The 72,089-nt window shown below is 41.1% G+C and overlaps 2 protein-coding genes and 1 non-coding gene across 3 annotated transcripts; all 3 read left to right on the top strand.

The window, feature by feature from the left end:
* The first annotated feature begins 34,182 nt into the window (after positions 1 to 34,182).
* LOC135554174 (fibroblast growth factor 3-like) lies at positions 34,183 to 37,061 on the top strand. The gene is made up of 3 exons (XM_064986293.1): positions 34,183 to 34,462; positions 35,871 to 35,974; positions 36,608 to 37,061. Exons 1-3 carry the CDS (start codon positions 34,186 to 34,188, stop codon positions 36,992 to 36,994), a joined length of 768 nt encoding a protein of 255 aa, XP_064842365.1. The 5' UTR covers positions 34,183 to 34,185; the 3' UTR covers positions 36,995 to 37,061.
* Positions 37,062 to 46,150: 9,089 nt separating this feature from the next.
* LOC135505096 (fibroblast growth factor 4B-like) lies at positions 46,151 to 54,064 on the top strand. Its single transcript, XM_064924185.1, has 3 exons — positions 46,151 to 46,988; positions 49,735 to 49,838; positions 50,523 to 54,064. The coding sequence occupies exons 1-3, from the start codon at positions 46,694 to 46,696 to the stop codon at positions 50,697 to 50,699; spliced, it is 576 nt and encodes a 191-aa protein (XP_064780257.1). The 5' UTR covers positions 46,151 to 46,693; the 3' UTR covers positions 50,700 to 54,064.
* Positions 54,065 to 71,633: 17,569 nt separating this feature from the next.
* On the top strand, positions 71,634 to 71,706 carry trnaf-gaa (transfer RNA phenylalanine (anticodon GAA)). The gene has a single exon. It is a non-coding gene; the product is annotated as a tRNA-Phe (tRNA).
* The last annotated feature ends 383 nt before the right edge of the window (positions 71,707 to 72,089 follow it).

The raw sequence follows: 72,089 nt of genomic DNA, 5'->3' as shown, positions 1-72,089 counted from the left end.
TGAAGCCCAGTATGTGTTTGTGTCACAGCACTTGGCCATTCATTTACCCGCTTTTTTGTGTTCAACATTTTTTTAAATTTATATTTCTCCAAACTTACACAAAGAGCAAAGTAAATTAGGTCCCACTTTAAACAAACAACAGCACCAGGCTTAATGAAGCGTTCATAAACTGTTTTTAAGGCCTATGCATCTTCTAATTTATACGCCTATGTCATACTATATAGAGGGTGAGACTATGAAGGGTGGCAAAGGGCTTATGTCACATTTGGAAAGCACCAAATGTAAGCACCTTTCATCCCCTATTATGCTCTATGACTTATACATTATTTGTGAGGCAAATATATATATATAGTGCTTATGAACACTTATGAATCTACTGTAATGGACATTAGAGTTCTTGGCAGTAGAAGGGCAATAGTTTGAGAATAAAATTAGTTGCCCTCTGATGTTTCTATGTAGTTAGATTCTATCCCACCAGATGTCAGTATTCTTTGTTTGTAGCTAACTGTTCAGTGTCTTCCTATTTTTCAGTAGAGACGATTAATGTACTGTGCAAGATAGCATTGTTGCAATTATAAACACTCTATTGTCACATTTAAGAATAAATATTTTTTCATCACTGGAGAACACAGCTTGGAAAGAATCTCAGCGCCAATACTTGGCAGTGTCTTAGTTCTCTTCTTGAGTTTGAAACTGCAATTTTTCAACACCCATCATTTTCATATTTTTTGATTACCACTGACATTGCATGTATACCTGATAAATATTTAATCAGTGACAGTATCATGGTAGATAGATATATTATATGAAATCTTATTGTGCACACCAGGAACATATTATTACATCATTGCAAGGAGAACATGCCCACCTGGTCAGAGAAAAAAGAGACAACGCCATTGTAACAAATTTCCATGTGCGGCTTTCTGAAACATTTAGAAACACAAAAATGGTGCGCTAGATATGACAATGTATAAATACCCCTCTTATCTTTATTAATCGGGAACCAGTGAATGGTTGTGCCACTGTTCCATGGTCACTTCAAATTCCATTCTGACAGCAAGGGCACTTAAAGCACTCTCAAGTGTTCATTCATGATCAACCTACAGCAATGCCAGGTTCAGCCAAAGCTTTTTTTTTGACGTTTTTTTTTTTTTGAAGTTGAGCGGTTCACGGCAGTTATTCTAGACAAATTATCAACACTGAGGGATCCTTCAACTCCGATGTCGTCTAAGGAGGAACCTTTAACCCATTGTGTGCCTCTAATCCTCAACTCCCACCCCCGTGACCCCCGTTCACATCTCTGCTGCAGGGGAGGCCAACGACAGCGCAGCCAGACTCTACACTCATTAGATAAATCCCCATCACTCATTGTGATTATGTTTTACGATGTAGACATGTGTACTGAGCAAGACAACACCAAGAAAAACATTGGCCAAACATCATGCCCTAAAGAAAGAAAGGCATCAGACCACTGCATGGCCCAGGCTGCTGTGCGGTGCTGTTCAGCATCACCTAGTGTTTCCGTGGCTGGTTGGGTTAAAGCTTAGAGGGAGTTAATGCTCCTCCTATGTGACCTATAATCCGCTGCTCCCTCTCTCTGGCTCTCCTGTTCAACTGAATGGAGAACTTGGGAGGTGGGTGAAAGGGAACAATTGTTATAGCTGGGGTGAACCTGCCTTTCAGACACTGTCTGTCTGCCCCTTGCCAGCTGTGCAGTTAGTGTTAGGGGATTTGTGATCATTTTCCCCACAGGGCCCTGTCCTCAACTCTGGTGAGGGAGTACTAACGGCTAGACTATGGGGAAAATGACCCCCTGCCTCTTGCAATAGGCCTCCGTGGGGCTTGATGGGAGGCAGCACTCTGCTCAGTGGTCTTACCCAACCCGAGGCCCTTCTTAAGGAATGGCTGAGAGAAGAGCCTTCATTGGTGATACAACTTACTTTTTAAATGAGTGTATTTACAATTTTATTTGACCTTTATTTAACTAGGCAAGTCAGTTAAGAGCAAATTCTTATTTACGATGAAGATTTTTTACCTTGTCAGCTCGGGGATTCAATCCAGCAACCTTTCAGTTACTGGCCCAACGTTCTAACCACTAGGTTACCTGCCGCCCCAAATACAAACCATAATTGAATGACCTTTTCCAAAATTGTAAAACTATTGACTGCTATATTAGAACCCATCTGTTAAATATTTTTTTTTTGTCTAAAATGAACTAACCTGGGAATGTAAAAGGGAAATCATTACATTATCCCAGTTTGAACATAAAAATAGATGTGATGTCAGATGTCTTGTCTAGGAAAGTTGACCAATCTACCCTCTGTGACAATATATAGTTTTGCTGTGATCCTCTGTTGCAGCCAGTTTGTCTGGGAAAGGTTGACTTGCATCAACCACCTCAAATAGGATAAATGTGGGTGTGGTAGGGTTCTTAACAGGTTGTTTCTAGTTCCCATCTATATGATTGTAGGCTCTACATCCACCTGTCTCACATCTGGTCAGTTTCATCTCCAGGGACTGACCAGGTCAAGGACTGACCTCTTGTCCCACACCGACATACTAAGATACCTTTGTTTTCCCTGGTGGTATAATTAGTATTTATAGAAATTCCAGCTTCACACGTTAAAACACTATAGGCCTTCTGACAGGACCGGACAGGGCCTGTAAAAAGCATCTGTCTGATTTATTTGAACACTGCTGGCCGGTCGTCCTGCATGCTGTCAGTCTGTTCTGCAGCAGGCAGAACACAGGACAGTTTTCAGGATTACAGAGGGAAATTAAGGTGTCCCACAGATATTTTCCCAGCTAAGGGGTCACTGGAGCTGGCGTTCGGACTGAGTGTAAGTATGTCACGACTGTGGTCAACATTCTAGGAGGCTCAATGAATGAGAGAGATTGATTATCGCCCCCGGGCTGTGGAGTGAGAATTCGGATTTCCATGAAGAGGTGCACTAATGTTTTATTCCTCCTTATTGAACTGTTGGTCATAAAAGCCGTCACATATTTCATCACGGGATATTCATTGCTGGGATATTTATGGTGTTTAAATTTAGAGAGGGCTGTGAAAAAAATGCCTCCCTCTGAGCACTGGCAGACAGTAAATCACTGAACCCCAGCGATGGTGGCCCTCAGATCTCTGTAACAAACTGACGCTGATCCTCCCATGAACATTTATAACATGTCAAGTCAGCAACCTAACATAAAACAACTAGAATGTCTTCAGAGAACAAGGCACAGACCGTGGTACAAGCATGGTAAGCGGAAGTTCTTGTGGGATCATTGGCAGCATCCCTCCTCCTCCCCTGAGCCACCATGACCAACCAACAACTTACTTACGTATCTGTGAGTGACAACGCTGAATGGTTCACTGATATAATAGTGTAAGCCGTGGTGATGGATTGGATTTTGTTCACCGGATATGTTTACCTTGTTGCTTTCAAAGCATCTGCCTGACCCGCTGACATGGATGAAGGTGGTACCGCGTGCACCGGCTACCACCAAATACTAGCAGGTCACGACCTTGACAAGATCCAACAAGAAACTGAGAGTTCAGATCCCAACCCTTACTCACCAAGGTACTAACCCCCCCGACAAAGACTCGCCTCTCAACAAAGACGACACAATTGGAAAACAGGAATGCAGAGGCTAAAAAGAGAGGGGGGGGTAAGAAACAAATCCCATTTGATGCAAAGTTGGTCAATGGCTATTTAACTCATAGCATGCTTTGAGGAGTATATGGACTGTGACTTGCAGGCCCTGTTTGCACAGAAGTGATGCACCTTTGAAAAGTCTCTGAATTGACAGCTTTGTCCTCGCTCTGTGTGGTTCAGGCCAGCCCTGAGACACTCATATCACTCGGGCGTGACGGCAGAGAGAGGAGTTACACTTTGAAAACACACATAGGGTCCTCGGCCCTGGCTTTTGTTCCCGGATGCGGTCCACTGTTCCTGCTCGTCGCAAAAAGACAATAAGGGGGCAGCCATTGGATTGGCTGCCTCCGAATCAAATAGCGAACAGCCGTCGATGCAGAACTAATCTGTGAAGAGGTCTTTCCTGTGTGATAACCACCCCCTACCCTTCAACCCTCCCTCCCTCCTCAAACCAGAAACCTAATCTTTGATGGGAAATGACAACAACAAAAAAGCAACCAGCTTTAAGCATAGCTAGATTTTTTTTCATTAGTGTCGAAGGCTCCCATTTGGGATGTTCCTACTTATTTGATGTGGCAGCAATTAGTGAGAGACTTTTGTGCTCCGTGAAGATGGAGCGGCCCACTTCAATGATCACATTTATGCTCTGAATAGAAAACAAAAAAACCCAAAGAGGACAGATAACATGTTCACATCAAACGGCAAACGGCTTACGCCGTTACTGTTCTGGCTCGCTTGTCCTTTATGATGACAAGAAGAAGTGTTCCTTTTCCCATGAGAAAGCTTTGTCGGTTAGCAGAGTGACATCATTGGGTCCCCATGGTCTGGGCCCACCTCCAGACAGTAGGGTGCTCCCATTTCTGTGTGCACCTACGTCCACCACTGCCTTGCTACTTTGATTTCTCCTCGCTTTAATGGACCCATTGAGCAATAACAGCCATTAGGAGCCCTGTCGGAGGCCATGCTTTCACTGGCTCAAACTGGGAGGTGATCTTTCATATAGCCAAAGGCACAAGGTTGCACCTCTGCCCTCAATCTACTGGACACAAACATAAAATAGGCCAACTAACTGTGATGCTTGTAGCCTACATGTGAAAATGTATCTCAAACTCCGCATTTATTGACTGATACTGGATGACCAGAAATGTAATATTTAAGTATCCATATTATGTCAAAGCTTTCTAACTCATATTTAGCTGGTCTAGGTTTCTAAAAATGTGACAGTAGTTGCTTTCCGTGAGTTATGTTAAAAACATCCCAGTTGTTCAATCACTCTGTATCCAATTAAAGCCACAGAGGCACAATGCTGAAAGATGATTTTGGCTCCTGAGAATTCAAAACACACAGAACATGTTCCCTTGTCTTTGTTTTAGCTGTCAGACGTGTGTATTCTCTTACCACTGGGTGTTCTGCTCAATGTATAACTGATTTGTTAATGGACACACAATGTAATAGCTGGTGATTATGAGAGTGAAAGACGTTGGTGTAATAAGAAAGTATTCACACCCCTTGACTTTTTTCACATTTTGTTGTGTTGCAGCCTGAATTTAAAATGTATTAAATAAAAAAAATTTGGGTCACTGGTCTACACAGAATACCCTATAATGTCAACACAGAATTGTTTTTCAAAATTGTTACAAATGAATTAACAATGAAGAGCTGAAAGTCATGGGTCAATAGGTATTCAACCCCTCTTTTATGGCAAGCCTAAATATGTTCAGGAGTAAAGATTTGCGGTACAAGTCCCATAATAAGTTTAACTTGACCTTGGAAGGACTACCTCATCTCTGTAGCCTATACATGCAATTATCTGTATGGTCCCTCAGTCGAGCAGTGAATTTCAAACACAGATTCAATCACAAAGACCAGGGAGGTTTTCCAATGCCTCGTAAAGGGCACCTATTGATAGACAGGGGGGAAAAGCAGAAATGGAATATCTCTTTGAGCATGGTGAAGTTTTTAATTACACTTTGGATGGTGTACGAATACACCCAGTCAATACAAAGATACATGCGTCCTTCCTAACTCAGTTTCCTGAGAGGAAGGAAACCGCTCAGGGATTTCACCATGATGCCAATGGTGACTTTAAAACAGTTAAAGAGTTTAATGGCTGTGAAAGGAGAGAACTGAGGATGGAGCTATTTCACAATACAAACCTAATTGACAGAGTGAAAGGAAGGAAGCCTGTACAGAATAAAAATATTCTTAAACGTGTAACCTGCTTGCAATAAGGCACTAATGTAATACTGCAAAAAATGTGGTAAAGCAATTCACTTTTTGTCCTGAATACAAAGTGTTATGTTTGGGGCAAATCCAATACAACACATTACTGAGTACCACTCTAGATATTTTCAAGCATGATGGCTGCATCATGTTAGGGGAATGCTTGCAATCGTTAAGGACTAGGGAGTTTTTCAGGATAAGAAATACATGGAATGGAGCTAAACACAAGCAAACTCTTAGAGGAAAACCTGGTTCTGTGTGCTTTCCACCAGACACTGGGAGACGAATTCACCTTTCAGCAAGACAATAACCTTAAACACAAGGCCAAATCTACACCGGAGTTGCTTACCAAGAAGACAGTGAATGTTCCTGAGTGCCCAAATTACAGTTTTGACATAAATCTACTTGAAAATTGATGGCAAGACTGGAAAATTGTTGTCGGTCAATGATCGACACCAAATTTGACAGCTAGAAGAATTTTCAAAAGAATAATGGGCAAATGTTGCACAATCCAGGTGTGGAAAGCTCTTAGAGACTTACCCAGAAAGACTGACACCTGTAATCGCTGCCAAAGGTGCTTCTACAAACTCAGGGGTGTGAATACTTATGAAAATTTGATATTTCTGTACTTAATTTTCAATACATTTGCAAAAATCTCTAAAAACATGTTTTCACTTTGTCATTATGGGGTATTGTGTGTAGATGGGTGAGAGAAAAAAATAGTTTCCATTTTGAATTCAGGCTGTAACACAAGTCAAGTGGTATGAATACTTTCTGGAGGCACTTGTAGCTCTAACAACACTATTTCTAATGTTCTTGTTGACAGAGAACATTATCACTGCTTCAGTACCAGTATAATTTACAATAAGTAGGCAATCCTTTATTTGGAATTCATTAGCATCTACTGTGCATAATACCTCGAAGTCTGATGAATGTCCTTGCATGGTTTTCATGAAACTGCCTGGTGATTTGTACAAACTAAGTGGATTTTTGACATGGAGGGAGAAGGATTAGTTTGAACCATTTCATATGGATGTTTAGAGTATAACAGCAAACACCTCAAAGGCCCATTGCAGACGGTTTTATATCAATATCAAATATTTTCTCGGTAAGAATTATTTACCTTACTGTTTTCCATTAAATGGAAAATTAAGTACCTTACTGTTTTCCATTTGTTTTCCATTAAAATTGACAAAAATATACAGTATCAGTCAAAAGTTTGGACACACCTGCTCATTCAAGTGGTTTTCTTTCTTTCTTTTTTCACTATTCTCTACGTAGAATAATAGTGAAGACATCAAAACTATGAATATGGAAACATGTAGCAACCAAAAAAGTGCTAAACAAATCAAAATATATTTTATATTTGAGATTCTTCAAAGTAGCCACTCTGCCTTGGTGACAGTTTTGCACACTTGGCATTCTCTCAGCCAGCTTAATGAGGTAGTCACCTGGAATGCATTTCAATTAACATGTGTGCCTTGTTAAAAGTTTATTTGTGGAATTTCTTTCCTTCTTAATGCGTTTGAGTCAATCAGTTGTGTTGTGACAAGGTGGGTGGTATACAGAAGATAGCCCTATTTGGTAAAATACCAAGTACATATTATGGCAAGAACAGCTCAAATATAATTTTAATAGGCAAGTTAGTTAAGAACAAATTCTTATTTACAATGACAGCCTACCGCGGCCAAACTCAGACAACACAATTGTGTGCCGCCATGGATAGATGTGATACGGCCTGGATTTGAACCAGGAACCTCTCGGCTCTGAGATGCAATACCTTAGACCACTGTGCCACTTGGGAGCCCATATAAGCAAAGAGAAACGACAGTCCATCATTACTTTCAGACATGAAGGTCAGTCAATCCAGAAAATTTGCAGTTGCAAAAAACGTCAAGCGCTACGATGAAACTGGCTCTCAAGAAGACTGCCACTGGAAAGGAAGACCCAGAGTTCAGCAGCGTTACCAGCCTCAGAAATTTCAGCCAAAATAGAGTTCAAATAACAGATACATCTCAACATCAACTGTTCAGAAGAGACTGCATGAATCAGGCATTCATGGTTGAATTGCTGCAAAGAAACCACCACTAAAGGACACCAATAATAAGAAGAGACTTGCTTGGGCCAAGATTTACGAGCAATCGAGTCCAAATTTGAGATATTTGGTTCCAACCGCCGTGTCTTTGTGAGACGCAGAGTAGGTGAACAGAGAATCCCCACGTGTGGTTTCCACAGTGAAGCATGGAGGAGGATGTGTGATGGTGTGGTGGTGCTTTTCTGGTGACACTATCTGTGTTTAATTTAGAATTTGAGGCGCACTTACCCAGCATGGCTACCACAGCATTCTGCAGTGATTATGCCATCTCATCTGGTTTGCACTTAGTGGGACTATTGTTTGTTTTCAACATGAAAATGACCCTCCAGGCTGTGTAAGGGGTATTTGACCAAGAAGGAGAGTGATGGAGTGCTGCATCAGATGACCTGGCGTCCACAATCACCCAACCTCAACCCAATCGAGATAGTTTGAACCGCAGATGTAGAAAATAGTACAAATAAAGAAAAACCCTAAGTTGTGACCGAACTATTTGACTGGTACTGTATTTTTAGCAGGCAAGCCGATACGCCCAGTACAAGGTACTGTGTAGATTGTACTTATCTATTTTCACATTTTTACAGCGTTAGTTTCATCGGCTATTGTACAATATGATACGAATCACAGGAAAACGTCATTTTTACGGCACTGGGCCTTTAAAGAACCTGTTGATAGATGCTTTCATTGAATCCACCTCCTTGCTATGGAGATGAATTCAGAAATGTTGACTGACTGTGAGGAAAACACAGACACGGTCAGTTATTAGCCCAATAAAGAGGAGAAACACAAGTCTTCAAAACGCTTCAAGGAAATGTCAAGTCAGTGAAAACTTGTCCTAGCTGATCAATGAAGTGGGCTGCAGCCTTGTTGTTTTACAGTTAGCAGGGGGTTAGGGAGGGGGGGCAGGGCCTTTAACACCTTCATTGACAAGGAGATATCTGCAGGGAGCCTCTCCAGCGTGATTTAGGACGGCAATTTGCCACCTCATTACCAGCTGGATTCACATAGACAGTGTGTGACTGACTCTATACTGCTCTATGTCTGTCAATTTGGTCCTGGCTGTCCAGCGTTCTTATCCCTCTCTCTGGCTCCCATGACGGATGACTGGAAAGGAGGGATAATACAATGCTTAACAATGGGCCCTGAGGCTTATCCTGCTGTTTCTCCTGAAAATAGATGGAAACATCTCACTTCTCAATGAGAAAGTTTAACGCGAACATATTTATGATAGCCTATAATTACAGGGTTGAATATCATAATGATGTAAGACATCACCTACAGTACTTTGTATTCATAACACAATACATACGTTGAACATTCAACACATAGCATACATTCAACTTTTTTTGCAGTAATAATGCTCACTAGGGTTTTGAGCCAAACAATTTGCATCTACAGTGTACATCGTTGATTCATTTTCCTTTTTGCTGTACAGGAAACTTACAAAAACACTTCTCAGCAGCCACCCCATTGCAAAATGCAAAAATACAATAGGAATTCTGTGCAAAATATGTACATTATAGTTCAGTGAATTCAATAGAATTTTGCAACAATGGCAGCCACGGAGCATGTGGAGGGTCTGGACACAAACAATAGAACTGCTAGCAGCGGCCATCACAAAGTGTTATTATTTTTTAACAAACTGTACTGTATTTTCCCACTCACTAATCAATCACTAAAGACTTTTGGGGTAAATAATGCCTTGATTTCAATGGTAGTGTTGCGGCTGTAATAATCCATGGTCCCAAGAATAGTGGACCACGTGCAGCCACAATACAGCGTCGTCTCGTCTCAATGCACTAGCAGTAGCCAGCAGACGCCAAATTCTGTCCGTCATCAGTACGAATTAAGCACGGCGGTCTCTACATTTTCAACATAGAGTCAGCACTCCACTTAAAGTGGCTGGCATTTTTCTATGGCAGGATACAAGAGCAAATGAAGGACTGGAAGAATAAGAACATGATTGAGCCTATCAGAGCATCTGTAATGAGGGCCATATGATCCCAAGTTTACCCCTAGGTGTTTTCTCAACAGCTACAACAGCAGATGCTCTAAGGGGATGGCAAATCACAAGTGCATCAGAAAATATGCACAGCACACTGGGAAATTACATGAAACAGATTTTGCAATGAGCTTTAACTTAAATCAAATCAGTAATGATTTGGCCTTTGGCTTGTTATGGATACAGTGTAAATATTAAACATGATAAGGTTAGACGATCGTTATAATTATATTATTGCTACTGAAATGTTGAAAAAAAAGGGATCCTCATTGGGAGTCACTGGGAGTTTCACATGAAATGACGCACACATAAATCAAGACCGAGCTCTCGTGGCTGCACTACGGATGTCCTTAGATGTAACAGGATATTGACATGCTGGGGTTGACAGGATAACATACTGAAGTCCCTAATTATAGTCCTCTATACCAACCAACGCACTGCCATCCGTATGACAGCTTCCTCAAATGATGAGATGGACGAGTACATAGACTGAGGGGGCCTGGTGGCTACTCACATCAAAAGAGTGCTGAGCACACACACACACACACACACTCATGAGATATCTGGATCTTGGCTGTTTTGTTTGGGCCCCTTGATGCATGTTTGGTTCTGAGGTTTAAGTTGCTTTACATCTGAGGTCAGTTAAGGACAGCTGGAAACGCGTTATAGAGGCATTGACTACATCAAGTTAGTCAGTCTTACTGCTCCTCCCCCTCTACTCAACAATAGAAGCTGCTGATTATAGGGCAGAGGGGAAACCGTGGGAGTATCTCCCATGTTTCTATATTTTCATTGTCTTCAGTTCATATTTTGCGATAGTCACTGAATTATTGGCTGTAGGATACTATCTGTGTGTTCATGCCATGTCAATCGCCAACATTTAACAGAGGCGCCACATGTCAAAAGAGGACTTTGCTGGGGTCATAGTCAAAGCAGACAAATGCATCTCCACGAGTCCTATCTGTGCTTCATTTCTGTACATTTCATTATTCCAAAAAATGTGGCCTCTGTCTCCAATAAAGAAGTGTGAGGTCATTCAGTTTGTTCTAGAACTGCTTTGAATAATCCCACCAGGTCTTTCTACAGCAGACAATGGAAGTTTTTTGGGGAAAAAATGGCATCGGGTTACAGGTGGTCGTATCTGAACTCCTTTGATGAACAGTAAGTATAGGGCTACCTTTGAACGCAGATAAAAAAAAGGAGAAGAGATATCTGGCTGGGTGCCAAAAAGGGACACACTCATTTCTCCATTGGCGGTAGTGCATGAAAAATGGGAAGCTATGTCAGGAATCTCCGACTTTGTTGTCCCCTCTTTCTTTCTTCCATTGATGTGGAGAGAGGACCCTTTCGTGGGCTGCAACGGTCACTCTCCCATGCTAGCTGGGTGTGAGGCATCTTGTAGGACAAGACTGATGACACGGCGAGGGGCGCCAGGGTGGGTGGGGGAGAGGATATGGGGTGCACCATGACCATTCCATTCAGCCCATTTCAATGCAATCTGCTGATCGATTAGTGAAACAAGAGGCACACCAACTCCACTGTCTATAGGACCCTTCGTCCCACCACACACACACACACACACACACACACAATCTCATCCTTCTCACACATACAAACCAATCCCACATGAAGTAAACGTCCTTAAATCATAAAAACCAGACGTAACTCTGCACTCAATGACCATTGCAGCTTAACATTTCTCTTCAAAGGACTACTATCAGTACTACTAAAGTAGTTTTGGGGGGTATCTGTACTTTACTATATATATTTTTGACTACTTTTACTTCACTACATTCTTTAAGAAATTATTGTACTTTTTACTCCATTTACCTTGACACCCAAAAGTACTGGTTACATTTTGAATGCTTAGCAGGACAGGAAAACGGTCCAATTTACGCTCTTATCAACAAAACATCCCTGGTCAGCCCTACTGCTTCTGATCTGGCGGTCTCACTAAACACACAGGCTTCGTTTGTAAATAATGTCAAATCAAATCAAATCACATGTGTTTAGCAGGTGTTATTGCGGGTGTAGCGAAATGCTTGTGTTTCTAGCTCCAACAGGGCAGTAAAATCTAACAAGTAATATCTAACAATTTCACAACAATACACACAATACACACAAATCTGAAGTAAAGGAATGGAATTAAGAATATATCATATTTGGATGAGCAATGTCAGAGCGGCATAGACTAAGATACAGTAGAATAGAATACAGAATATATGAGATGAGTAATGCAAAATATGTAAACATCATTAAAGTGACTAGTGTTCCATTATTAAAGTAGCCAGTGATTTCAAGTCTATGTACATAGGGCAGCAGCCTCTAAGGTGCTAGTGATGGCTATTTAACAGTCTGATGGCCTTGAGATAGAAGCTGTTTTGTCTGAATGTGGAGTGTGCCGCTGGCTATCCGTAATTGTTTTGTTTTTTAAACAAGAAAATGTTGCCATCTGGTTTGCTTAATGTAAAGGAATTTGAAATTATTTTTACTTTTACTTTTGATACAAAAGTATATTTTCGCAATTACACTTGAAGTATATTTTAAACCAAATACTTTTAGACTTACTCAATTTCACTGGGTAACTTTTTCTATTAAGGTACCTTTACTTTTACCCAAGTATGGAAATTGAATACTTTTCCCACCACGGATTACCATAATGAAAATGTGTGAGGGCTTTGTAATAAAATTATATGATGGGAAAAACAAAATAAAAGCTACTCCTCTATGGTATCAGCACTATACTCCACTCTAACAAATCATTATACTTAAACAGATACAATAGTCAATATCCAATGCTCATCATAATGATGAATTATTAAAAACAACTTTTTTTTCAAGTACTACTAATGTCCTTAAAATCAAATATTAGCTAGGCCTATGGATTAATAAGCATTGATTAGTCATTACTATGCAGTGCAGAGGAGCAAAGGTATGTTTGAAACTTTTTTCTAAGCTTGTGTACAGAATGCCACCCCTTTTAACCTTCCCTGAGGTGTTTTTTGCAGGCTGTGGTACTTGGGCTGCAAAGCAGATCAAGTTTGTGTTCCCAGGCTCGGCTGGTTAGCATTGCTTAGCGCTCGCTCATCGCTAAAACTGTAACACGGCGACATCAAACACATGCCGCAGAATTGCAACGCGATACCAAACTGCCTCCCTGCAAATGACCTCTCTCCACAGAAGTTAGGAGCACACAGCAGAATGTGCTCCTCTGTGCTCCACTGGGAGAGGGAGAGGGGAAAATAGAAAGAGTGGGACTGTTGGCTAGGGTACTGTGTGTGTGTGAACATGTTTTATAAATCTGTGGTGCTTACTTCCAGGCATTTGGTCTTGTCAACTGTTTTGACTGCATCCATGGCTTGGTTGCGTGCAGCATTTCCAACAACATTAGGGGTGATAACTGTGGGTACGATAATCATGGGTTAAAAGGAATATAACCAATTACCACTTATAGTGCATTGACATTTAGGCACACAAGCTGGGCATGGGATCTTCCTGCCAATCCCACCCCCTCTTCGTTGGCTTCCCTTGCTGACTGCGTTCAAGCAGAATACTGCATCGTTTTCATAGAGGCTGGATGTCACAAGGGAGGCCAACGCAGGTTAGCGTTTTTCGTCACGAATCTTGTTCTAGAGGCAGCTCTGCTGAGTGGTCACTAGCTGGCACAGCCACAAAGTCATAAAATTGGATTTTAAATCTAACCTTAACCCTAACCTTAACCGCACTGCTAACCCTAATGCCTAACTTTAACCTTAAATTAAGAACAACAAGCTAATTTTACAATATAGCCAATTTTGACTTTGCAGCTTGCCTGTTTAAGGGCAATCACACAATTCTGCCTACAGAACAAGACTCATGACAATAAACGTCAACCTGCAAGGCCAACAGGAGAGAAAAAAAGCCTTGTTCTCTGCCTTGGTCTTTAACTGTGTGCTTGTGAAGGAGGTCGGGTTATGTGGTCTATACATTTAAAAGCTAAACAGACGGATACCTCCCCATTGTTGCATGGTGAATTGTGGGGCGCTTACCGCCTGGCCACAGGCGTGGGACACATGGGCTCCCGAGTGGCGAAGCTGTCTAAGGCACTGCATCTCAGTGCAAGAGGTGTCACCACAGTCCCTGGTTTGAATCCAGGCTGTATCACATCCGGCCGTCATTGGGAGTCCCATAGGGCAGCGCATAATTGGCCCAGTGTCGTCCGATTTTGGCCGGGGTAGGCCGTCATTGTAAATAACAATTTGTTCTTAACTGACTTGCCTGGTTAAATAAAAAATAAATTACCTCAGTACGCTGTCAGGGAGAGGAAGAAACAAAACCCTGTTTGTTGGAGAAGCCTGTCTGTCACAGCGGGGAGATAATGATCCTCTTAAACGATGTGCTCTGATCACCAGATGATACAAAGATGTGCAGAGCAGACACCAATAGGGGACGGAAATGAATCTCCCTATAGCATCTCGCATCTTGTGACACTCGCAGAAATCAATCAGTGATCCACAACTTTGTCTTAACTATTCACGACCTTTGAAATTGATTTTTTTTAATTTTTATGTCAGAGTACACTTGAATGAAAAGCTAAATGATCTATAGCTGACTCAATCCATCAGTAAACTGACCCGATCAGTTGTCTTTCCATGAACAATTCTCTGTCCTTCCCTCACCTCGAAACAGAGCAAGAGCTGTGCGACAGAGCAGTTAAGGGCATGTCACTGAAGGGTGTCCCACACTGTGTCTTTCTCGTCTTTCTCTCCGTAAGATAACACAGTGTCCCAGTGATGGAGTACTCTCCACGTCGGCGGCCTTTGTTCCTTTGTGTATTTGTTCACTTCTCTGTAGATGTTTATACAAAGATCTCGGATCCCTCACTTTCAAAGAGCCGTGTCAGTTTTTTTTTTTTTGCCACGGTAAATAGGTAACCGAAACACAGGGAGGAAGAGGGATTTTCAGTCAAGCAACACGTTTGTGGACACATTACCCCAAAGTCTGAGTGGATGAATAAATTCCTGGATACATTCCTAGATGGCTTTCTGTTAGAGGTCAGGCTTTCTGGATGGATTTTCTGGGTGGTCATAGAAAAAAAAAATATGGAGATTTTTGGGGTCACGAAGGATATCAAGGATCTGGATTCTGTACGGAGGGAATGGTCTAATGGCCCAACTCATAAAGCATTTTAGAAAAAGGCTCAGTGATGGAATCCTCGCAAAGAGAGGTGTTGAAACGCATTGAAAACAGGGGTTTCTTTCTCTGAGCAATAATATAATTTCCAAACTATTTTATTGCATACAATATAGATCAGAATTTTAATTATTTATTTTATACAGTCGATTTTGCTTATCTTTATCAGGGTTGTCAATAATTTCGCACCCCACTGTATATTATGCAAAGCTTAGAATACTCAATGAAACTTCTATGAGCAAATTATAGAATTATGAAACTTATATGAGCAAATTATAGACTCAACTGACCGTGAACAACACATCCAAAGCAAACTGATATGGCAGAAGCAGCATACTATTTGTCAACAAGAAAGAGGCACCTTTCAATATGAATAATAATAAAACGAAGGAACACCATATACTCCCTGTTCCACCACCCACAGAGAGAAAGAGAGTGAGGGAGGAAGGGAGCAAGAGAGAGAGAGGGAGAGAGAGAGAGAGAGAGAGAGAGAGAGTAATGTTTACTGTTCATTTTGTATTGTTTATTTCACTTTCATTTATTATCTATTTCACTTGCTAAAAATCTATTTGTTCACTGTCTATGGTAGCCATCAAGGTCAGCAGTGCAGTAGTGATGTATGACACCTTGCCCCCCCCAATGTTTGGCAGTGGGAGGGAGGAGCAGGTAGGGAGGGTCCAACTCTGGATCAGGGCCTTGTGATTTAAGCGGCGGGCTGGCGGTCAGGCTGCCAGAGAGACTTCTGCCCTCAGTAGGTTGGCCAGCGTCCAGGGACGAGTCAGAAGTTGTTTTATATCACATTACACAGCGCATAAACACAGCAGGCAGGGCCCGCTGCTCATCCTGCCAGGGATGTTGCTTTGAGGAGTGCTGCCTAAGAGCCCCCCTCAATGTCTAACAGGATAACTTCTTTTGTCTGAGGATGTAGCAGGATTAGCATTATCAAACGTGTTGGGTATTAGAAGTAACGGAGACCAAAGAGGGATGTGTTAAGGGCAGATCAGAAAGATTGTGTGGTGATTAAAAAAAAGTTGTGTCACCCTGCTTCACTTGAAAAACCCACATGGTAGACTTCAACCATTCTGCATGTGGATGGCAAAATGATTTTAACAACAGCCCCTACCGCCACGTTTTTCTTCTAAGATTGCCTTCCTACGTGGGACTTCAAATGTCATGTACCGCTCTTCAGTGACGCGGGGATTTCCTGTGAGCTGATGACGACTGAGTGCATTTCTAACTCAGACCATAAAGAGCGCTCCCAAGCCAAAATGCCTTTTACAATCAGCCACAATCAGCCAAGTGTGGCCACTCTTTACAGTAAAGAGCATGTTGGAACATCTACAATGGCCAAATAAAACACATGAAGAAACAATAGGGATGAAAGGGGTTTTGGAGACGATTTCTATGAGTGTGTGTGTGTGTGTGTGTGTGTGTGTGTGTGTGTGTGTGTGTGTGTGTGTGTGTGTGTGTGTGTGTCAGATTGGCACCAGCCCAAGCAATTCCCAACATTCTTGTTGAGATTTTAAAAATACACCCTTATGCCTCCCGTGTGAGCCATTTGTGGAATCTATGGCACTGAGAAAGAAAACACTACACACTTGAACCACAGAGCCAGCGACCTAGACAAACTGTTGTGAAGAGTGGTGTCCCTTTCAAAAGCACACGTTTGGCATAAATAGAATCAGTAAATGTCCCGACGGAGAGTGGCCGAGTGAGGCGTTTTTTCTCCCAACTGTTTGAGCAAGGAAACGCAGGGGAGACTCGTTGATTGAGCGACTGAGCAATGTCTGGCTGCAAAAAAACAAGAACATGTAACTTCTCTGTAACTGTAGCCACCCTGTAGGTGGCATAGTGGGTTTACACTGAGGTTCCCCCTCTTAAACTAAAACTCTCCCATAAAGTCTCCACACAACCTACCAATATAGAATATATATATACTATATAAGAATACTGAAAAGTATTGTTATAACAGCAATGTGCCAACTCTTGCTGGCATACTATTAGGTGAATAATTTTATAATGTACAAGACGTTATAAAATACATTATAAAATACATTATAATGTGTATGGAATGTATATATATATATACATTATAATGTATTTTATTGCTGTTATAACAATACTTTTCAGATCATTCTATGTCCTGTTAAAGCAGAATCATAAACATCTCCCATCCTAAATATTTTCAATTTGTAGAATGAGGTGGAATTTTATTCAATTGAAGATAATGGGACCAGGTTGATCCACTAACAATATGCCAACTAACCGTCAATCAACAGCATCTGTCCTGGGAAATGTGAATGACTGGCATGGGAATGTTTATGTCTGGAAAAAAAGTTGATTACTTTGGAGAAGCATGACTCAGTACATACAGTAACAGTGACTGCTCTCCTGATTTAGGGAAACTCCATCCCCTGTGTCTTATTTACTGCAGTCTGGACCCAACCAGGTCTGATGATGTCTAGACCATGCAGTCTGTCACTGCTACTACTATGACTTGTAACAATAAGGATATAAACAGTGTTTGTGGTAAGAATAACTAAAGCTTAACCAGAGTCTAAGCCCACTCACAATGTGGACTAGATATTTATATCTAGTTGTTATAGCGCCACCATTTAGCTTAATGTAGCCTGCAGTGAACTACTGCCTAACCCCTGTGCATGCCTACCAAAGTTCACAAAGTTATAGTGCCACTATCAGGTCAAACTATTTCAAATTGAATTAGTTATTGCTATAACCCCTGGGAGAAGAATTGTGGAACCACAATTTGTGTTTCTGGGTCAAATAGGGTAGTTTGCTATTTCAGAAACTTGGTATAGAGCCACCATCAGGCCAAATTAATAAATATTTGCTGAGGAGGTGGTGTGGTCTCTGACCCTATACGTTCATGCAGCTTCAACCTCTTAAAGTAAAGATTCACCCATTTTTTATGTTTTATTGTTTTTGCATCTCTGAGCAATGTTATATTGATTCCCTGGGTCAATTCATGTTTTCATGTGTATCTGAGATATTGCCATCCAAGCAGGAATACATTTGGCCAGTAGCACGTAGCATTGTGATAAAGTCTCTCTCACTACACTGGAAGTTAATAGAAATGCGACTTTTAGATCGCGAAAACATCGATCACACATATCAGATTTCAATACTGACCGATGGCAACGTGGTAGGTTGTCTTCTCTCGAATGAGCCATTGATCTTATTTTTGCGATATTGCTACCCCATGAAATGTGTAATATAACATAGGGTTGAACACATTTCCCCTATTTGCCTGCCTCTTCAGTCCAAGATGCATTGCATGATGCCATTGCGAATGTCAGAATCCACTCTTTGAGGCACATCGATCTGCAGGTTGAACATGGTGAGACTGTAGACTCCTAAATTGACAGTGCAGTTTGTTCAGGCGATTTTACAACTAACTCGCTACTTCATATGCTGATCTTGACTTTGGTAATATTGTGTGTAGCCACGTTTGCTAACGAGCTAAAACACTACACACTTTTACAAAGCATAGATAGCCAGACAGCCCATAGAGAGAGCATTGCATTGTGGATTTTGTAGTCGACTTGAGTTACAACTGATTTCCACAACAATGTTCACGTTGCTACCAACCTTATTATAATGACGAAGTTAAACATTTGTTCTCAAAAAACATTGTTCTCACACATTAGTGTTATGAAACACTGTAAATTATATGAATTAGTGGTTTTGGGAGGATTTATTCCTTTGAGTGTGTAACCACAACCGCCACTGACGGAAATATCAAAAACAACAGATGCTGTTGTAGCTCTATAAGAACTGTTATAGCCCGACCATGAATACCCAAAAGTCATACCAGAGCATAAACTTCAGCCCACCTTTTAATCAAACTGTCTCATGCTCTGGTTTAAAAAAACCTGTGTGGTGTAGCAATATGGGATGACTGCTGGTGGCAGACCAAACTTAAAAACAGTAACACCTGCTATAAACCACAAAGCTCAGGCCCAAGGACAACACACAAACAAAAGGTAGAGAGAGAGAGGGAGAGGCTGTCTCCTGGAGATGAAAGACGCCACCGAGAAGGCTTTTCTTCTTTTGATGGAAACAAGAATCAGACGATTGAGAGCAAAGAGAACCTGCCTTATCGTGGCTACGTTCAAAAGCCACACCTGCTGTTTGCAGTGGTTGTCTCTTCACTCCTGGTGCACAGACGAAAAACAGCACACACAAAAAGTTCACTTCAAACAGTCCACTGTGTCCTGCACCCAGTGCCACACCCACAAGAAGAGAGACCATATCATTTTACAAAGCATAGAAATCAATAGTTTCCTATTTCCATGTCACGGATAGTAAGGGTTGAAACAAGTATTGAGCAAGTTCGATTTTTCATGGCATCTGTAGTGTCATAAACATTTGAACATCAACGACAACAATGGCAACCATGGGAGATCTATGAGTTGGAATAACTTTGAACCAACGGGACAGCACAAGGGTGATGACAGGGTGTAGACCATAGGTTATCTACAACCGGAGGGGCACTAAAAGTAGGGGTGAGGGGCCAAACACCTTGCTAAGTGAGGTTCATATGATTAGATTTAGCTGACCACGTCCTGTCCCCTTTGACGTATCACAGCACACAATCAGGCCAATTAGCATGCACACACCAACTCCACAGTGAGGCCACAAAGCCATGTACACCTGAAAAACCTACTTGACGCACTTATTATGTTTGTCTGCAATCTCTACTTGACAGCACTCACCTTGTAAGATTCACCCCATCAAGTCACTTTACACGAGAGAACAAATGAGACCGTATTCTTTGACTGGGGGGGAAAAAAACTCTCATTTCAACAGGAAGTCATTGGGGAGGAAAACACAAACAGACACCACACGTACACACCCAAACACACATAAAAGAGTAAGGTCACGTTGCAGACATCAGAACACACATTCTTACAGCACTGCGGTGACCACATCAAGAGGCCAACAGACAGCCAGCTCCAAGCAAAGTGCTGCCGCAAAGGGAGTGGGGACGTCAATGATTAACGCTCCACAAGGTGCCCCGGTAAAACAGCAGGTTCACAACCACCATGTCTATGTACAGGACAGTATGCCTCTATCTACAGTATCTGCAGACTGCCGGAGTCCACACAAATACAGAAGAACGTTTCTAATTGTGTTCACCTAGAACACCTTAGAACACTGGTCACCTACAAGGCCAAGACTCAAATCAGAACAGATTTTGTAGGTCATATATTTTCCCAAAAGTAATATTTCCTATAAAATGTTTTTACATCCAAACAAACACCTATACTATTTTGTTTCTGAATGACGAAGGGTAAGATTATCTGAATTATCTAATTCTCTGTTACTTCTCCAGTGCATAGGCGTGCTGTCTAACACAAGCAACAGGTAAGCTTGAGACGGTCTCCCGACATGTTCCTCACCATCCTCTCATTATATATGTGCCCATGTCAAGCCTACAGTGGTAGCACACAGATCCCTCCCCCTCCAGCCCTGAGGTAATTGTTTGTGTGTGTAGCCAGCAGGAGAGGGGACCAATTTGGGAGGGACGTCGTGCTCTTTCTTTTGAGTTGTGGTGTCTGAAGGGGTTCCGCTTGCCTTCGGGGAGGGAAATTAATTTGTCGACTGCACACACTCCTGCACACTTTGAAACTAGAGTGGGCCTGACACTGTGAATGGCCTGAGGCCTTCACCAGTCTCCCCCAGCCCACTGCGGCTCTGCTCAGCCCCGGTCTGGTCAGTCTAAACGGAAATGGCTGGCCAATCCAGTCCACATAGCTGATCTCCCAATGGTTACCAGAGCAGGAAGAAGAAACTGGTTGTATTCTGAGTATGCCGTGATTCAACAATCTCTCTGGCTCCATTCCCTCTGTTTGGGCGCTTCTGATTTTTTTTTTCTACTACAAAGCTTTCCTTTTTGTTCTGCCTAAACCATGTCAGCCATTGATGTCCCACCCAAAGTTTGTTTTTTTCTTCTTTTGATTCCTCTTTTTACCCAGGGGTACCTGCATAGAGCTCTGTGAAGAGTGGGAGCGAGAGAGGGAGGGAGGGGACTCTGCGTTGACACATAAAACCTGAGTTTCTCCGTTTTCAAATGTTTCATTGAGCCTCTCGCTGCTTTGATATTCTAAGTAGGTATCACAACAAAGGAGTAACAAATGGCTGGAAAGGTAATTCAGAATATTAAGGCTTCTAATGGCCCAGGCCCTCTGGAGCAGATCTGCCCAGAAAGGAGAGCCCTGTCCCATGGGTCCTATTTGGTTTCCAAGGGGAGGGCCATTCCTTCTCCTGGTTATACTGGGCTACCCTCTGCATGACAAATATTCAGGCATTTTTCCGGTGTTGTGAGGGGCTACTGATCAACATAGCAACCAACCAAACTTCACATACTTAGCTAATTTGACAGGTTATGTTCTGCAAATGTTATTCCTTTAATAATCAGTTCAAGATTATTCTACATGTTTCTTTCCTATCTCCCGTGAAAAAACATTGCACTTGAAAGTTGCCCTCTAATACAATGTCTTAGCAAAATATTATTGTACCACCAAGACATTGTTCAGGGACGGGTGTCATTTCTTCTTTGTTTATTAAATCTATGACTCGTGTAGACCTGTATATCAAGCCTTAACTATTACCAAGGGCCACTTCAGAATATCTAAAATGTATATCTAAAATATATACAATTTGAAGGTGGGGCACATCCTCCCTCAAAAGGCATTTGATCAGAAAATGTATGCACAAGCCTCTGAGGTTCAGCTCATCAAAACAAACCACAAAACATATCCCCAAAAACACAGACGAGGAGCAGAGGACTACCGTCATCCTGGGACTTAGTACCTCTCTTCAACAAATCAGTCTTATCTAGACAGACCTGGAAGCCTGCCAATTTGCCACCTCAACTCACACCAGGGATTAGAAGAGGAATCTGTAGAGCAAGTCGACGGGAGCCCGCGCTTTAGGTTCCCCTCCCAACTCACCAAGGTTGCCAACTGGATCATGTTTAAAAGGTGAACTTCTGGTGTCATTTCCCAATGGGGGATCACCCCAATTAGTCCATGTATAAATCTGATAACAATTTTGAGACGGTGTGTTACATTTTTGTTGTTGTAAAATGTCTGTTTGGGAGTAACTAGAGATTAACACAACATTTTTTTCACATACCACAAAAGTGATCCATTTCCAGAAGGTCTGGGTGCCATATTGGCCTCATGAATGTTATGTCTGGGTACCCTCTAGGCGTGCTTATAGCACACTCACAATAACAATGGGTGAATATCCATATATGGTGAATAACACTGAACATTGTGCATCGATGATTACCTCTGCCTGGGCTGTCTTCATGCAGGTGGAAACACACTATGGAACTGGGAAGAGAGTCTTCCAACAGGATGCCTTTGGCTTTTTTGGGTTATGCTAAGCATTGTAGCATCGCACTTCCTAACTGAAGCACACTTAGCAGAGCTCTGCTTTTCATTAAACAGCCGACCACCCTCCTCTGCTGCACCTATTCAGTTCTGTCTGAGACTAGCACTCCTGCATGATTAGTGTGTTTGAGTGTGTGTTTGGATGAGAAGTGTTCTAAAGCTAGCCTGTGAGTCCGTCTGACATTTTAATTTCACACCACTCAGTCTGGAAGCCACTCGATTGAGTCGGGATTTATCAAAGTATACGAGAGGGAAATGTGTAGCCAAGATACAATGAGCGGGGTTAGCAATTACTGAGATTGGGCATTCCGTGCTAAGTTTCAGGACAGAACTGTAAAGTCAGTCAATAACATGATGATACATCTGCTCTCCAATTCATGCATAAGGAACAGCAAAATAGCATTCATACAGTACCAGTCAAAAGTTTGGACACACCTACTCATTCAAGGGATTTTCTTTATTTTTTACTATTTTCTACATTGTAGAATAATTGTGAAGAAATCAAAACTATGAAATAACAGATGGAATAATGTAGTAACCAAAAAGTAACCCAAAAAACATTTAAGTGTTAAAAGTGTAGCCACCCTTTGCCTTGATGACAGCTGTGTGCACGCTTGGCATTCTCTCAACCAGTTTCACCTGGAATGCTTTTCCAACAGCCTTGAAGGAGTTCCCACATATGCTGAGCACTTCTTGGCTGCTTTTCCTTCACTTTGCGGTCCAACTCATCCCAGGTCATCTGATGCAGCACTCCATCACTCTCCTTCGTGGTGAAATAGCGCTTACACAGCCTGGAGGTGTGTTGGGTCATTGTCCTGCTGAAAAACAAATGATAGTCCCACTAAGCGCAAAGCAGATGGGATGGCATATCGCTGCGGAATGTTGTGGTAGCCATGCAGGTTAAGTGTGCCTTGAATTCTAAATAAATCACCAACAGTGTCACCAGCAAAGCACCCCCACACCATCACATCTCCTCCTCCATGCTTCACAGTGGGAACCTCACATGCGGAGATCATCCGTTCACCTGCTCTGCGTCTCACAAAGAAATGGCATTTGGAACCAAATATCTCAAATTTGGACTCATCAGACCAAAGGAGAGATTTCCACTGGTCTAATTTCCATTGCTCGTGTTTCTTGGCCCAAACAAGTCTCTTCTTATTATTGGTGTCCTTTAGTAGTGTTTTTTTTGCAGCAATTCGACCATGAAGGCCCGATTCACGCAGTCTCCTCTGGACAGTTGATGTTGAGATGTGTCTGTTACTTTAACTCTGTAAGCATTTATTTGGGCTGCAATTTCTGAGGCTGGTAACTCTAATGAACTTGTCCTCTGCAGCAGAGGTAACTCTGGGTCTTCCTTTCCTGTGGTGGTCATCATGAGACCCAGTTTCATCGTAGTGCTTGATGGTTTTTGTGACTGCACTTGAAGAAACTTTCAAAATTCTTGAAGTTTTCAAAATTGACTGACCTTCATGTCTTAAAGTAATGATGGACTGTCGTTTCTCTTTGCTTATTTGAGCTGTTCTTGACATAATATGGACTTGGTCTTTTACCAAATAGGGCTATCGTCTGTATACCACCCCTACCTTGTCACAACAAAACTGATTGACTCAAACGCATTAAAGAACCCCAAAAAATCCACAAATTAACATTTGACAAGGCACACCTGTTAATTGAAATGCATTTCAGGTAACTACCTCATGAAGCTGGTTGAGATAATTCCAAGAGTGTGCAAAGCTGTCATCAATTAAAAATAAAGAAAAACCCTTCAATATGTAGGTGTGTCCAAACTTTTGAATGGTACTGTATATAATTTGCTATCACTGACGGCCTTTATCAGTGGACCATTTGTGATAATTTCTACAAGCAAAAAGCAAGCTTTGGATGTCAACATCTACATTCTCAAGGAAACTGTGTTCAAGGAAACGTCTCTCATCTCATTATCTATTTATGGGAGAAACAACCATACTTAACCCAGCGGTTCCAAAACTAGGGGTCGCAACCCCGTGTGGGGTCACCTGATATGAAAATGGGGTCGCTGGAGAATTTCCAAAATCCCACCATACCTTAAAAATCTAAATGAAAATGATTGAAATCTAAAAGATAAAAATCGACCAGAGAATGCCCATAGATCAGGGATTCCCTAACTTTTTTCGTCCACGACCCCATTTAGATATCTGAAAATTCTTGAGAACCCAACCATGTGAAAAAAATTATGTAATTAATAGCCAATGTTAACTTTTTTATTTTGGGCTACGGCAGTCAATTGCAAAACATTCTAGCAGTATTTCTGATTGTCTTCTTAAATATCGATCACATACTTTTAATGTGGGGCTATGACAGTCAATTTCAAATTAGTCTGACATAATTTCTCTAATGCCAACTGAGAACTTTGAAATCGCCGACTCCAACCACTTCACCAGTGTAAATTACTATTTTGATAGATTGGCTACCGTTAGCACCGACAATTCCACAATGTCACCTCATGTCATTACAAAGCACATTATTCTCTGCCTGGAAAAAATCTATCTAGAATCAATGATGATGTAGTCTGGGTAGTGGGAGATTGATAAATCATGGAGTGTTTTCAGTGACAAATATCTAGAAGAACAACCTGGTCTCAGAGCATTTCGTATGGTTCTGTATGTAAATCTGAGGCACTCCATTGAGTATATGTTACGTTTGGTATGGTTACATAAGACCGATAATTACTTAACGCAAAAACGAAAGAAGGATGGTTGGCCGGGGTGGATTACGTGAATGTCTAGCAATTAAACAGTTGCGAGTTCGAATCTCATCCCGGACAGCTAATTAGCAACTTTTCAACTACTTACTACATTTTGCTACTTTGCAAATACTTAGCATGTTAGATAACCTTTCCCCTAACCCTAGCCTTAACCCTTTTAGCTAACACTTTCCCCTAACCCTGGCCTTAACCCTTTTAGCTAACACTTTGCCTAACCCTAACCTTAACCTTTTTAGCTAACCATTTCCCTAACCTTAACCCTTTAACCAAACTCATCAACTTAACCCTAACCTTGACCCTTTCCTTAACCCTTTCCAACCCCTAGCATAACGCTAGCCACCTAGCTGCCTAGCTAGAATTCGTAACATATCATACGTTTTGCAAATTCGTAATATTTTGTACATTTAGAAAATTCATAAAATATTGTACATTTTGCAAATTTATAACATATAATATGAATTGTAATTCGTAACATATCATACAAATGGGTGATGGACATCCACAAATGAATACTTACCATACAAAACATAACATATCATACTAAATGGAGCATCTCGGATTTACATACAGAATAATATGAAATCCTCTGAGACCAGGTTGAGGAGAAGGCTGTACATGGAAAATGTTAGCATTGCCGTGGTTTCCAGCTGTACTGTCTAATATCATCTGCATGCTTCCTGCAACCAGCTACAGCTTTTTAACTCTTTGTTTGATGTGTGCATCCTCAGTAAATATAAGCACTCTTAACTATCATTATGGCAAAACTATACACATCTGTGACATTTCCATGAAACATTGGTAGAACGTTGAAATAGAAACCATGAACCCTTTTTTGCTCCTAATACAAATTGTTGTTATTCCCTAAGGGGGTGGATACAAGCTGGGTAGCTTCTCTGACCACGAAGGAAGAATGTGTGTGCGCACATACGTATTCTAGAGTTACCACCCAGTATGTCAGAAGTAGTGACAGTCTCCGCATTCAGACAGGCAATACACTCTCAGTGGCCATAGGCTGTGCCGGGCCACATAATAGGAACCCCCCTCTTCTGTCCCCTGAAATCAGAGAGCAAGACCACTGGCCTCTAGCTTTACAGTCTGCAGCTCCGTAACACCTGTTCTCAGTCTGACTGACAAACAATTGTGTCTTTATTCATCACTAAAGAAGCCAGGCCAACCGGCTAGGCCGACCGGCCGCACCCCCCTCGACCAGTCTTGCCCCTAACCCCAAACTAGCATAGAATTTACATGATCCGTTCTACAACGATCCCTGCAAAATCGGGTGCCAGGAATGCTTTTAGGACACTGTAAATTGATGTAGCACGCTCCAGGTTGTAATTTGTCCTTTTTGTCCAGAGGTCTTAACAGGTTGTAAGGTGCCTCATCACTAAAACTTTGTTGTTTTGTGTTGTTTGTTTGATGCATACCATTCTATATTTTATGGAGAATCATAGTCCTTTTCTTTTCACACTGAACAAAAGATCCAAGGCCAAACCCTGCAATAAGCGTTTCATGTATCACAATACTGCATAAGCTATAATATACTACTTACACAAGCTATAATATACTATTACACAAACCCATTTTAAGTTACATATTCATACATGTTGTCAGTGCATTATTGCAGAAACGCTAATTCCATTGCTTTTGACAAGCGTTTACGCTCCCTCTTAGAGCTCTAGGTTAAATCTTTGTTGTATGGTGAATTCAATGATAATCCTAATCCCCTCTTCGCAAACAAGAGTTAAGAGGGGGAGAAAGAGAGAGAGAGAGAGCAAAAGCCAGGCCCTTACCGCATGCTTCAGTGTTATCACTAATTGCAATGTTGTATGATGTCCTTTATAATGGCCTCAGCATTTACATCAATTGCAGCGCATACAATTGGAAGTATGCAAGGAATATGTGACACATCCCCTCGTTTGGCAGTCTTTTCCACAACCACTTCTAATAGAGGATCAACTTCAGTCCCTGAGTTGGTATACTTCTACATTTTATTCAGAATTTTTTTGACTCATTAAAATCAAATTATTGGTTGCATACACATACACAGCAGATGTATACTATTTTCTGATGTATACTATGACTGTGAGTACAGAGAAGAGTAATCATACACTTGTGTCCATGTATGCTGTAACAATTGTCTGATTCCCAGGAACAGCACCACATACCCTCTCCCCTTCTCAAAGGTACTATATCCAGCAGGGTGGTGAATTATGTGGATCCACTTCACACACAAGGTGCTATTTTGGGAGAGTCACTCAGAACCCATCAGAAAGAATGGTATTAACATAGCTCAGGCTTGTCGGCTGAAAGACATCAGCAAACAGTGTAGTGGTGCTAAGTACCTGCAGGACAGAGATCTGTCAGTGGGCCAATTTGCTCAAATAGTGACAGACAGAGCTGTCTGAGGAGAGAGAATGTGGCCAGGGATACACACTCCAGGAAGATGGCCCAGTTCTAGGGCAGAAGCCTACTGTACAGATGGGTATACTCATTGAAAAAAAGGGTTCTTCAGCTGTCCCCATAGGATAACTATTTTGGGTTCCATAGAGAAACCTCTTTGGAATTTAAATGGATTGCGTGAATACAAAAATCACAACCATCATCCTTCCTTGAGTCATGTCAACCAGGTCATCCTGGTCTCTTCCTTGGATCATCCAGGTGTTGATGGATACCAGTCCACCCAGAAACCGTGCAACACGTGGCCCTCCACAGGTCAATGCAAACTCCACAGACACGCCAGCCAACTGCTCTATGTTGCCATCATCTTCACACTTGGGTTGATTCGTTGCCAAAACGGATTATCAAAATGCCCATCCATAAAAAAAAACACACAGAAACATGATCAAGCCTCATCAAGCTCCTTCCATCCTCAAATACAAACACAAACCACATTTGAATCATTTCATATATCTAAAATGTAATGATGCATACATCAATTTAATAACGTACAACAGCTTAACCATCTAAGCACGAAGCTAGGACTATACTCATGTAGCCTCTGTGGTGTTTTCTTGGGTTTCTATCGTGTGTCTCTCTAGTGGGGGGGGGGGAAGCCCAGAGTAAAAGTCCACCTTGGATCCATATAAATGTCACTGTGACGCTTTGAAAAGGAGACCTGAGAACAATACACCATGCCGTAACCAATCCTCTGCCATCCGTCTTTTACACGATAAACATGCGGCTCTTATGCAGCAGCCCCTGTGGAGCACCCCACCCCTTGTTTCAATGGCCTTATATTAAAGGGAAATTAGGGGACATTGAGTTTTAAATGAGTTTCCGACATCTGCTCCGTCGCTGTCACTCCAAACCATTCGTCTCGCTGCGACAAGGGGACGGCATTGCCCACCTCCCAAGCCCTGATGGTAAGTTCAGCCACTTGAAGGGGACCAAAAGGTGGCAACCACAGAGGAACTTATCTAGAACCGTTGAGAGGAGCGCTGTTTGACTGACAAACTTAAATCCGATCATCATCTAGTTGTATTGCAGAAGGAATGGGTTTGAATGGAGAAATGGTTGTGGGTGAGTTATGACCGTTGGCTGTCTTCTTCATCAAACAACTGGATACCCTTTGAGTGAGTTTAACGATTTTAGGACATCTGTATTGGAGTACTTGTTATCAACCTGTGACAAGAAATGGGCTAATGTTTTTGTCCCTCCCACAAGCTAACCCTTGCCCGGTGACTGTTTGGTGTGTGACAGCCATTGATGGCTTATAGAGTTACAACCCACCACAATCATTTTACTGTTGGAAGGTGCAGTGCACTCCACTGTCCCACCGAAGGGTATTTGACAACTGCATGTAGGAATCAAAGGGCTAGACGTTTAGGACAGCCCTATCCGGTTTCAAGCGGGGCAGAGTGAAAGAGCGAGAGAGAGAGACGAGAGCGAGAGAGAGAGCGAGAGAGAGAGCGAGAGAGAGAGAGAGTGAACCCTCTTACCAGGACACAACATGGAAGTACTGCTGTTTAATCAGGCACAGCATACAGATCTGTACCTGTCTCTCACAAAAGGTGATGGATATGTACCTGTCTCTTCACCATGGATGAAGTCTACTCGCCGCTCAGGCCATCCATGCTCACATAGTGCTAACATATCCAGGGCACCATATCAGAGCTATCCTGCACAAGGGAGAATGTGCATGAAGGTGACATGATGTTATGATTTTACATCTCCAAAGTGCTTGCCCCTTGCTTGAGTGCTCCAGCGGTTGTACCTTCGGTTTGAAGTGACTTTGTAACAGCCCTACTTCTCATAATGGGGCGGCAGGTTAGCCTAGTGGTTAGAGCGTTGGACTAGTAACCGGAATGTTGCAAGTTCAAACCCCCGAGCTGACAAGGTACAAATCTGTCGTTCTGCCCATGAACAGGCAGTTAACCCACTGTTCCTAGGCTGTCATTGAAAATAAGAATGTGTTCTTAACTGATTTTCCTGGTTAAAAAAATAAAAAGAACATCCCTTTTGTTGTCCTTCAAGTAAACAAATACATGTCAAAAGGTGCACCGCTGAACCTGAGCACTAATATGACATACATACAGAGATTGTCAGAGCTTTACCTGCAGTATGTCAGTAGAAAACACGGAAAACCTAGATATTGAGAGAGAGGTTGATATCCACATGCAAAACTCCAGCGCAGATGCTGTGGAGACCATACGTGCAATGTGTCTTGTTACAGTGCGCCAGGTACTATTTTAGATCAAATGATTTTGATAATTCTGTGGTTAAAAAATATGTTTGTACTGCTATAATATCTGGCCATATACATGGCAGCCATATGGCACCTTAGGACGGGATGTCATTTCTATGCTGTCTAACATTCACAATCGATGTCAAATGGAGCTAGTTAATACAAATAGGACCACAGCCATACTATCTAAATATATATGACAATTTGGTGGTTAAACTCCATCAGAAAAAATATATAGTAGATGACTATAACTTCTCACAGTCTATTAAAATGTACATTTGAATGGGGAAGCCAAAATCATGTTTGTTTAAAAATCATTGTACAATCACTAAAAGTGTTGCAGAAAATCAATGTGGATGTGAAACTAGGGTTAACATTTTCAAACCAACTTGGGTTTAAGGGGTATGAGAGAAGAAAATTGTTACCAATTTGTTTGCAATGCATTCGAACTGTACGGGAGTTCTTTCTCAGTCTCTGACAAGCAGGTGAGATCAAAGTAAAAGTGGACAAAAGAGGCTCAGCGGTGATTTGTCAGGGGACGAGAGACATTCCCATCTGGGAAAGTGGCTGCAGCCGTGGCCAGACCCTCAGATCACTAGCTCACTAAAGAAACCAAGCCATGAGAAAAAGTACAGCAAAAAAGGTTCAAAGGTCACTTTGATTTGGTCTGGATTATTGGTAACTCCCTTTTTCTGCAAAGAGGCCAAGAAAAAGACCTGTGGCTAATAACCTTTGTAATGTCAGAAAATACCCTATTGTGCACTTTTTGGGGGAATTTGGGGTCAATTAAAAAAAGAAGCCCTGAAATTCTTGCTTTCATTTCTTCAAGTAAAAAGTTTCAAATGTATGTGTTGGTTGCACTTTATATATAGCATAGTTTTTAATCATTTGTCAAATGAATGATAACACACTTGGCTGCAATAGTTGGGTGTAAACTTTCAGAAAAAAAGGTTCTGGATAGAACCAAAAAGGGTTTGGGTTGCTTGCTTCATATATGGCACCGCTAAAGGTTCTATATAAAACCTTTTTGCAGGGTTCTTTGATCAGAACCCAAGGGGTTCTTCTTCACTGAACTAAAATTGGTTCCATTTAGAGCCCTTGGGTTCCATATAGGGTTCTATATGCAACCAATTTCAGTTCTACGTATATATAGAACCGTATGGGGTGCCACATATGAAGCAAGAATATAATGATTTTTGGTTCTATATGGAACTTTTTCTTCTAAGAGTGTGGTATATAGCGAAGCAGTCTTGCTGACACGTTTAACCAAATGGACCATGGGAGATGACATGTGGTTTAATTAAAGGAATAATCCACTCATGAAAACGATATTTTGGTATTTTTTAAAATTAGTCCATTGTTGACATACTCCCAACATGTTTTGCATGTCATGTTTTGCATCGTATGATGCAAAACGGCAAGTTACAATTTGCTTTTTGAAATCCCGATATCTTGAAAGATTGATTGCAGACATGCAAAACATGTTAGGACTGTATCGACAGTGGAAGAATGAAAAACATACCAAAATACAGCTTTTGAATGGATTATTCCTTTAACTTTTAAGCTGTGGATAAAACTGGGGAATCATAACCAAAACACAACTCAAAACAACCAAATCAAGCCATGTAATCAAGCCGGACATTTACAGTTTGGTTCAGTTGTTAAAACTTGATTGTGCCCAACTTCATTCCAAAAGGTTTGATGAAAGATAGGTCAAACACTGTGAAAAATACAGTAGATCGTATAAAACCAATAGTGACTTTGTCACTAAGTTTGATAACAGTTTTATTACATTTTCAAACCATTTAATCATTTATAATCCAAAAAGGGTTTTTTTCAGAATAATTGAAGCATCAACCATTCAGTCTATCTCTTCCTTCCTCTCCCTCTGTCTGTGTGTGTGTGTGTGTGTGTGTGTGTGTGTGTGTGTGTGTGTGTGTGTGTGTGTGTGTGTGTGTGTGTGTGTGTGTGTGTGTGTGTGTGTGTGTGTGTGTGTGTGTGTGTGTGTGTGTGTGTGTGTGTGTGTGTGTGTGTGTGTGTCGCGCAAATCAGACTGTTCATACTGATTATTACTGAGATGCTTTGTGGGCTGCTATAGGCCATCATTAAAATACTTGCTGAAAGAAACAGCAGACCACATCTTAAGTGCCAGCAACCCACCGTCTGTCAGAATCAAGCCACATCAAGACAGTCTCTCAGAAATGGTCACCAGCACAATGTATGACATACACTGGTTGGCTGATGTTTTGGTATGTTGTCTGACTCGCAGGCGTCTACGATGCGCAATGCTGAGTGTGTTATATGGCCACCTTTCTATTGATTCAAGTAAACCTCTTATATTTGACAGACAGAGGCACCACAGTAGGTATGGGAAGGGAAGACAAATGAACAGTTCACTCCTTAGGGAGTTTTGAACGATGGCCTTCGTCGCATTCTCTGGAGTAGCGCCAAAGGGCAGAGAGATGTGTAGATGGTGCTAATTACGAGAATGACCAAGATGGAAGCAATTTAGGCAGTAGTCATTTCCGTGTTACTCTTCCGCCCACCGGCTGCAACATAGCCTGAGCCTTAATATTAGGAATATAATAGTCTAGGACTTCACAATCTCAGGCAGAGGAATGAATGCGCATATTGTGCAGGAGGAGACAATATAATTGTGGACTGCACTGGGGACTCAAACATTGGCTTAATGCCAATAATGATGCTTCTCTGCTTGTTCAAATATGCTGGAAATGTATCATGGCGAATAAACTTTTCAACTTTTGATTATAGAAAAACAAATCGATAGTTTTAGGTCAGTAGTGAATTTAACGGTTTGCTCTCCGGGATGGCAATGATATGAAGTTCTGAGGATACCCGTCTGTGACAAAAGGAAGAATCCCTAAAGTTATTCTGTGGCTTGCCACGATCCGTCCCCGTGCTTTTCATGCCTTATTGGAGATAGGCGATGCTCTCCATCAGAGGCACATTGCTTGAAGTTTCCGTTGTGAAACGATCACAACAAAAGAAAGATTCGGGAAAATTATAAAATACTCAAGCTTATAATAATATATTGATTTCGTAATATTTAATGACACCTGCTAGCGTTAATACATTGGTAGGACAGTCACTTGAGATATTTGGACCACCCTGAAATTAATATTTAAATAAATACATTTCAACTATTTGAGAGTGTGATAGTGGAAACACCTCATATATGTTTGGCTGATTAGATTATCTGATCAAAATCAAATAGGAAAAAGTCTGAAATGTAACATCATTATGACAATAATTTACACAAACCGAAGGCCTGGGCAAACACATGAAATGCTCTGAAATGCTCAGTTACATGTAATCTATCAAACCACTTAAAACAACACGTAGACTACTATTATAATATTATGTGAGACACTATTTTAATATGGACCTAATAGGCGAAAGAAACTAAACCCTAAAAGTTGGTTTCCTGATCCCTGGGAGTCTTGGTTAGGCTCATTTAAATTATCTAAAAGTTTGCAGATGTTTCCAATAACCTTAACTTTGAGCCACGAACCAAATGTTTTGTTTTGTTTAAGACTCCTACCTTCACCTGTTAAACTGAATTGATAGGGCACTTGGATAGGCGCGCATGTCTTAAACCACAGTACAGTACATCATTTGGTATTTGGGATATTTCAAAAGAGGAGTTCAGAGGGAAACTGCCATCAGATGGCTCGCTCTTTGTGATGCGGTTTTCCGCAATAAGCCACTGTGTGTAATGCTGTGAAATTTTATCCACGCTGCACTCTCTTGATTCACGCAAGGCTGATACCTTGCCTCCCCCTTTCCTTTGTATCAATTGGTCGGAGTTCAGGCTATTGTCACTGGAAGGTTCTTTTAGATCTGTGCACGCTGTCGATCAGCGAAATCTCACGATAGGCTCCTTGTAGGATCCAGAACTTTTTACAGTCCACTGTAGGGAGAGCAAAGGAGACGATAACCGCCAGGACGAGACCACACTGTTGTCAACGCACCGGCCCTAATCGACCACGGCTTCACCAGATCACTTCAGATAAAGAGACGGCAGAGGAACACATCTGCGTGCCAATGTTTCATGGGCAGGATCATTACCTTTTGCCACCACTACGGCAAAGGCATACGCCAACTCTTTAATGGGACCCCGGAGGCCATTTCTATCCATTCTTGTCAGAATCTTACGATTTACAGCCATGCCACAATGGTTATAATTCAGTTCCTGTTGTTGCTGAGTTTCTTGGACCAAAGCAAGCAGGATTATCTGTCTCCGAGGCTTGCTAGGACTTCAGGCGCGCCTTGTGCCAGGGGCCAGGCGTGTGACCCAAGGCAGCGGAGAGATGCTGGGGGACGCGGTGGAGTCTACGAGCACCTCGGAGGAGCACCAAGATGCAGAAAACTTTACTGTGCAACTAAATATCATTTGCAAATACACCCAAGCGGGAAAATAGACGGTTCTCTTGAGGAAAACAACCAATTTAGTAAGTATAGGCTATAATACATGTTGTATTTCCTTTATATGTGTAGCCTACGCGTAGAAAAAAGGTTATGGGTAGAACCAAACATGGTTATATGCTTGCTTTACATATGGCACCCCTTAAGGTTCTTCCAAGAACCGAAATTGGTTCCATATAGAACCCTATGAAATCCAAGGGTTCTATATCGAACCAATTTTGGTTGAGTGAAGAACCTCCGGCGTTAAAAGGGTTCTATATAGAACCTTTAGGGGTACCATAATATATGACGCACGCAATATAACCCTTCTTGTTTCTATCCAGAACCTTTTTTTTCTAAGAGCGTATATATTTTGTTTTATATTGAAGAGTTCATGTGGTTAAAGAACACTGTTTGTTTCATAAGCCTTTGGAAAACTTAATTATAACGGAAATATCTGTTGAATTTAATAACTTATGTTTTAATTGTGTGGCGCTGTTAGTATCATTCCATGCGATTTGGACTACACTTTCATTCATAGCTGCATTAGGTCAGGCATGCTCTTTATAAAACAGTATTCGCCTATGGGGTGCAGTAGATCATATAGATGACAACACCGGTAGGTAAGCTGTCATACATGTGATGCAATATATAACAAACTGATCACTTCCCACTGTTCCACACATAAACTGCCCCCCAGGCTACTTCATCAGGGTCATAATTACGGATAATTGGTATACTGAATGGTTTCCTCTTGCATATTTGACTTGGGCAGTGTAATGTTTGTGTATCTTTGAAAACGTGACCAGAGGACACTTATTCACTGTAGTATTTAAACACTTAGGCATAGTCACGTATCAGGCAATAGAGCGCCCATTAGCCAAACCCAAACACTAAATTGAGGTCTATTTACATATGAACATCATAATTAACAGACAATGAGAGACACAAAAGCTGGGTCGTAGCGGATGTATTTATCCAATCAATGACGATTATCCGAAACCACTGAATACCCTACATAGACTAATCAATGGGTGACGATAGAGCAAATAAACCCAAATGTAATATTTTTTAATCTTACAACTTCCAAACATCCAATTAGATCTTAATTTATCAAAGTTATTTGTGAGAAAATGGACTTTTGTGATGACATTACATATCCTCCAAAAAATAAAAGATACTGCAGTCAAGCTATTTTTTAAGATAAACATTTCATATACGTTGTGTTTCTACACCCGACACTTAACCAAAACGCATAACGTTTATTATCATGATATAGCCCAAAGTCTTTCTGTGCGTAATGGAGCCAGAGAACGCCGAAGCCTCTACAAGTCATCCAAATGATAGCGTCATGAAGGACAGTACTACTACTACTACTCCTATAGTCTACTATAGCCTCGATGCAAATGTTATTCAGAATGTATTAATGCATAACATTTGGTCTCATCTTCTCAGGCATCATGGAGATCACAGCAGTGGATGTTGGAGTGGTAGCGATAAAGGGGATATTTTCCGGGAGATATCTGGCCATGAATGATAAAGGACGTCTATATGCCTCGGTAAGTGTTGTCACATTTGCCAAGATACCTAGATATTCATTAAGAGGATTCGGGTAACAAGGAGAGCTATTTGATTCCATCTATCCATTGGGCTGTTTATCTTGCGTAAAACTGCACCAAACTGGAGGGATTTCCCTAAACAACATATCTTATATGAGGCTTGTGCGACTGCTCCAACTAATTGGTCACTGGTCTAGTTCTCAAGAGTTTGAAGCAACCTATCATCAATGCAAGGCATTATGATCAATCACATGGAATGTTTTTGTGTGGGTGCCTGTGTTTGGTTTTACTATCTTTGTGGGGCCCAGAAGTCCTCACATTTTGCTGGTCCCCACAAGGAAAAATGCTATTTTAGGTTTAGGGGTTTGGGTTAGAATTAGGGTTAGGGATAATATTATTTTGAATGGGAATAAATTGTTTGGTCCTCACAAGGATAGCAAAACAAAGGTGTGTGTGTGCGTGTGGATGTAGATGTCAGTGAATCAAGGAGGCCTATTTGAATAGCTTTCATGTGAAATTGTGATCTCATAGATTCACGTCTATTTGTGTTGGTCCAATGTCATTAATTAAATGATTAATGAAAGGACTGATTGACAATGATGAAAGGTTGATTGACATTGTGTTATCTTTCAGGATGTGTTCAACCAGGAGTGTGAGTTCCTGGAGCGGATTCATGAGCTGGGCTACAACACATATGCTTCACGACACCACTCCACTCTGCAGCCCCCTGCAGTGGGTGGCAGTGGCAAACGACGAGCCAGTGCCAAGAGGCAGTGGTATGTGTCCATCAATGGTAAAGGCCGGCCAAGGAGGGGCTTTAAGACACGCAGCACTGACAAAGCCTCCCTTTTCCTGCCTCGAGTGCTAGGCAATAAGGACCATGAGATGGTGCGAAAGCTCCGTGACAGCCAGAGGCCTCCAGCTGGACAGCAGAGTCCTACTATGGGTCGGGCTGAGCACCGGAGACGGAGACACCGGGCCCGTGGCAGAAAGGGCAGAACCAAGAGGCCTGGTGACTGACTGACACTCGCCACTGCCTGAGCAGTAGGCCCTACTTCTCCGCTGAGGAGCACCAGTTCACGGCACATGAAAATGACCAAAAACGGACTTACTGAAATATCTGTTTTTAGAAGGAGAAAATTTCACTTGGATCAGTCAGTGGCAGCAAGCTATACTTCATTGTACAAGCTCCCGCCACAATCCTTGCTTGACATACATGCAACTCGAACCATCCCCCACAACTATTGCAATGCCAACACAAGATTTGCCTGGGAATTCGAGTCAGGCACATACATCTAAAGTTAGATCTACCACTACACAAGTATGAAAGGATGATAGGTTTGGTGTTTGTTTTGTACATACACGTGTGAATGTGACTAAAGTCAACACAGCTGGATATCTTCTTACTGTCGTATTACCTGGAAGAAGACAAGTTATTTTTGTGTTCTTGTGGAACTTTTTTAAGATCATAATTTAATTTTTTATTTCACCTTTATTTAACCAGGTAGGCTAGTTGAGAACAAGTTCTCATTTGCAACTGCGACCTGGCCAAGATAAAGCATAGCAGTGTGAACAGACAACACAGTTACACATGGAGTAAACAATTAACAAGTCAATAACACAGTAGAAAAAAAGAGAGTCTATATACATTGTGTGCAAAATGCATGTATATATGTATACAGTTATTTTTCATATCTGTTTCATTTATTAGCAGCTTTAAGTTCAAGTAAGAACTGGACATCATTCAAGTGCTTACAGAGACCAAGTAGGTGGTATGCGCCATCATTCAAGTGCTTACAATGAGCAAGTAGGTGGTATGCTCCATCATTCAAGTGCTTACAGAGACCAAGTAGGTGGTATGCTCCATCATTCAAATGCTTACAGATGCCAAGGAGGTGGTATGCTCCATCATTCAAGTGCTTACAGAGACCAAGTAGGTGGTATGCTCCATCATTCAAGTGCTTACAATGAGCAAGTAGGTGGTATGCTCCATCATTCAAGTGCTTACAGAGACCAAGTAGGTGGTATGCTCCATCATTCAAGTGCTTACAGATGCCAAGGAGGTGGTATGCTCCATCATTTAAGTGCTTACAGAGACCAAGTAGGTGGTATGCTCCATCATTCAAGTGCTTACAGATGCCAAGGAGGTGGTATGCTCCATCATTTAAGTGCTTACAGATGCCAAGGAGGTGGTATGCTCCATCATTCAAATGCTTACAGATGCCAAGGAGGTGGTATGCTCCATCATTTAAGTGCTTACAGAGACCAAGTAGGTGGTATGCGCCATCATTCAAGTGCTTACAATGAGCAAGTAGGTGGTATGCTCCATCATTTAAGTGCTTACAGATGCCAAGGAGGTGGTATGCTCCATCATTCAAGTGCTTACAGATGCCAAGGAGGTGGTATGCTCCATCATTCAAGTGCTTACAGATGCCAAGGAGGTGGTATGCCCCATCATTCAAGTGCTTACAGATGCCAAGGAGGTGGTATGCTCCATCATTCAAGTGCTTACAGATGCCAAGGAGGTGGTATGCTCCATCATTCAAGTGCTTACAGATGCCAAGGAGGTGGTATGCCCCATCATTCAAGTGCTTACAGATGCCAAGGAGGTGGTATGCCCCATCATTCAAGTGCTTACAGATGCCAAGGAGTTGGTATGCTCCAGAGAAACAGAAATACAGCAAAGCACTTTTTCAAACTAACATAAAAAAGAAAACAAATAAAAACATGGGAACACATTTATTTTGAAATGTACTTATGATGTGATAATGTACTGTCTGTAAACTGCGAGAAGTACTTTGTATATTGCCAATGAAATGAATATTTATTTGGTACCTGTGTATTTTAAATTATTAATGAGATTGTTTCTACATTTACCAATGTTATTATTTTTTACTTTGTTGTAACCAACCAGGCGTACCCCTCACTCAAATGTATGGTAACAAGACAAATGGTCAATCTGGCTTGTCAAACGTGTCTTTGTTTTGTTAATTGGTGTAACTGGCTAGTGCAACTGAACAGACAAAATACATAAAATGTACTTATCAAATCCTCTTTTTCCATTTTTGGGCATGAGATCACACTCAACTGACTCCATTTTGTCCTGCCCATGACCATGTTTTGTACTTCAACCCAGGTTGGGATAATCTCTTGTCAGTTTTGACACCACTGTTCTGACACCAATTAGGCCGAGCTTTGGCCTTCCATGTTGCTCATAGATTGCCGTTCTGTTCAGAGCAATGGGGGGATACAGCTTCGTTCCACTCTATGTTAACACAAATATGTAATTGTCATGATTTTTTTCCCACCACCAATCAATTGTTTTATGGTGAATGTTGAGTCATGAGGCTATAGTGAACACTGTAACATGTAAACAATAAACTATCGAGTATTTGTTTTAATGTGATATGGACATTTTTTTTTTTACCTGTGAACGTTGTGTTTAAAAAAGGCTTCTTGGGGTTACGAGGGAGGTCTAATGTTAGCGTCTGAGTTACCTCTGTCAAGGTGAGGTGATTATTACACAGTTTCAAAATAACATAGGCTACTGATGGCAAAATTGACATTTTAAAAGCTGAATGGTTGTTTCTTTATTTCCAAGTACTTTGTGCTTAGCCTTCATCAAATCCAATAGTGTAATCCCACGGTCCTGAAGTAAAATGGCTCTCACGGCCCTCCAACAGAATGGAACTCTCTCAGGGGAACCAATCCCTTCTATGAGGCACTGTACCCTTCCCACTCATTCAGAGTGACTGCACCCGTTTTAATGACAGAGAAAGTGTTAGGGATACAATAACATGTTTTTAATTGCAAGCACTGTCATTGAATGTTTAATTCAAGTTTATATGAACAACGGAACCTTGCAACCACCCACTAACTGTGTATTGCTAAATCTATAGGAGCATATAAAGAAGTGTTATCCTATACCTTGAGCGTCTGAAAGCTCCCTGAGCATGACAATAGAGCGTCTCTAGGGGAACCTGGGAAACTGTGTCGCCCGAGACATTCTTCTGTTTTCAAAAACGACCAAAGCCTCAGATCCAATAAACAAGGCAATCCCCCCTGAAAAAGAAACTGTGTCATAGAAAGTGTAACATGTTGCTATAGTTTGTTATGAAACTCTAATATTACTTAACCGGAATGTGGGACTTTTGATAAGTGGAAGTATTGAATTAGCCTTTGTGTTTCCCCGCCCGCTGTCTTATTCTCGTCTAATCTCACGGGACAAAACATCATATCTTCATCTCAATAGCCTGATGACTAGGGCCTAGCCTAAGTGGTCACCCTTCAAAGATATGCATTTATCAGCCAGACAATAAAATATACATTCTGATGCAGCTTTATATCCGCTGACTAACGAAAACATATGCTATTTCCCAGGAGAGCATTAGACATGAATTACAGTACCAGTCAAAGGTTAGGACACACCTACTCATTCAAGGGTTTTTCTTTATTTTTTAAACTATTTTCTACATTGTAGAATAATAGTGAAGACATCAAAACTATGAAATAACACATATGGAATCAGGTAGTAACCAAAAAAGTGTTAAACAAATCCAAATATATTTTATATAAGGAGATTTTTCAAAATAGCCAGCCTTTGCCTTGATGACAGCTTTGCACACTCTTGGTATTCTCTCAACCAGCTTCACCTGGAATGCTTTTCCAACAGTCTTGAAGGAGTTCCCACATATGCTGAGCACTTGTTGGCTGCTTTTCCTTCACTCTGCGGTCCAACTCATCCCAAACCATCTCAATTGGGTTGAGATCAGGTGATTGTGGAAGCCAGGTCATCTGCTGCAGCACTCCATCACTCTCCTTCTTGGTGAAATAGCCCATACACAGCCTGGATGTGTGTTTTGGATCATTGTCCTGCTGAAAAACAGATGATAGTCCTACTAAGCGCAAACCAGATGGGATGGAGTATTGCTGCAGAAGGCTGTAGTAGCCATGCTGGTTAAGTGTGCCTTGAATTCTAAATAAATCACAGACAGTGTCACCAGCAAAGCACCCTCACACTTCCTCCTCCATGCTTTACGGTGGGAACGACACATGTGGTGATCATCCATTCACCTACTCTGTGTCTCACAAAGACACAGCGGTTGGAACCAAAAATCTAAAATTTGGACTCATCAGACCAAAGGACAGATTTCCACAGGTCTAATGTCCATTTTTCATCTTTCTTGTCCCAAGCAAGTCTCTTCTTCTTATTGGGGTCCTTTAGTAGTGGTTTCTTTGCAGCAATTCAACCACGAAGGCCTGATTCATGCAGTCTCCTCTCAACAGATGATGTTGAGATGTGTCTGTTATTTGAACTCTATGGAACATTTCTGGGATCTTAACCCATCAATGTGTGACCACCCGGCATTTTTGAAGAGGAAAATAAATAGACAGCATCAATTTAACTTGCGTGTAAAGGTTGTAGCCTAGTCTGACATGACAACGGTAACTGGGTTATTCACTAGGCCTATATTTTATACCCACAATTACATCCAGCTTAGAAACAAGGTATGAAAATTACAATTTTGATAAAGCGATAACAATATTTAAATGGGGGTTATGGGACATGTTCATTCAACTTAATTGGGGGTTATGGGACATGTTCATTCAACTTAATTGGGGGTTATGGGACATGTTCATTCAACTTAATAGGAAGCATATAGAAATCAGGAGTTAAAACTGATTTAAATTGTAGAAATTGAGGCTACCATGCAGCTTGGCCCCTTCTGCATATTCCCACACAGATCATGTTGTTCTCCTGTTCCCCTCCGTGCTCCAGCAGAACATCTATTTAGGTACATGACACTCTTATTAGTTCCGTGGCACTAAGCAAGTCAACAAAAGGTCAGTAGTTAGAGTTTGCATCTCGACATGGCGACTTCTGTTGACCCGCACAACACAATGACGTGTCTGGCTGTCGCCATGTCAAGGGGAGATCCGCATTAGTGCACTAGCAAACTTCCCCTCCCACAGTCAACGTGGTAAAACCTGTAATGACATCCAGTGATTGAAGGCATCGTATTCCACAACTACGTCAAGACGGCGGGATAAACCATAGGCTATTACAGGTAAGCAAGCGCAGATTCTCTTTTCCCATCTATGGAAAGCATCTCTCGTGTTAACTTGTAGACACTGCACCCTAGGGGTAGGGCGTTAGGATAGTGGTTTTCTAATAAGACAAATGCTTTACAGAAAATGACAAAATAGGCCAAATGTTTATAACGTGAAACATTAACATTAAACATTTTACACTTTTCTGCCAAACAACGACTGTAATAATGAAGCATTGCACATCAATGTGGCATCAATTTGGATTTTTCAGCAAATATATGGAGTGCAAATACTTTTTCTTTGAAACGTCAAACGCTTGTATATGCATATATGACACGAAATGTAACCTAAATAAATCAATAATGAGCTTATGAACAGCAAGTCATAATTTGAGCAAATTCAATATAATACCAAGCAATCGTCAGAATAAGGCTAAAAAGAAGAGTGATGATGAAATTGAAGAATTTGAATAAGATACTATTATCGTTGCTGCTATTGTAATTTGAACATGTAATCTTAACAATCAGTGAAGTGTCTCTCCAAAAGGAGACAGGCCCTCATGCCTGCCGAATTGGTGTGGCCAGGAATTCCACCTTCACAGAACCTCAGAGGCTTTTGTGTCTGTCCTGTGCAGGCCGTCTGCACTGCTTACCATGACCTCTCAGCCAAATTGACACTTTATTGTTTTGGTTTTCAAATTTTTTATTTGTTGAGCATCTACACCTAAATGGTCAAATAAGAACTTGACTGAGAAGTGATATATTGATGTGATCTAAATTGTGCGTATATACATATAAATATAGACACAATTTCCAAATTGTGTGAGACTCTTTGTCTCAAATAATATTTGGTGCACACCAAACAGTATTTATAAGATGCCATAAAATATTGAGCAAGTGTTAAAATCACGACTTTTATCCCACAAGATTGATAGGCCTACTTCAAAGACCAGTTGATCGATTCACCTTAAAATAAAAGTGACGTAGCCTACCCCTGAGTCTATACCAAAATTATGTTCTACAAATTTTTTTCGGGAAATAGATTTTACACAATTAGTGACATTCACTTTCAATTTCATTTTCTTTCACCAGCAGAAATAACATTATAAAGAAATTATAGTCACTGAAACGGCTACTGTCGGTTACCCTGGCTGTCACAACCCACGTGATATTATAGGAGGTCTTCAAATTTGGTATCGGCAGTAACTGCCAGTAGCAAGCATCAAAGAAGATCAAACCAGGATGATTTCTCCCTTTATAGTCAAAAGATTGACACTGTCCAAATCAAACGTGAAAATCATCAACTGGGTGGCATTCACATTAACAATTGGGGAAATTATCAACGTTTCACCACTGAGGAAATATGAAACAAATCTAATACAGCTTTGAATTATGTTACTCATAAAATACATAGTCGAGTAGGACTTTAGGTCATGTGGTGCACTATGCAAAATGCATAATCCCAGACCTAGAGCTTGCTAAAATGCTGTCATCATGTTCCTTTTAACAAAATAGATTTCAATAGGTTTGTATCTTTTGTTTTACTGCTAATGTGTGGTTATTATGGTTAACAGCAACACCTAAGCCCAAAACACTGAAGTGTGACTATCACAGCTTATCCACGCATAGTCTACAATTTGAGTGTATAGATCACAGTTGCATGCAGTTGGGTCAATGTCCTTTAAAACTCGCACATTTCTATGTATAAATGCCGATTACAACAAAAACAAAAAGGTTTAAAGGTGAGTGAATGGAACTGTGAACAGTACTTTGCATAATACACTATAGGTCTCTGCCGGCTGTATTTTCTAAGGGGACAATGGGTGGGTTTTCACGTGCAGACTTGAGGGTAATTTAAGTGTACGGTGTCCCTCGATATCGTCAGGTAAAGGGCGAAAGCAGATGACATCACAGACACTTGTCAATTGCCTTGCTGACCAGGAGAGATTGAGCCAAGGGAGCAATAGATTTGGACCAAAACAGGCGACAACCACCTGCCATGTGATGAATGCGCTGCCTGATTCAAACATCCTCTTCACACATTAATGTTGTCCTTATTTAACACGTTTAAAAACATGCTCAACATTAACAGGCTTAGACGTGGAGTAATCTCAAGCAATCAAGACTGCAACGTCGAAAATGTATTCAGTCAAATAAAGTGAAAAGTTATTGAGCAACCGAACACAGTTAGAAAGTAATACAAAACGTTACCCTTTGATAGTGAATCGCTATGCAGCGCGATGTCTAGCCTACTTAAACATGTGGAGACAAATTACAGCACCATGGAGAGTGGCACCCCAGGACTACGTGAAATGATAGACGTCACTTGTTGAAGTCAATACCGTGCATCTTCAAAGGACAGTTATAAACCGTGCAAGTCCATTATCTTTGCTTGAAAAGTCAGCAAGTTATTAAACGAATTATTCAAATATTTGTTTGTTGTTCGATTTTCGCCCAGAAAAATCTTTTTGATGTTGTCCAGAAACATCTTTTTGATGTATGCCTGTTTCATTTACACAATAGTATATTTCTCATCAGTTATACGGAATTGATACAAAACGAAACCAGGGGAAAGTATAGGCCTGAAGCTCAGTTGACATGGGGGAAACCTCCATAGTCGATGCTCAAACGTGTACATTTACATTTACATTTAAGTCATTACAAATAGACCAAAGTTGTACTGGATGTGTACAATGGTAATGAATGATAATCCATGGAGTACCTCAGTGATCGCTGCCAACGCAACAACAAATGTCACCCCCGATCTATTTGATTATCCATAAGGCAGAGAACAAACAATCCACTTGTGAGACACGGAAAAAGATCAAATGAACCGACTGAAAAAGACGCGTCTTCTGTGTCATCAGTAGGCATCGTTTAGTGAACTAGCGAACCCAGGAGAGCGGGGTCGCCAAGCTAAAGGTTGTGCAACTCGCGGTACGGCTCCAAGATCTGCCTGCATTCAAATTTCAAATTTGCAGCATAGAGTGGGGGAATGTTATTCGCCTATATATTGAGGATTACCCAAACGTGAACATGAGAAAAAGTTTTCATGAGAATCATCAGCTTGTGACTGGGAGGTTCAGGGTCCACAGAAGGGCGCCTGTAAACCCACCAATGATTTCCAAGAGATACACGAAAAGGCAACAAAAAAAAAACATTTTTTTTTTTATCAGAGATGAAGTAGAGTACTTACTGTTGACAACCCTATATGGCACCAGTGCCATTCAAGATGAAAAATATTTGACCTAACAGTTTTGACGAGCCAAAATGAAAATGTTGTTTCCCCAATCAATTTCACCAACGTGTAGAGATGTTAGTAACTTAAGTCGTGTAGAAGCAAATTGGTGGCTTATAGTAGACAGTTCATGCATGTCACTGATGGAATTTGGCCATTATTTGGACACAGACGAAAGCAGTAACTGAAAATAAGAAAAACACACGTTCATTGCTTTGGGACACTGATATTGTCTATGTAACACCACATTAAACCACATTGAACCCTATCAAAAAATTTTCATTGTCCACATTCTCAAAATGATATTTTGCCTAATGAAGCATTGGCACTGCAAATTAATTCGTAAATTGAGTAATAATTGTTTATCATTATCAGTGATGTTATGTTATAGTATACTACTTTACTGATGTTATTATAACTTCAGAACTTTGACAGAGTTAAAGCCAGCAATAGCTTAATGGCATTGTCGCGATATCCTCCACAAGGTAGGCAATAAAAACTTAAATAGTCGTGAATAGCTTTTCTGTGCCACTATCTTCACTGTGCAGATTATCAGCCGGAGCATCTACTTATCATGCTTTTTCATATTATATTTAGTCTCGCCATTGTTCTCTTTAAGAACCGGGGTCATTTTTTGTGTGTGTCAGTCTTAAATTAGTGTTTCCAATTCGATGAATTCAACTTTTGTTTTTTCCTGTTATTGTTCATTTATAGAACTGTCTCCTGTCTGACACCGCAGTCTGTAAACTTGGCTATTTCCTATTTTACATCCTCCCATACATACATTATTTAATTTCAGTCCAATAAATGAAAGAAGCTTTACACAATGAAACCCATATTACAAAGTCTTTATTCTAATTTTCACTATTTGATAAGGGCATTATTTGTATAGACAACTTCCCGCAGTCTTGCTCGTTTCAATATGAGTGTACACTGGCAAATGTTGTTTTGTTATCCGGGCAAGTCTAGTTTTGACATTCGTTAAACGCCCCCCTCCCTCCCCACCCTTGGCACAGCATGTACATTATGAGGGATCCGTCTGTTTAGAGTGGCTTAGAATACTGTCCCGTGATGCAGTAGGTATTGCGTGATGTAATTTCGCAGAAGATATAAATATCGTCGGCGAGGGAAAAGCGGCATGACTGAGCTGCGCTTGCCTAGACGGCCAACGCTTCTCAACTTATCCTTGGACAAGTTCGACTCGAATCTATACACGTTACCTCGGAGAGGACAGTTAAACCAAGCAAGAATTGATGTCGCACCAAACGGAACTCGTCATCTTTTTCTTGGAATGAGCTTCTTTCGTTGCTTTTTTTCATTCGTTAATTTTGTCTTATTCGGAGTTCAAGGTAAAGGCCGGCACAGGGGTGATATTTTGAGTCCCCTAAACTCCCTCAACAAACACTGTAGGCTACTGCAGTGTTGGTAAGGATGGCCTTTCAATCGGCCTTCTTACCAATATTGGTCTTGGGACTGATGACTAGTTTGGTGCGTTGTGCCCCCTTCACTGGCAGGCTGAATGGCACGGTGGAACGACGCTGGGAGACACTGTACTCGCGGTCCTTGGCTCGGATCCCTGGGGAGAAAAGAGAGATAAACCGGGACAGCGACTATCTTATGGGCATTAAACGGCTACGACGCCTTTATTGCAACGTAGGAATTGGGTTTCATATTCAAGTTTCACCCGATGGGAGAATAACAGGGGTGCACAATGAAAACCGTTACAGTAAGTTCAAAATTATTATTTGCACTTTTATGCATAAGATTGCCTTCTGGCATTAGTTGCATGCGCCTCTTGTGCTGGCATTCCCAACCTGATATCTGGCCTGCCTGGTCATTCCATGCACTTATCCCGTTCCCGTGCGAGCCATTGGTATTAGAATAGGCCTAGGCTATTCATAAAATTAAATACAAATATTTAATATATCATAACATATTTCATGCAATCAATTCTAAATAACTTTATTGACTTACGCAAATGTTTTTTTTGTTATATGTATAAAAACACGTTTTTATGTGCCACTTGTGTATTCCAATTAGCCTATACTTATTTGAAGAGACTGCTAGATTGTGTCTTCATAAACATATTATCGCAATATGAATATATGGCATGTTATGTAATAGTGTCAGTGTCGGGGCAGGGGTATCTTGGAACTGTTTGAAATGCCTCACCAATGTGCTTCATTTGAAAGTGGAATAGATATGACTTGATTGCAGGATTAGAATGTGCCTCTTATTTCACTGCTGATGAAACACGTTGTCTGTGTGGCATCCGTGACATGCAGTGCTATGCTAGCTAGCTAAAAAAGCGATGCTCCTATTAAATAAATAGGCATAAGTGTCAAAGAAGCGAATAAGGTGGGCATGCGTTGGAACATCTGGAGGCTAAAAATGACGTGTGGGTGCTTTCCACTCTGAAACCAGTGTCTGAAATCAGAGATTTCTAGGAACCAAGCCAATATCCAATATGTCCTAACGTTAGGACGGAGATAAACCCATCTGTTACGGTAAATTAACCTCTTGGCCTTGCGTGTCAAATGAATGTCCGCTCGAGACAAAGTCATATTCAATTACATTTGCAGACACAAAGAATAACAAGCATTTATTTGTCTAACAGTTGTCATTGCAAATATGAACCGGTATCTTCAACGATATAATGTGACAAATACGCCCCTATCGCCTATATCGACAAGGTCTGCCTGTGAACTTAAAGGTTGTTTTGTGTTCCCTTGGCCTATTTTGAGACATGGCATACAATTCAAGGGAGATACATTACATAGGTTCTGTTTGAACAGCTCTCGTCGCCATAAAAAAAAACAACGTTAAAAAAGGAGTCAGACACCATTCTGGCCTCAAAAGTCCAGGACCTAAAGCTCAAGTGAGGACTTAAATTGGACATAAGGTGACATATGATGGTTCAGTTAGGACACCTTTAATAAAAAAAAGCACAAGAACAGCATCAGAGGTCCATAGGCTGCTTGATTGGCCTTAAAACATTATGTCATTGTTTGTTAATGCACTGTCAAACATTTCCTGTAACATGTTCAGTAACTTACTGGCAGCAATTGGCTGGTAGGTTACTCTAATTTATTTTACAGTGCAGCTACTGTAATCAATTTTATGGTAATCCATTTTACGGTACCACAAATGTTACTGTAATATACGTTTACAGTATATTACTTGCACTTTACAGTATATTACTGTAATTACCAATGCAGCGACACAGTGTTCTTTGCAAGTTTTTATGTTTGACATTCTGTTCATTTAGCGGTGCTTTTGTCCTTAACAACTTACAGTCAGTGCATTCAACCAAGGTTGATAACAAGGAAAAAGTCATAGCAAGTCAAATGTTTCTGTAACCATTACTGAAAATGTTGTTGTAGTTGAGGATACATTGGTCTTCAAAATAATTGTAATTACATCAAGATATCTTACAATAATTCTCAGACTATCTCTGGATAGTGCCAATACAATTTTGTTTTTTTTAACCTTTATTTTAGGCAAGTCAGTTAAAAACAAATTCTTATTTACAAAGACAGCCTTGGAACAGCGGGTTAACTGACTTGTTCAGGGGCAGAATGACAGATTTTTACCTTGTCAGCTCAGGGATTCGATCTTGCAACCTTTTGTTTACTGGCCCAACTCTCTAACCACCAGGCTACCCTGCCGCCCCATTACTGAGATATTCATGGTAACTTGATGCCAGAGCAATGCATCACAGTGCAATACGTTAAAAGGGACTATTAAACTGTAAGACAAGTATTTAGACAGTATTTTACAAGGGATTAGAGCAAGCAAGTTGGCTGTATGCATTTGCATATTAATGAATACTTGGTGTTTTCTATCACTTGCATTTCTAGAGGCCTAAACAAAGGCTTCCAAACTGGTCATTATTAGAGTTTCAAAACAGGTCAAATGGACATGGGTAAATATTCAACCATTAAAAGGTTTAAGACCTGTTACCACTCTGATCTGTTCCCTATATACATTTCATTGTTAGGGAACTACGACCACATATAATTTAAATTGGTACACGACTCTCGCTATCAGATGCAACAAATATAGCCACAACAGCCTTCAAATATGTTAATGAGCCAGCACTTCCTTTTTCCTCTCACAATATTTCTCCACAATGCACAATAATTCACAGTATGCTGCAGGTAATACATAGCGGAACAGCAATACAGTACTTTATTGTTGAATTGAATTGAATATTTAATATTCACAATTGCTAATAGTGAATATTTAATTATATATTACACTATACCAGCTGATATTTGGTGTTTTATATCATGTGCACTTTAGGCCTTAACAAAGGCTTCTAAGTACAAGCCTCTTTCTTGGAGGATGCATGCTTGCGCAATTTGAACCTTTGTTTCTGTCTCCAGACATGAGTGAAATCAACTGGCGCCGTGATGTGAAGTTAGTTGCATGTGAACCACATACAAGACTATTTGTTTTCTTCTTTCCAGGTCTCCTTGAGATATCTCCAGTAGAGAGAGGAGTTGTGACAATCTTTGGCGTCCAACGCGGTCTATTCGTGGCCATGAACAGCAAAGGGAAGCTGTACGGATCTGTGAGTGTACGAGAGGATTTACGGTTGATTTCCGCCGGTTGATGCTCTTATCCGTAGCCTACTCGATGACATGCCACCACTTGAGCTGTAGCAACCACTTCCTCTGCTACATCCACCGCAGCACCCCCGACAGCTCCTTTCCGTGTCACGTTGTTGGGCTAGGTTATGGCATGCGTCCAGTGCCTGGCCGTGTTTTCATTGTGGGCCGGATAAACCCAGGAACGGTAGCGCAGTAGATCATTCAGACTGCACATTCCATTCTTAGCATTGCCAGCCACCACATGCATCTACTGTCCTTCCCCAGAGTAGAGATGAACTGGCCAAAAAGACAACGCACACACACAGCCTATAGACCCCACAACACAGCACATTCATTAATGTTCTTGATGGGATAGTTAAATAGTTGGATTGCGGCTCTTACAGAATCGTTTTTTTTTCACCTGCCCCGGTTATCCCTACCACACTAAAAGCATCAACATCAAAGACAAAACCAAGCAGTCTAATGGACTAGCCTACCCCTATGTCATTCATGAAGGATATATGGAGTATAACTGTTAAGAGACACAATAAAATATTTTGTCAAGTTTCAATATCCACAAAGTAGGTCACGTCTATGCCATTATACTGCTCACACTAAACATATAGCCTATAATTAAACATCTTTCTAATCTTCTCTGTTTTTAGGTTCATTACAACAACGACTGCAAATTCAAAGAAACTCTCCTGGCAAATAATTACAATGCTTACGAATCGGTGGCATACCCGACGATGTACATTGGACTAAGCAAGACTGGTAAAACAAAAAGGGGAAACCGAGTGTCACCAGCCATGACAGTGACGCATTTCTTGCCAAGAATCTGAGTCACTCAGAAATAGACTTAACCTCAATAAAGGTGGGGTGAGGGGGACTCAAAATGATGCACTTTCAACTGGACTTTTATGCAAGACTAAGTGTATCATCCCATTGAAATTGTATGTATACGTTTGTATATCAGTTTATTTATTATGTAAAACAATTTTGTATTTGGGGGGGGAAACAGGTCCTCACCTGAGGGGGAATTTCAGAAATCAACACATTTATTTAAGTTTTTTAATTTATCAGAAGTCTGCTGCTATTAAGTGTTTGGGTAAGTGAGATTCCTTTGTAGAATTATGGTTTTCTTTGCACTGTTTATAGACAAAATATTCTACAGCAACAGAGCAAAGGATACTTTTATATTCTTTTTCTTCTATGGAAATAACTTTAAAGTCTTAGACCGAAGTTCAAACAAGTGAAATTAGATCAAATGATTGGTTTTAGAAGCAGAAGCAATTGTCCAATGGCAGGACTCTTTGTATGGCTTTGGAGTCTAATTGAAACAGTATCAGCTTGCTACTGGTTACAGAAAGAGCCACGTTGAAGTCCTTACCCTCTCAAATCTGTTTTTAGCTCTGCCAGGTGGTTGAACTTTGAACTTTTCTGCAGTCAATCTTTGTCACATCTATAAGACTCTGGGTAGAGAGAGGCATCTTCTTGACATTGTATAAGCAGAGAATTTGAGAGTTTAAAGGCAAGGTCAGTGTGCTGACACAAGGCAGAAACCATAGCCATGGCTCTTTAACATACAACTTTTATGATGGGAAGTAAAAAATCAAAGTCCTCAGCAGTATGGGAAATATATGGATCTCATAAGGATTCATTGAAATCATCGCAAGTTCAGCATCAGAGCTCCTCGCTGAGTGCAAAAAAAAGAAGAAAAGATAATGTAAGGATTGTCAAAAGGTTATGTTTTCCCCCAGTTGGTACACCGAAAGGCTATACATTATTTTTGGGGACATGTATTGCCACCCATTTTTTCCCATTGCCCCACTTTCCTTGTTATCTATCCTCTACCTCACATATTCAACAAACCCCACCCCCCCAAAAAAAACTTTTCTAGAGTTTGTCCTGAAGTAATTCTATTGAACCAGTTTCAGATTAGCCCCAATCTCTTCTCAGAGCACCATGCCATAGGCAGAAGTTCAGGCAGCCATTTCGTCCCAGTTGCGCCTTGTCACGTTTGGGCTATCTTTACCCTGTGATTTACTTTTAGAAAGGATGATCACGGTGGGAATATTTACAGACAGCTGTTAGACTGCACTATATGCTTAACCAGTAACCCTATATTTTTCTTTATATATTTTGTAAATATAACCCCTGGTAACTGGCAGAGCATAGCGATGCTGCTTCAAAGTCTGTTTTTCCGCCTTTGGGAACATTTATTCATAGACGAAGGGGTTTGACCGGGAGATGGCCCATGCCAGAGGGTGTCTCTCTCTCTCTATAATCCCAGTCGGTATTCACGTAATAATAAGGAATTCCCTCAACCACAGCCACAAATTGGGGAAAACCATCATTCTTTCCTATTGACCCCCATTGTAAAAGAGGAAACAGTTTTTTGCCATACAGAAATAACAAAACATTGCCACTGTGTTGTTCAATGTAACCAGGCCAAAGGCCCTGACCTATGGTTCGCAATGCTCCCATGTAGGGAAATAGAGCCTGCGAGAAGAGCCCTGTGCTGTGGCTTCAGGCTATTTGGCGTTGGAGAGTGGGAAATGTGGGGACCCAATGTCCGGGTAGGCTACTCGTAGCTATGTGTGTGGAAAACATTTAATCACAGGTAAGACCTTTAACTTGATTAGTATAGTCCGTTTGTAACTCCACTCACTACTTGTAGCTGTATAGTCCGTTTGTTTGTGTTGTTGGTCTTGGCTAACGTTCGCTAGCTAGCACTCACTCACGTGGCTGCAAGCACTGTCACGAAAAGTGGCACGAGGGATGACCTACAATATTAAATTTTTTGAGTATTGAGTGTTGAAAAGTTATCTTGAGGCATGTTGTTCTTAAGTGCAGTTTTGTAATGGACTAAAACAAGCGGACAACAAGAAAATTGTGTTTGAAAATGTAGAGTATTTACTCTGAGCCAATAGGTCAACCTATGTCACCACCGGTTGTTTTCCCCACAAGTGGGCAGGGCTGCAACGTTCTATCTAATATCGACTGGGACTATTAGAATAGTTCTAGATTGTACGATGGTGTTCATTCTCGTCTGAGAGGGTTCCATCTCAGGTTCAACATTCCACATACCGTGGCAGTTTACAATGTACAGTACTGATTTTAGACAACTCAAACTGGAAGCGATGGCCCCATTGTTCTATATTCAATAGAACAATAGTAACAATTAGCGTCCAAATCCTGAGAAATCTAATGAGGCGTAACTTTGACACAGCAAATAGCTTTGCTAAGTGCAGTCAAGGGAAAAGACATCACTGGCTAGTAGTAAATAATAGAATGGCTGGAGCGACAGCAAATATCTCAGGGTGTTGTTGGTGAACTCTCTGTGTCCATGTCTAAACACCTCCTGTGGAAGTCTTATGTCTCGCGTAAAACAATCCTATCCTGGATCCTGTCTTCCCCTTCAAAAAGACACGAGCACATGGCAGCCAAAACGAGTCAAGACTATGATGCTCTTGCATACCATCCAGCTCCTGAGACTGACTAGTCAAAGAGCTAGCCAATGCTGTCCCTGACTTAATATTGTCACATATGACCTGGATGCTCAAACCCCTGTTGTTAATATTATTTAGTCACCCGAGACACCAGGCTGCACTGCCAATCTCATAACTATTTTCCTTTGCCACAGCTGTGCCAAACGTTCCCCAATTAGACTGTTTTGCATGGCTCACCATAATGTTTACAAAAGACTGAGAAGCCACTGGCAAATATTCTGTGACCTCTCCCTTCAACCCTGTTCCAACCCCAGGAGAGTCACCTCATTTGCTTATACGGCAAGTGTATAAGCAACACGACACAATGTTCCCGAAATGTGCACCTCATAGACAAGACAGTTTGAACAATTGTTCAGACATTTAATCTATCCCTGATGCTACAGAGACAATAGCGTAATATGCAGAATAACGAGCATGTTTCAGTGTTTAAAATGTTCATTGTCTATCGTCTTCTATGGGTGCTTATCTCTTCCATTGCTGTGCTGTTTCTGCATCCAGGGGAGGGCTCTTGGGTCTCAAGTAACAAGTGTCTTTGAGTCGTGTGGTCTTGTTACTCTTGTTTCCATTGTCTTTAAAAAAATATATATTTACTAGATATTATCTGTAGTTTTATACAGGTCTTGTTGAATATCTTGATGTATGTGCTGTGCACATGACTAATGCCTAACTTAAATTTGAAGTTAATAAAACTCCCAATGTTGTAAAATGACTCTTTCATGTCTGAACCCTTGATGGTACAAGTCTTCACAGACTAATACTGGTCTCTGACAACATCAATTGTACAATAATTTGACTGAATGGTTTAGAAAGAAGTGTGATAACATAGAAGTTCAGAATTCCGATGGTTCTCTAACTCACAGAATTTCAAACTGTTACATCAAATTCCATTTTATCTATCGTACTACAATAAACATTATTCGATAGAGAAAACAGAAATATATTTGTCAAACTGAGGAGAGGAGAGCAAGTTGTGTCAAATTCCAAGTTATTTCTTTGTTGAACTGTCCATTTTGATAAATCCCTCAAAGAAAAATAGTCTTGGAAGAATGAGACAGGTGTGGCCACTCAATACACATGTATTTCTGTCCACTGGGTAGCTCGAGCTAAATGGAGCCTTGTCTTTGCCTGAAAGAATGACAGCTTTCTGCTCAAGTAAACTGAGGCGGCAATGTTTATGGATTGTAAACTATCCCTAAAAATACTGGCTACACTCCATCTATATGCCTTGTCTCTATTGTCTGTCAACCAAATAATCATCCATCCACCCATGGGCCAACACGTCTTTCTATTTCAGATGTGCCTTTCAAGTTCTGTAGAACACAAAAGACTACACAGAGACAGCCAGGAAAACCTGCAACGATGTGTTCGCTAACAGAGATGGGTACGAAACTTGGGCTTATAAGGGTTTGTAAAGTAAGCATTTTACTGTAAGGTACAACACCTGTTGTATTTGGCGCATGTGACAAATACAATTTGATTTGATTCGAACGGTTGTTCGATGGTCCTATGTAAATAGGCAGCAAGGTGTTAAGAGGATTCCAGCGAGGTAGAATGAAAGCAGCCGTTCTACATTTCCAATGTGATTTCGTCCCTCTGCCACACTGCCCTAACAGAGTTCAGTGAATACTAGGGGTTTCAGCACTGGGGAACTGACACAAGGCATGTGATATGAGGTAGAATATCAAAGTATTTGTGAAACAAACAGCAAAACTAAAAATGTAGTTTGCAAAAACGCAAAAATAAAAGTGAACATGCAGAATTGTGAACGGTACAGGCAATCTCCACAAATGACGTTTTTCACGGCCAAAAGCTATTTAAGACTGACACCTGCACGCATGCACCCCCAACATACACATTATACACACATATGAGTATTTGTAACTCCAAGATCATCAACAGTGTCCAAAGCCATCCGTGTAGATACCTGTTGTAAAGATTAAAACATGCTGCAGTGGGATGGGGCCAGGAGTGTTGCTGACTGGCAGGGGCACCTTGAGCACTTAGTTATCTAGGCCCCCTCACAGAGTCCCTGGATTCCATGGGTATCGCACCTCCTAAGCCCCAGCTTATAGGGTTTTGCTGCTTTATCCAGCCGGCAAACACAACGGAAGCCTGAGTCTTTAACGCCAGTGAGGCTGGATCATCTCTGGGGGAAAGGGGCAATGAGAGGAGATGGATGAAGCCACTCGGGGCTCAATTGTTCCCTACTGTCAAAACAAAATGAGATTTTGTGGGGCTATCCCTCATAAGCGCAGAACAGAGAGGATGCAATGGGAATGCTTCTGGTGGTTGTTTTCATTTACTAAGGTTATTCACTGCTATTCAACCACAATATAGATGCTTCGGCTTGACTAACTTCTCTCAAGAAATAAATGAGTGGAGTTTTGATCTATGGCACTATGGCACTTTTAATTGTCTCAGACAGAGCAAAGCAAAACAAAATAGCGACGCGCCGAAGCACATCAGCCAGGCAAGGATATTCAAATAGCCACACCTGGCCAAAACCACATGCAAACAACTGTTTGTGCTAATAAACACCTGGTGAACTATCAGGTGACTGGCTCCTCAGTGTTACCCTTGGTTCAGCTTTATTCAGCCATGATAGTAGGCAGCATCTTTGGCAAACAGTGTGTTTGTCAGAACTTGGCACACGGGAGGGCATCAGAGCCAAGGCGTGTCACACTGCTGCCCATTTCAGAGTCATATTTTTATATCACATAATGTTTCAGTGTAACACAGTTATTAAAACCTTGATAGTGTCTCACTTGAAATGTACTACGGCACTGACTGAGTAATCAATTTTGTTCTAAATGGCTAAATATATGGATTGAATTAGCCAAAACCAGTTCAGTACTTTTCTTCAAGTCGAAATGCACTCCACCCATGTTTGCACCGCGGTGATGAGCGCAGGATATGGCTCGAAAACGTACTTCAATCCAGGGATGGAAGATGTCGCAGTACTCCTAATTATCCCATTATCCGAAATGACAAATCGAGAAGATTAAAATACTGCTCGTTTTTTTATTAAACTGCTTTTTTTCCATCCTACCTTAAGCATTTACTAGCATGAGGACGAAAAAGTCAGTTACAAACGAGCAGTATTTAAATCTTCTTGATTTGTCATTTCGGATAATGGGATTGAGGTACGTTTTCGACTCATATCAGCTGATCTGCCTGGGGGTCTTGGCCAAAGGGAGTAAAGGGGTACTTAGAGAGGGTGTTTGTACCCCATACTCTCTTTGTAGGGCCAGCTGTGAAGTGTCTATTTGAGATCCTCCAGATGTTTTCCTATAAAGACAAGTTACTTCAAAAGGTGCTGAAAAGACCCCCCCCCCTTTCACTTCCATACTGTGTAATGCTTTCTGTACTGGGGCATTTAGGAAATGTAATCATGGAGCCGATGGTCACCCTTTCAGCAGAAACAGTGGATGTTATCCTATACTATGTTATCCTATGCTACAATAAAACTACAAATAAAACTACAATGTATGTATAATGGCAGATTGATGTTGCCTGCCAGTGAGTGCATTAGCAGAGCAATCAACTCTCATTTGATGTGACATCAGGATGACCACATAGGTCAATCGTACTGTACATCAGTAGGCCTATGAATGTCACATCCTCTGCACTGCATCACACAGAAGCCATGCATTCATTTGAGCATGACACCATTTTTCTAAAGTCTTTCACCAGACAGTTTGGCCTGGCAAGAGAGCCTAGTTTAACTGTGACTCAGGCAGTGCGACGCCTTCATCCAAAGCATAAAGGCGTTCTTTCAAATGTCACCATCAGGTCACAGCACCGGATTGCCATGCAGGCCTTCAATTCACTATTGTTAAGGAGGCCATTGGTCGAGGCACGCCAACTGACTTACGGCTCGTGTTCACGAGCACATGGTAAATTGCCTCGTGCTGCTTAGGCTGCCCAGAGTGGCTCGCTTGTGGGCGGGCTGGCAGCATATGGCAGCACGTTCGATTGTGAGTCAAGAATTCAGCACAGCAAGTTTGTATGAAGGTCTGGTTATTAAAATGGGTAAATAGTTCAATAGTAATATGCTCTAAAAGGCTCTGGTGACAAACAAACTTTGCTGCCCTGTTTCCAATTGTCCACATGGCTGGGAGAACCTATTGAAGTAAGTAAATGCATTTCGAAAATGTAAAAAAAAAAAAACAATGTGTTATTAGCTAACTAGCTACAGTGCAGGCTAACACAAATTAGCTGGTAACATAGCTAGTTAACTATCTAGCCAACTTTACATACTGTATAGATAGCTAGCTAAGTGAATTAAATATCACCAGCTACCTAACTTAATATTAGCTAGATATATTGGTGTATTTATCACTGTAGGAAAAAAAACTCCAAATGCATTTGTAGGTAGCTAGCTAACAGCCATGGAGGAGGGTGAAAGGATAGCATCCCCAACTGTCAAAGTGAGAGAGTAGGCTATTCTGGATAGGGCAGTTACTTTGGTGTAGTTCCAGTCCCTAGAAGTGAGGACAGATATAAAAGTAACATAATATTCAGTGCGGTCTAATTTTGAGTATACTGAAGTCTGTTTCTTGTGAGGTTTTCTGCCCTCAGACATAGAGAGCTGTGAAAGCCTGTCTGCAGATGAAGAGGTCGCAATGAAGAGCAGTGGTTCTCAGTCCTGGTCCTGGGGACTCAAAAGGGTGCACATTTTTTTTTGCTTGCACTGTACAGCTGATTCAAATGATCAACTCATCATCAAGCTTCAAGTGGTATTTATGTATACATTTGTGATGCTATCCTTGATATAATCCTGCTATTGTCACATGCTACACATGCACATGTGTTTGCACATGCATCTATCAATCCAATGTTATCATGATTTGTTATAAGGGATATTATACTTCAGTAATCCACTATGACCTCATGATGTACTGTAAGTCTAATAATGACGTTATCTTCCATATTCCTACAGATACCTTGTCACTGGAGATTTCCTTCAAAACGATTGCCTAGTTACCGTGTAGGGCACTGCAAGGTTGGGTGACCAGGGCCATCTGGGACTGCCTCCTGGAGGAACTCAGGAGTGTCCTGCGTAACTTTATGAGGATGGACACGAGGACCAGGAGAGGATCTGAAGCTCGCCCCTGTGTGCCAGAGGAGAAGTCTGCTGCTCTGCAGGATGTTTCAAGGATGGGGTCCAACAATGCAGCAAGAGAGGCAATCCGTGTGCGGGAGATCTTCACCTCCTACTTCTTCGAAGAGGGTGCTGTTCCCTGACAACACCATAGACTACACTATGCACAACCAAAGCCTCTTTTAAGAGCAATCCGCAATGCAGTAAGAGTATTGTACCATTTACTTAGCTATGTCAACTACAGTTGACACTCAATTCCCAATTTCAATTCCCAATTTCTCTCCCTTTGATTTCTACATCTCAGGTGAGGGTGCTGTTTAGGTAAGGGTGTGGTGTCTGTACAAAAACAAAACAGGCTATTTTAAGTCACCCACATTGAAAAAATGTAGAACAATTGGACACCCCAGAACCCACACCTACACACTCATGTATCAATCTGATTGATGGATTTTGTTGTGCAGTAAGCAGGCTCAAGTGGGCAGGCTCTGGTGTATAAGATGGAGCTGGAGAAGAAGGCAGACATTTTACGTGCCCCCAGCCGATTGTGTTTTTTGTTTGTAACTTATTTTTGTACTTATTTTGTACATAATGTTGCCGCTACCGTCTCTTATGACCAAAAATAACTTCTAAACATCAGGATTACTCACCACGGATGAGCAGAATCCTTTTTTCCCTGTCATGACTCTGACGAGCCCGACGCAAAGGATATACTGCTTACTTGGGAACAGGCCCTCATCCCCGTGATCTGCGTGAAGAGGAGGCTGAGAATGAGGGGCCGAAGAGCGGGCTGCCTTCTGAGAATTCGTAGGCAATCGAATAAACCCCCACTTCCATCCATTCTGCTAGCAAATGTGCAATCCTTGGAGAATAAAATTGACGAGTTACGTGGAAGATTAAACTACCAATTACAAACTGCAACATTACAAACTGCAACATCTTATGCTTCACGGAGTCGTGGGTGAACGAAGACAATATCAACATACAGCTGGCTAGTTATACGATGTACCGGCAGCATGGAACAGCAGCGTCTGGTAAGACAAGGGGCGGCAGACTATGTATTTTTGTAAATAACAGCTGGTGCACAATATCTAAGGAAGTCTCGAACTATTGCTCGCCTGATGTAGAATATCTCATGATAAGCTGTAGACCACACTACCTACCGAGAGAGTTTTCATTCGTATTCTTCGTAGCTGTTTACATACCACCACAGTTAGAGGCTGGCTCATTGAATGAGCTGTATTCCGCCATAAGCAAACAAGAAAATGCTCACTCAGAGGCGACACTCGTAGTAGCCGGGGAATTTAATGCAGGGAAACTTAAATCCATTTTACCAAATTTCCATCACCATGTTAAATGTGCAATCAGAAGAAAAATAACTCTGGACCACCTATACTCCACACACAGAGATGCAGATAAAGCTCTCCCTTGCCATCCATTTGGCAAATTTGACCATAATTCTATCCTCCTGATTCCTGTTTACAAGCTCAAATTCAAGCAGGAAGCACCAGTGACTAGATCAATAAAAAAACTGGCCAGATGAAGCAGATGCTAAATTACAGGACTGTTTTGCTAGCACAGACTGGAATATGTTCTGGGATTCCTCTGATGGCATTGAGGAGTACGCCACATCAGTCATTGGCTTCATCAATAAGTGCATCGATGACGTCGTCCCCACAGTGACGTACATACCCCAACCAGAAGCCATGGATTACAGGCAGCATCTGCACTGAGCTAAAGGCTAGAATTTACGCTTTTAAGGAGCGGGACTCTAACCCGGAAGCTTATAAGAAATCCCGCTATCCCCCGACGAACCATCAAACAGGCAAAGCGTCAATACAGGACTAAGATCGAATCATACTACACCGGCTCTGATGCTCGTCGGGTGTGGCAGGGCTTGCAAATCATGACAGACTACAAAAGAAGCACAGCAGAGAGCTGCCCAGTGACACAAGCTTACCAGACGAGCTAAACTACTTCTATGCTCGCTTCGAGGCAAATAACACTGAAACATGCATGAGAGCACCAGCTGTTCCGGAAGACTGTGTGATCACGCTCTCTACAGCCGATGTGAGTATGAACCTTTAAACAGGTCAACATTCACAAGGCCACAGGGCCAGACGGATTACCAGGACGTGTACTCCGAGCATGCGCTGACCAACCAGAAAGTGTCTTCACTGACATTTTCAACCTCTCCCTGTCTGAGTCTGTAATACCAACATGTTTTAAGCAGACCACCATAGTGCCTGTGCCCAAGAACACTAAGATAACCTGCCTAAATGACTACTGGCCCGTAGCACTCACATCTGTAGTCATGAAGTGCTTTGCAAGGCTGGTCATGGCTCACATCAACACCATCATTCCATGAAACCCTAGACCAACTCCAATTTGCATACCGCCCCAACAGATCCACAGATGATGCAATCTTTATTGCACTCCACACTGCCCTTTCACACCTGGACAAAAGGAACACCTATGTGAGAATGCTATTCATTGACTACAGCTCAGCGTTCAACATCATAATGGCCTCAATGTTCATCAATAACCTAAGGAACCTGGGACTAAACACCTCCCTCTGCAACTGGATCCTGGACTTCCTGACAGGCCTCCCCCAGGTGGTAAGGGTAGGTAACAACACATCCGCCACTCTCAGGGGTGCGTGCTCAGTCCCCTCCTGTACTCCCTGTTCACTCATGACTGCACGGCCAGGCACGACACCAACACCATCATTCAATTTGACACAACAGTGGTAGGCCTGATCACCAACAACGATGAGACAGCCTATAGGGAGGAGGTCAGAGACCTCTCCCTCAAAGTGATCAAGACAAAGGAGATGATTGTGGACTACAGGAAAAAGAGGACCGAGCACGTCCCCATTCTCATCAACGGGGCTGCGTGGAGCAGGTTGAGAGCTTCAAGTTCCTTGCTGTCCACATCACCAACAAACTAACATGGTCCAAGCACACCAAGACAGTCATGAAGAGGGCACGACAAAACCTATTCCCCCTCAGGAGACTAAAAATATTTGACATGGGTGCTCAGATCCTCAAAAGGTTCTACAGCTGCACCATCGAGAGCATCCTGACTGATTGCATCACTGCCTGGTATGGCAACTGCTCGGCCTCTTACCGCAAGGCACTACAGAGGGTAGTGCGAATGGCATAGTACATCACTGGGGCCAAGCTTCCTGCCATCCAGGACCTCTATACCAGGCAGTGTCAGAGGAAAGCCCTAAAAATTGTCAAAGACTCCAGCCACCCTAGTCATAGACTCTCCTCTCTGCTACCGCACGGCAAGTGGTACCGGAGCACCAAGTCTAGGTCCAAGAGGCTTCTAAACAGCTTCTACCCCCCAAGCCGTAAGACTACTGAACATTTAGCCAAATGGCTACCCAGACTATTTGCATTGCAACCCCCCTCTCCCCCACTTTACACCACTGCTACTCTCTGTTGTCATCTATGCATAGTCACTTTAATAACTCTACCTACATGTACATACTTCCTCAACTAACCGGTGCCCCCGCACATTGACTCTGTACTGGTTCCCCCCATGTATATAGTCTCGCTGTTGTTATTTTACTGCTGCTCTTTAATTACTTGTTACTTTCATCTCTTATTCTTATCCGTATTTGTTGGTTAGGGGCTTGCTAGTAAACCTTTCACTGTAAGATCTACATCTGTTGTATTCGGCGCATGTGACTAATACAATTTTATTTGAATTGTGGCTCCTTCCATCTTCAAAGAATAGGCAAGAGGGCCAACCATGGAGAATAGTAAGACACTTCATTATTTCTATAATTACGCTATATTGTTTGTCCTTGTGTGTTCGTGCATGTTTTTCAGCATAAAGTACTCTGCAGCCACTTAGTGCGGACACCAGGTGAGGCCACACACACAGATTCCTGTTGAACACTGTCTCTTTAACTACCTTATTTTTTCAATAACAGTCTCTCTCCTTCACATCATCCCTCTCTCCCCCTTCTCCCTAAATCCTCTAGGTTATATCAGCTGTGTCGGTGAACCCCTCCTGCATCTGAACTGGCTACATAGAGGACACAGCATGATCAGAGGTGAGTGGTCACTTGGTCGGGTCAACAGGAAGTATTATTAAAGAGATGCTTTGCATTGAAATACAGATAGAGATGCAGTAGTCCCAGAGTTAATGATCCAAGGTCAGTTTTGCATTTCACCTCCTGATGATTGATGACTGACAGTGTTAGAATAAAGAAAAAACACTAGGCTTAAACATGCTCTTAAACATGCTCTCTCATCTGTTTCTCATCTGCAGGTATGTTTTGATGTGAGAGAGGACGCCAACCCTGAGTACCGTCATCGCCACCTCACCCGCTCTTAAGATAACCTTTGGGCAGACTTGGAGCCCAAGGCTGTTTAGGAGACACCACTAGAGACACTATTATATAATTGTGATGAACTGAGAGAATATTATGGTACTACTGTGATTCATATGCTGCCTTCCCCTTCTGTCTTTTACACCTCTCTCGCCACCTCGTATTTCTTCCTCTGATTTTATCATGCACAACAGATGTGCATTGAAGTTCAGTTTGAACTTGTATTTATAATATAATATTACAATTCTAATATTTATAATGCATGTATTATGTATTTATAACACTTGGATAATTAACTTCTTTCAATGAAGCATTTGTCACGCCCTGGCCTTAGTATTTTGTGTTTTCTTTATTATTTTGGTCAGGCCAAGGTGTGACATGGGTATCTATGTGGTGTGTTTTGTCTAGTTTTTTTTAAGTTATGGGATTGTGGTTAGTGAAGTAGTCTAGGTAAGTCTATAGTTGCCTGGAGTGGTTCTCAATCAGAGGCAGGTGTTTATCGTTGTCTCTGATTGGGAACCATATTTAGGCAGCCATATTCTTTGAGTGTTTCGTGGGTGATTGTTCCTGTCTCTGTGTTTGTTTGCACCAGATAGGGCTGTTTCGGTTTTTCACGGTTCTTGTGTTTTGTATATTGTTTGTATTTTCATCTTTATTAAAGATGTATAAAGATAACCACGCTGCATTTTGGTCCGACTCTCTTTCGACAGAAGAAAGCCGTAACAGCATTTCACATTCTCTACTGGTTGAAATTAAGTCTCTCATTTGATGAAATACTACACCTATCCTGTGTTTATCAGATCAATGCAGATGAAGGAAATTAGATATTGAGATGAGTATTTACATGATGCATAAGAAGTGTAGTGTACTGTTTTTTTTAAATTATATTTCTGTATATATGAATTATAAATCAGCCTTTAACTAGTTAAATCATGTTTCTAGCTTTTTGCAGAGTTACAATGTGTAACCATTGATGTCCCAGGACCAAGATTGGTAAACACTATTGAAGAGTATAATTGTAATACATACATGCAGACAGAGCATCATTCAAAGACTGGAATTTGATACTCCTGGTATTGGATATGACTGAACAATTATCTCAAAGACATTCATACCTGAACTGCACCTTTATTTGCCAAAGTAGAGTATATGACCAGGGAATATATTAAATCTACAGGCTACAATGTGGGCATCCTTGGCACAAAGTTATATTATATTCTACTCAATCCATAGGCTTCGTTAATGTCATTCAGACTGTTTTGAAGTTGATACAACTGGCTATGATAGCGGAGGTTCATAGCGAGGTTCTGAACTAATATGTATACCAATTCTGTTCCATACACATATCGGCTACATAGCTTGCTACACATCCATAGGCATACAGGTATTTTTATCCTCCACTGTACAATAAGCAAGAAAATAATGATCTAGCTACGTTACTTCATCCATCTGCATTGCATGGCAAATATTTTTATTTATTTAACCTTTATTTAACTAGGCAAGTCAGTTAAGAACAAATTCCTATTAATTAACAATGATCGCCGACAGTACATCGGCCACACCCGGACAACGCTGGGCCAATTGTGCGCCGCCCTACGGCAGGCTGGACAATAGAAAGAGTCCAAATTCAACCAAGGCTGAAAACGGAAATTGAATTTTGGCTAAACTGGAAGACTAGCGAATTAATTGAATCGAGCGTTTGTAGACCCTATTTTGACTGGAATTATGCTTAGAATTCCATTTTGCCTAAATGTCACAAAAAAATGTATCCTTTTTCACATTACCACTACAATTTGTTTTTAAGACGAAACTGAAGAAGAATAAAAAACTAGTGTAGAAATTCAACATACGTACCTCGATGGTGTCAACTGTGCTCATGTCTGCATAACGAGGAAGTAGAAAACAAATTGCAACTAAGGACTATTTTTGGTCTAACGATCGATGACAACGAGATACACTGCCCAGCCTTACATAATTAGATAGAATAGATTATCCTGATTAATATGGTGTCCTATTTGAATTTTTTTTAAATATACACATTGAGAGATATTTGGCGAAATAGACAGACATACCCCTATTTCCCCAAAACAGTGGCAGTCTTAAAATTCTAAGAAAGAGTATTTTATTTAAGCAGTTTAACATTTATTTACTACCATTTGCCTTTTTGTGTTTAGCATTTTGTAGTTTGTAATCTAGCGGTTAAGAGCGTTGGGCAGTAACTGAAAGGTGGCTCGTTCAATCCCTGAATGGACTAGGTGAAAAATCTGTCGAAACCTTGAGCAAGGCACTTAACCTTAGTCGCTTTGGATAACAGCATCTACTAAATGACTAAAATGTAAACTAGGCCTCTATCTTAAAGTGTGGCAATAATTTATTAACTTTTCATTATTCACAGATCTACTCCTCTGATGACATGGCAGGCAGGTGGGCAGACAGACTCCTCTGATGACAGGCAGGAAGGCAGCACACTCAGGAAAACGCACTGTTTAGCAAAGCAAAGGCTCTTTTGAGAGCTACCAGATTTATAATGAAAAACAACACATTTTTAGTGTCTGTGTCCAGTGTCTGTGTTTATATGTTAAGGGGGTGTCACTTTCTCAGATAATGTCACCCATCTAAATACATTTTAAATTTAAAATAATAAACTAAATGTATGGTGTTTATGTCTGTTTCATGATTTGTTATGGTTTAAATTGTTATTTTACGGTTGTAAGTGATAAAATGAACTAGAAAATGTTATATTTTGTCATTTGGAGTAATTACCACTTTAGTAAGGATATACAATTTATTCAGTACTGCAGTTGCTAAATAATTCCAATAGATGGCAGCATAAGATCACAAATGAAATTTCAGAAGATTAGTTTTCTCCCTGGAGACACCACTCCCCTCACAGGCCTAACTACACAGCTCGCGTACGCGACGAGAATTGCAAAATAAATGTAGAAATCTATGTTATTCAATTATTGCACCTGCACTGCTCACTCGCGCCAACGAGCATCTGCGTTGCCAAGGGCTAAAATAGAAGTCAGTTCTATTTCAGACACAGATCGTGCTGCAAATCCTGCCTCTCCCATCTCCTCATTGGTTATACCCACGTCTGTGACTGAAAGACGAAATAGCTCGATTGTAGTAAGGTACCTAATTTATGAAAGTTGCCAATCTCAATATAAAGTCAAGAGAAGAAAAAGCCTAGAAGGAGGAGAGATGACTAGAAACGATTCAGTTGACCATTTTATGTGTGAATTAATTGGTGGAGTACAGGACCTTGTGCATTTCAGGTAAAATAACAACTCAATGTTTATATCCCAGGACAAATTAGCTAGCAACAGCAAGCTAGCTAAATATAACAAATTAGCTAGCATGTGCAAGCTAGCTAGCTAAATTGCCATACATGTTTCATGCTTTTCCACCTGGCCCCAAATTAATGTAATTGGTTCAGAGTTTGTTTTGATATTTTAACCAGCGTATCGTGATCAGGTTTGGTGTGGTGGGGACAAAATACATTTATGCACGATGGCGCATGCGCGCAGCCGGTTTGGGTTCCGTGTAAACTGACAGTTTTTTTAAACCAAGGCTGAAATAATGTTTGAATTCTTTCCTGAGGACATTGCTGTTCTAATACATTTACAGTACAGTGTGCAGCTTTATCAGTTATTCAAATAGACATGTCTGTAAATTAGACATTTCCCATTAGCTAGTAGACTGTGTCCTACCTGAGAGACCTGTCAACGTTAAGTCTGATGGGACTCTAATGGGCTGCCCCTGGTCAGCTGTGAAGGGTAGTGTGTGAATAGGCCCTGTTGTCTTGGTGTAGTGATGATGGAGCAGTGAGTTAATGAACACATTGTTAAGGACCCTGTTCTATGTGTGTGTGTGGCTCGTCTAGCGTAAATGTCACTGCAGCACATTGCTTTCTGACCCTCATGTCCACACAGACCAGCTGTCCTTCCAGGTGTGCTGCTGGACATGATTGGCATCCTGCTAATGTCTGGAAACTGGGCCTCAGCCTTTGGAGCTATATTCACACACACAAACAACAATCCATCAGTGTGTGTCTGGCAAAGTGTGTGTGTGATGCATACCCATGTTGTATCCATTAAGGCTCATTTACATTACATTTACATTTAAGTCATTTGGCAGACGCTCTTATCCAGAGCGACTTACAAATTGGTGAATTCACCTTATGAATTCACCTTAGGCTCCTAATAAACGTGTGTTTTCTCCCTGCCTGCAGCAATATTTCAAACCATTCCAGTTTTCATGCCCGTTCTGTGGAGCCCACAATCTGGACCAACAGAAGCTGGCCCAACACTGTATGGAGAACCACCGCAACGATCCCAACAAAGTGGTTAGTCTGCTATGTTATACCCTGAACGATGGACACTGTCCTAGTCTGAACTATGGACACTGTCCTAGTCTGAACTATGGACACCTTCCCAGTCTGAACATGGACACTGTCCTAGTATGAATTTCCTCAAGCTTTTATGTGCTGATATGAAGTGTTACGCAACGTTGACGTAACTGCATGAGAGTGCATCCTAAACCAACAGAGAATCTACTGCATTCTGTTTTGGTGTACTGGTGAGGTAATGACAGGGTTGTTGATTGGTTGGTGTGCCTCCAGGTGTGTCCTGTATGTTCAGCCATGCCGGGGGGGACCCCAGCTACAAGACCTCCAACTTCCTCCAGCACCCGCTCCACCGGCACAAGTTCTCCTACGTCACGTTTGTGATAAGGATAAGGATTAGGATCTGGGCACTATGTCTTCTGTTCTTTTGTCAATAATCATATCCTCTCAGCCAGCAGCAGCCCCTTCACTTCCTGTATACTGGGGAGGAGGGGAACTTGGCCTCCAATAAGTGTTGCAATTTAAAACCACTGCAATGCAAACCAATGAGTACAGCATGGACATTGTTGTAATTTGGCAGAAAGTATAAAGGTTCCCAAAAATAAATATTGAAGGTATTTCCTTTGACTCTTTATATTTCACTGTTCAAATGAAACATTTTCAAACTTCAGGGAAAAGCCATCACATGACAGACGTTCTTGTAAAAGTACCACAGATTAGTTCTGTTAAAGTTTATTCTCAAGTGCATCATTTGATGGCTTTGAATAAGAGGGACTACAGTTGAATAACTTCATCCCATTCTCAGTGTGATAATCTCGACATGACAAGTTAAACACAGAGAGTAAGGATATCACAGTTTTTTTTAGTTAACTAGGTAAGTCAGTTAATAACAAATTCTTATTTACAATGACAGCCTTACCCTTGCCAAACCCTAATGTTGCTGGAGCAATTGTGACCTGCCCTATGGGACTCCCAATCACAGCTGGTTGTGATACAGCCTGGAATTGAACCAGGGTCTGTATTGACTCTTCTCGTACTGATATGCAGTGCCTTGGACTGCTGCGCCACTATCCCCTTTTTGTATTCAGAGTTTGTGTGAATACTTGCACTTGTCAAATTGTTCCACGTTATTGAACTATAGATTGTTCTTATTTCGTAGTTAAGAAGCTAATTTTATTTGTCACATGCGCCGAGTACAACAGGTGTAGACCTTAAGATTGAAATGCTTACTTACAAGCCTTTAAGCAACAAAGCAGATTTAAGAAAAATACATATGAAATAAAAGCAACAAATAATTAAAGAGCAGCAGTAAAATAACAATAACGAGGCTATATACAGTACAGGGGGTGCCAGTACAGAGTCAATGTGTGGGGCAATGTTTAGTCAAGGTAATTGAGGTAATGTATACAGTTGAAGTCGGACGTTTACATACACTTAGGTTGAAATCATTAAAACTTGTTCAACCACTCCACAAATTTCTTGTTAACAAACTATAGTTTTGGCAGGTCGGTTAGGACATCTACTTTGTGCATGACACAAGTCATTTTTCCAACAATTGTTTACAGACAGATTATTTCACTTATAATTCACTGCATCACATATGCCAGTGTGTCTGAAGTTCACATACACTAAGTTGACTGTGCCTTTAAATGGCTTGGAAAATTCCATAAAATGATGTCATGGCTTTAAACGCTTCTGATAGGCTAATTGACACCATTTGAGTCAATTAGAGGTGTTCCTGTGGATCTATTTCAGGGCCTACCTTCAAACTCAGTGCCTCTTTGCTTGATATCATGGGAAAATCTAAAGAAATCAGACAAATAATTGCAGACCTCCACATGTCTGGTTCATCCTTGGGCACAATTTCTAAATGCCTGAAGGTACCACATTCATCTGTACAAACAATAGTATTCAAGTATAAACACCATGGGACCACGTAGCTGTCATACCGCTCTGGAAGGAGACGCGTTCTGTCTCCTAGAGATGAAAAGTGCAATTCATTCCCAGAACAGCAGCAAGGACCTTGTGAAGGTGCTGGAAGAAACAGGTACAAAAGTATCTATCTACAGTAAAACAAGTCCTATATTGACATAACCTGAAAGGCTGCTCAGCAAAGAAGAAGCCACTGCTCCGAACTTGCCATAAAAAAAGCCAGACTACGGTTGGCAACTGCACATGGGGACAAAGATTGTACTTTTTGGAGAAATGTCCTCTGGTCTGATGAAACAAAAATAGAACTGTTTGGCCATAATGACTATCCTGATGTTTGAAGGAAAGAGGGGGAGGCTTGCAAGCTGAAGAACACCATCCCAACCGTGAAGCACGGGAGTGGCAGCTTCATGTTGTGGGGGTGCTTAGCTGCAGGAGGGACTGGTGCACTTCACAAAATAGATGGCATCATGAGGGAGAAAAATGATGTGTATATATTGAAGCAACATCTCAAGACATCAGACAGGAAGCTAAAGCTTGATCGCAAATGGGTCTTCCAAATGGACAATGACCCCAAGCATACTTCTAAAGTTGTGGCAAAATGGCTTAAGAACAACAAAGTAAAGGTATTGGAGTGGCCATCACAAAGCCCTGACCTCAATCCTATAGAACATTTGTGGGCGGAACTGAAAAAGCATGTGCGAGCAAGGAGGCCCACAAACCTGACTCAGTTACACCAGCTTTGTTAGGAGGAATGGGACAAAATTCACCCAACTTATTGTGGGAAGCTTGTGGAAGGCTACCTGAAATGTTTGACCCAAGTTAAACAATGTAAAGGCAATGATACTAAATACTAATTGAGTGTATGTGAACTTCTGACCCACTGGGAATGTGATGAAATAAATAAAAACTGAAATTAAGCATTCTCTCTACTATTATTCTGACATTTCTCATTCTTAAAATAAAGTGGTGATCCTAACTGACCTAAAACAGGGAATTTTTACTAAGATTAAATGTCAGGAATTGTGAAAAACTAAGTTTAAATGTATTTGAAAAAGGTGTATGTAAACCTCAGACTTCAACTGCAAGTAACATTCTATTGGTTGCAAGAATTTTGGATAATAATTTAAATTGAAAAATTCAAAGTTTTGAATCCAGCGTCATTTTGTTTTTCAATTCATAAACCATGTGCCATGGGATCAGTACATCGAATCTCTTCCCAACTATTTTGCAATTTATACGGCACAGCTGTCAATTTTTGGGTGCTTAAATTAAATTGGTATATATTTTTTTAATCACAATTTTCTTGAACCATTTTTGGTCTTCAGTGCAGGGCCGACAGACAAGTTCCTTACTTTTTCCCCCTTCCACTTGCCACTTCCATTTTTGTGGTAATGCTGCAATTAGTTGGTTGTAATTTTGGGTAGAGCAGACATTTCTATATGTCTGTGTTAGTTGCATGTGTGACATAACTCCATCAGTACTATTTATGACATAATTTACAAAGATTATACCTTTTTTATCGATAAATCCATTAGTATATTTGACTTTAACCACATACTAAGAAAGGTCTTAGTTTATACAATTTTAAAAAATGGGTTACATATGGTTAGCAGATGTTAATGTGAGTGTAGCGAAATGCTCATTTAGTTTAATGTTATACATTTTGTCATCAGATTCGTTTATATTTATGGTGCTATAACAGTGAAAGAGGTTTGTTCAAACCATACGTTTCATCTACTACTCACCAGACAGCAGAGTGGCGCAGCGGAAGCGTGCTGGGCCCATAACCCAGAGGTCGATGGATCGAAACCATCCTCTGCTATGTCTTTTACGTGTGGACAATTCAGCAAGGGGGAGAGAAAAAAACACGAATTAAAAAGATCATATAAAACATATTTCTGCAATAGAGATGATACCTACGTACAATTATGATTAAACGAAATAAAAGGATAGCTTTGTTTTCAAATAATGTTTTAAAATAGTGTTCGTAAGCAATACTATAACTTATATAATACATAAACTATAGCTATTAGAATGGTTGAGTTAGACCACATTAATATTGCAACATCCTGAAGGTTAAGTGCAAATTTGAGGTGCTCACTACCACCTTCTCATGGACAATGGATGAAATAACAGGTCATTTTATCTGAGCAGTTGGAGAACTTTCATTACATATTGAGAGCCTGTGTCTGTTAGCAAGAAGACTCCAGACCAGATCAACTAAGGCTCCTTTTCGTACCTGTCGTCGGTAAAAGGTTAGCCTAATTTTAAACAAAAAATCTAGCTGAAAGTATGTGTGAGTTTGTCAGGGGGCCATCAGGTGGCAGCATTGTCTTTCTAGCAGTTTGAAAAAGAACGTGTGCGTGATTATGTCATTAATGTGGAGGCATTTGTCACTCACTCCCTGTTAGGAAATATTAATGGTCCCGAAGTCAACTGAATACACCGGACAGCCAATCATACACCTTAGAAAATAATGATAAAGTGTTTTGATGTATGGTTATGTAGTGTCTTGTGGTATAATTATACAGTGCAGCCGAAATAGCTCAGTTGGGAGAGCGTTAGACTGAAGATCTAAAGGTCCCTGGTTCGATCCCGGGTTTCGGCAGGTGTTGTTTTTTTTTTTCTAAATTTGTCCCGGAAAAAAGATAGGTTAAGATTTGAATCCCTGTTTCAAAGGTAAAATCTGGTGGGAAGTGATTGTAGTGAGATTATCGTTTGGACAAAAGACTCTCCTCAACTCCTCCATCTGTATGTACACTGCTAAAATTTTTTTAAGGGAACACTAAAATAACACATCCTAGATCTGAATGAATGAAATATTCTTATTAAATACTTTTTTCTTTACATAGTTGAATGTGCTGACAACAAAATCACACAAAAATTATCAATGGAATCAAATTTATCAACCCATCGAGGTCTGGATTTGGAGTCACACTTAGAATTAAAGTGGAAAACCACACTACAGGCTGATCCAACTTTGATGTAATG

The sequence above is a fragment of the Oncorhynchus masou genome, chromosome 2 (genome assembly GCF_036934945.1).
Source record: "Oncorhynchus masou masou isolate Uvic2021 chromosome 2, UVic_Omas_1.1, whole genome shotgun sequence".
Taxonomy (NCBI): domain Eukaryota; kingdom Metazoa; phylum Chordata; class Actinopteri; order Salmoniformes; family Salmonidae; genus Oncorhynchus; species Oncorhynchus masou.
This window is presented reverse-complemented; position numbering and strand designations above follow the sequence as displayed.

What these genes read in the sequence shown, in the direction of transcription:
- LOC135554174 (XM_064986293.1), top strand. Translation starts at nt 34,186, where the DNA reads ATGGTTATAATTCAGTTCCTGTTGTTGCTGAGTTTCTTGGACCAAAGC. An exon ending in TGAGGAAAACAACCAATTTA is followed by an intron (nt 34,463 to 35,870) that starts GTAAGTATAGGC and finishes TCATCTTCTCAG; the next exon opens with GCATCATGGAGATCACAGCA. An exon ending in AAGGACGTCTATATGCCTCG is followed by an intron (nt 35,975 to 36,607) that starts GTAAGTGTTGTC and finishes GTTATCTTTCAG; the next exon opens with GATGTGTTCAACCAGGAGTG.
- LOC135505096 (XM_064924185.1), top strand. Translation starts at nt 46,694, where the DNA reads ATGGCCTTTCAATCGGCCTTCTTACCAATATTGGTCTTGGGACTGATG. An exon ending in GCACAATGAAAACCGTTACA is followed by an intron (nt 46,989 to 49,734) that starts GTAAGTTCAAAA and finishes TCTTCTTTCCAG; the next exon opens with GTCTCCTTGAGATATCTCCA. An exon ending in AAGGGAAGCTGTACGGATCT is followed by an intron (nt 49,839 to 50,522) that starts GTGAGTGTACGA and finishes CTCTGTTTTTAG; the next exon opens with GTTCATTACAACAACGACTG.